The sequence below is a fragment of the Nerophis ophidion genome, linkage group LG07, assembly GCF_033978795.1.
Source record: "Nerophis ophidion isolate RoL-2023_Sa linkage group LG07, RoL_Noph_v1.0, whole genome shotgun sequence".
NCBI lineage: Eukaryota > Metazoa > Chordata > Actinopteri > Syngnathiformes > Syngnathidae > Nerophis > Nerophis ophidion.
The window spans coordinates 48,279,856-48,351,944 of record NC_084617.1 but is presented as its reverse complement, the minus strand read 5'-3'; the positions used below and the strand labels follow the sequence as shown (position 1 = coordinate 48,351,944).

At 41.4% G+C, this 72,089-nt stretch overlaps 1 long non-coding RNA gene across 1 annotated transcript; it reads right to left on the bottom strand.

The window, feature by feature from the left end:
* Positions 1-14,277: 14,277 nt before the first annotated feature.
* On the bottom strand, positions 14,278-43,226 carry LOC133555702 (uncharacterized). The gene is made up of 3 exons (XR_009807380.1): positions 43,169-43,226; positions 31,514-31,672; positions 14,278-15,179 (listed from the first exon to the last, which is right to left on the bottom strand). It is a non-coding gene; the product is annotated as an uncharacterized LOC133555702 (long non-coding RNA).
* Positions 43,227-72,089: the final 28,863 nt, after the last annotated feature.

Genomic DNA, 72,089 nt, shown 5'->3' with positions numbered 1-72,089 from the left:
ATAAGATCCCTGATAAAAAAAATGTTCCTGCTGTTACCTCAGAAATTGCCTGTTCGGATGTTATGATTGTGGCTCAGAGATTTGTATGTAGATTATATTTATTTTACATAACAAACAGGATAACTTAAATACCCTGGCAGTGGCAATAAGCTTAAATGTTTGTATTTACATTTTTTGAGTTGATTTTCATAAAATATGCTATTTAACTGCTACTGTTTAACAAGTACTGATTTGAATTGTGTTTGCACAACAAATGTTTTGGCGCTTTTGTTCATGTGGGAGAATATTCCAATAAAGGTGCACTACACACTACTTTTGAATTCATTATTGGGCTTTGCGTATACACTGCAGTTAATCGCGATTAATCTGAGAAAAAGTGCGATTAACTTCGATTAAAATTTGCAATCGTTGCCCAGCTCTAATATATATATATATATATATATATATATATATATTAACTGTGCAAAAGTTAAAAGTCAACACACTCGTCTCTCTCATATAGTCCATATTAATAATAATATTATAAAATAGTGATCGAAGAACAGATTTTTAAACAATTTGACCGTATCGTATTTATATTTTCTTCACACTCTTTATTTGCCTTTGTACATTTTAGACGTAATAATATTCAAATTACTTTTATTTCAGTCGTCCCTGGAAAAGATCTTATCTATGGCCTCAAACCTGAAATAATTGAATCATGCACAGAAAGCTTCTCATTAACGGTTGAGACACAAAAATTTTCTACTCTAAAGAAAACCTGCTTCCATCTAGACGGTGGAGAAATGCTCATTGTTATTTTCTGCCTTCAAAATCAATCTGGTTCCAAGCGATTGGATTGCACAGTTAAGGTACAGCGTGTCGCCTAAATGCCAAGTTTGAATTAGAACCGTGAAGAAAAACTGCTCCATTTTCTAATTTAGAATTTTTCACTGTGGCTGAAATAAGTGGATGTAGTTCCTGAGGGAACCATTTTTCTCTTTGAATTACTCTCCAGGTCCATTCTTGTCCTGGCCAATAAAGTCCAAGATCCTGCAGACACCTTGCTATCTTGTGGACTTGGCGTCAGCTTTGATTAATTACATTTGATCCCTTTCTAAAAGTGCTTCGAATGGCCACAGCTTGCTGTGGAGCGCAGCAAAGGGGCACCAAAAGTGCTGTAAATTAAAATAAAGAACGTCAATGCGAAGGAGCAGAATGAAAAAATCTTATTCTACGAACTGAATGAACAAATTATGCATGAGACTGCGGAATTAGTCCTTTAGACAGAAAACGATCGGCACACTTTTGAATTGAACGTTTTTCAGAAATACATTGTAAAAAGTTGAAGACAAAAAAGGAGTTTGATGCACAATCTAAAATGTTCTGAAAGTTACAACCTGTAGGATTTATAAAAAACAAATGTTATCAGTTGTTCCCAGACTTTTTCCACCTCAGAAAACACTTGGCTCTCCACATACCGCTACTATAACTAACTTAACATTACAGTAACATAGTAAGCCCAAGTATTCATTAAAAACAAGGCAGGGGTTTTATTCAACATCCATCCATCCATCCATTTGTACCACATGTCCCTCTCTGGGTCACGGTGGCGCTGGGGTCTATCCGGGATACACTCCAGCGGAAGGCAAGGTAAATCCTGGACAAGTCCTTACCGGGCCAACACAGATAGACAGACAACCTTTCATATATTTACTGTAACATTACACACAGTTTTTTACAGTAACACTGCGTTTGAATATAGGACAAATAAAACACGGTACTTTGGCGTACCATTTGTGGTACACGCACCACAATTTGAGAACCACTGACCTATGTCGTATGTAAAATCAAAATCAACTGATTTCTTGATCGACAACTGACAACACGTATTCATATTTGTACATGCAGAACAGTTTTTCCACAACAACCCTTTAAATGATACACAAATTAAATGAATAGCAATACATTTAGAAATATACAGTATTTAGTGTATGTATGTATGTATATCAGATCGAATATATACAGTATATGAATCAAAAATGGTACTTTACTGCGTTTGAAAAGTGACGGTGCGTTGTCATGTCGTGACATTGCTGGTTTTACAAGCAGAGGAGCATGTTCGGCAGTGCACAATCATAGAGTACTTAAACGCAGACACAGTGTGTAGCAGGGGCGGTTCTAGGCATGCTTTTATGAGGGGGCAGTCAGAAATGTGAAGGGGGCATCATGTGTACACATCATGCTCCAGAACTTTTTTTTCTGTGCTTATAGTAACAATGCTTTCTTCATCAAAATGGGTCTTTAGCTATGTGTTCAACCCCAACCTGGAGTAGTGGATTGCACTTTGTCAGGCCTCTACCTTCACACCTGTCCAACTTGGGTGTCCCACCTGAAGACTAAGCTCCTGCTGGTATAGTTCTTACGGTCACTGAGGCACGCAAACCCCCTGACCACAATAAGTTGGCAATCCCTCAGGGGGGGGGAACATTAACAGCGCTGCCATATTTCCGTCAGGGGAAACAGAAGCAGGCGTCTGGCACCACAGAATACTCTAGCCATGGTCGTGCACGGTACCAGGCAGGATTGAATGATCTTATTGTTGTACCAAATGCATGCTTTGGGTAGCCACCCAGTATTGGCTGAGATGGTGCGTTGCCATTTAAGTCACTGGGTAGCTGAGCAGGCTGCTTTGGGGGAGCGCTTGTTGGGGGGATGGAGGGAGCTGGTGCAGGAGAAACAGTGATTGCTGGTGCTAAAGGTGCAGTATTGCTAGCTGCTGTCCCTGATGTACTAGCAGTAGCATCATTTCTACTACTACATGCAGGAGCAGGACTAGACTTTTTAAATGCTCTGAAAAATGGATGCATTACAGAGCATTAACTTTCTCTTTGTGAGCTGCTGGAAGCTGGAGCAGAAAACAAGTAAGCTTGAACAACAACAGAAAAAACTTGCTGTGATTACATGAAGAAAAACAACAACAGTACAGGAGTACAGCCTGGGGCGGGGCTTTACGTAGGGGTCTGTCAGACACAGGTCACTTGTCTTCAGTTTGTCACATGCAGTGGACGTGGGCACTCATCTGGGCACAACATTCATTCACTCCAATGTATGTGTGTTGCCCACTCGCTTGTAAATTGATGAAAACGGCTGTGTTTTTGTTTTTAGGTGTCTTGGTCATATCAAATGAAACTGATAATTTGTTTATTACAAAATGTAGATTGAAACATTAAAGGTTGACTATGTAGAATTACAAGAAAAACAACAGAAAAATAATTCCAGCACTCGATTGCCAGACCGTTGCTAAGTAAAACGGGCCGTTGCTAGGGACTCCGCTCTGAACAGAGGACAGCAGAGGAGGACCACTAAGCAGGATATATACCTTATGTTTCATTTTTCCTGACATTAACAGCATCATAAATGACTTGTAGCTTGTTACGGGGACAGTGGAGGCTCTCTGCCTTCCAAACCACTGCTGCTCAGAGCCTCCGCTGTCACCGCTCTCGTCAAGTTGTAAAAAAAAAAAAGGAACTCCGTAGCACCGAAAGTCCGCGACGATAAACGTGTTTATGACAGATAAGACTACACAAATACACCCATCCTAACAAGTATATGATAAATGTAGACAACTTTTCCTTTTCTTTTACTTTCATACTGCAACAGTGATTGCATTGTAACGGGTTGAGTTAAGGGGATATGTTAATGTTAATGTGTCAACTTTCACGTACTTAGTTTCATGTACTGTTCTGTGAAGTTTACAGAGTGCCAGTGAAGGCAACACGTTCAGAGTTGCATGCTGGGGGTTACCTGTGATTGGGTGAGGAATAGGAGGGAGAGTTCGGTGATGCTGGGATGCGGAAGTGAAGAGGTCGGAGTTTTAGAGTGAGAGAGATAGACGCACGAGAGATAAGTTTAAAACAATACTAAAGAGATATAGAAATGTGCCTTTGGCGGTGGTTATGCCCCACAGTAGCCTGTTACGTGTCTAACAAAAAAGACAGCAAGTGTACTACGCCTCTCGACTGGTTTCTGTGGAAACGCTACAGTATGTTTGCTGAGGGCTGAGGGGTGTGTGCGGGTGTGTGTCTGCTGCGCAGTCTGTGGAATGTGGAATGGTGAATACACGCACAGCGGAGGGAGGGATGAGAGGGAAGCCGACACTACTATATCGTGGGTGTCCCTTTTTCGGCGGATTTTTCCGCTAGTGCAGATAATTTTGTCAACTTGTAATGTAGTAATTTTGTGAGTTTATTAAAATTTGCTTTCTCAAATTTTGATTTGAGGGGGCAAGACATTTATTTAAGGGGGCTCTGCCCCCTCTTGCCCCTGCGTAGAGCCGGCCATGGTGTGTAGACAGAAAAGGGAGAACGAACACATTTTGGCCTAAAAACTAACAATAAAGGTGAACTTATAACACTGAAACGCCCTCAGGAAGAAGTGCATTAAGACATGGCTAGCTAGTTAGCGGTGAACGTCTGCTGGTGTGAGAACCAGGCAAGGGTCAAGTGCTGGTGTGAGAACCAGGCAAGGGTCAAGTGCTGGTGTGAGAACCAGACAAGGGTCAAGTGCTGGTGTGAGAACCAGGCGAGGGTCAGGTGCTGGTGTGAGAACCAGGCAAGAGTCAGATGCTGGTGTGAGAACTAGGCTTGAGTCAGGTGCTGGTGTGAGAACCAGGCTTGAGCTAGGACTAGCTACAGGTGCTAGCCGTGGTGCAGGTGAAGGCGGCCTAGCAGGTGGAGGACGCGCTGGAAGTTGTGGCTTAGCGGGTCGAAAATCCGGTGGAGGAGGTCTGAAAGGAGGTTGTGGTTTAACGGGTCGAAAAACCGGTGGAGAAGGTCTATGAGGAGGTTGCGGTTTGACGGGCCGAAAGACAGGTAAAGGTGGCCTCATTGGAAGTTGCGGTTTGACAAGTTGAAAAACAGGTAGAAGTGGCCTACTTGGAGGTTGTGGCTTGGCTGAGCGCTGTGACTCAAAATCAGTAGAAGAGTAGGTAAAAGTAGCAGTAGACTGAAGAGTGGGCGGAGCATGAGCCACAGGGGTGGGGCCATAGCAATGGGAGGAAGCTGGCTGTGTTCAGGAGTGGGAAGTCATGTAGTAAGAGCGTCACTGTCGCGACACGAAGCCTTCTTTTGCGGCTTCCGCTTTCGCTGACAAGTGTGAGCGGCTTGAGAGGGAACATCACCGTACCAGGAAGAATCTAGCGGGACCAGAAACCCACTTGGTCCCCGCATCATGTCTTCACCTGGCCCGCAGCGGAGTGTCTCCGTCTCCCACGCTCGAAGCAAAGTCTACGTACCTTCGCCGAAGTCCTCGTTGCTGCCTGACGCGGAAGAACCTTTCTTTGATGCTCGGACTCTACTGTGAGGCTTGTGCGGCATAGCGATGTCGGATTTGTTCCTCCAGGGATGCGTAGGGCAACAACACAGCTTGAGGTAAGAAATAAAGATTAATTTAACTCAAAACAGGCTAAGAACAAAAACACTGGTGCTAACAGAAAGGCAAACAAAAGCGCTAGCATGGAAAGCTAGGAAAACGAACAGAAACACAAACACTTGGCACGAAGGCACAAAAAGGGAAAACAACACAATTAGCATGACAGCTAGAAATCAGCTAGACGCAATGTGAGAGCTAGCGAGTAGTAATAAGGGAAGCAAGTCTTCAACTGTTGCATGTGGGCAAATTAGAGTCCAAGAATGAATGAACCGAAAGGGCTGGCTTTTATAAGGATGGTGATTAGTAAAACAGGTGTGTGAAAACCGAGAGTAGCAGGTGGAAACAATAATCAACCATTGTGACAGAGCAAAACAGGAAATAAGGAGGTCAAACTACCGAAATGTGATATGAAAATGGAACAAAACAATAATCTGTGAAGAGCCGACCATCGGATCACAACAGACACAATTGTTCTTTTATTGCAATAGTAAACGTATGTTTAATATGTTCAATAATGTTATTTTTTTTGGTCCCCCTTATTTCGAAAAGTACTGAAATGTATGAAAATACATTTTGGTAAAATATTGGAATATATATATATATATATATATAATATTGGAATATATATATATATTTATATATCAATCAATGTTTACTTATATAGCCCTGAATCACTTGTGCCGCACAAACTACAACACAAACCGCTACGACATCCTCGGTAGGCCCACATAAGGGCAAGGAAAACTCACATATATATATATATATATATATATATATATATATATATATATATATATATATATATATATATATATATATATATATATATATATATATATATTTTTTTTTTTTTTTTTTTCCAAGATGGCGCTGCTTTAGTGGCTGCTGTTGGCAGGAGCTCTATGCTCTTGTGTCATTCTTTTGTGTTTCTCTCTTGTTTTCATGTGTTATTATACTTTTTTGCCTTTTGGTCCAGGACCCTTTGGGACTGTGTGACAAGGAGTAGCACTTTCATGACCTCTGTGTTTTTTTTTTTTTTTCTGGACTTCTGGATCTGCCTCCCACACCGGAGTCAGTTTGGAGGGACTGGAGGAGATGCGGGTGAGGGGACAGGGCTGCGGAGCTAGCACTGAGCGCTGGGACGGAGAGGCTTCGTGGTGTCTTGGCTGGGTGAGCAGGTGTCGGACACCTCAGTCTCCTTGGACGTATCCTCGCTCATCTATGCGGACTGGACACTGGCCGAGAGTGGAGTCGGCTCTCTTGGTTGCTTTGTTGGGTCTGCTCCTGTCTCTGGCCATGCTCCCTCCATCCCAGCGGACGATGGCGTGGAACACCGCAGAAGCGACCACAGTGGATATGTTTCTTTTACTTTTTATTCATAGGTGTATGTAGAAGTGTCTGGTTGTATCTGCTGCTTTAATGTCTTTAATGTCCTCTGTGTTCTTTGATGTTTGATGTTTCCCTCTTCAATCAATCAATCAATCAATGTTTACTTATATAGCCCTAAATCACTAGTGTCTCAAAGGGCTGCACAAACCACTACGACATCCTCGGTAGGCCCACATAAGGGCAAGGAAAACTCACACGCAGCGGGACGTCGGTGACAATAATGACCCAGTGGGACGTCGGTGACAATGATGACTATGAGAACCTTGGAGAGGAGGAAAGCAATGGATGTCGAGCGGGTCTAACATGATACTGTGAAAGTTCAATCCATAATGGATTCAACACAGTCGCGAGAGTCCAGTCCAAAGCGGATCCAACACAGCAGCGAGAGTCCCGTTCACAGCGGAGCCAGCAGGAAACCATCCCAAGCGGAGGCGGATCAGCAGCGCAGAGATGTCCCCAGCCGATACACAGGCAAGCAGTACATGGCCACCGGATCGGACCGGACCCCCTCCACAAGGGAGAGTGGGACATAGGAGAAAAAGAAAAGAAACGGCAGATCAACTGGTCTAAAAAGGGAGTCTATTTAAAGGCTAGAGTATAGAAAATGAGTTTTAAGGTGAGACTTAAATGCTTCTACTGTGGTGGCATCTCGAACTTTTACCGGGAGGGCATTCCAGAGTACTGGAGCCCGAAATGAAAAAGCTCTATGGCCCGCAGACTTTTTTTGGGCTTTGGGAATCACTAATAAGCCGGAGTCCTTTGAACGCAGATTTCTTGCCGGGACATATGGTACAATACAATCGGCAAGATAGGATGGAGCTAGACCGTGTAATGTTTTATACGTAAGTAGTAAAACCTTAAAGTCACATCTTAAGTGCACAGGAAGCCAGTGCAGGTGAGCCAGTACAGGCGTAATATGATCAAACTTTCTTGTTCTTGTCAAAAGTCTAGCAGCCACATTTTGTACCAACTGTAATCTTTTAATGCAAGACATGGGGAGTCCCGAAAAAAATAAGTTACAGTAGTCGAGGCGAGACGTAACAAACGCATGGATAATGATCTCAGCGTCTTTGGTGGATATAATGGAGCGAATTTTAGCGATATTACGGAGATGAAAGAAGGCCGTTTTAGTAACGCTTTTAATGTGTGCCTCAAAGGAGAGAGTTGGCTCGAAGATAATACCCAGATTCTTTACCGTGTCGCCTTGTTTAATTGTTTGGTTGTCAAATGTTAGAGTTGTATTATTAAATAGAGGTTGGTGTCTAACAGGACCGATAATCAGCATTTCCGTTTTTTTGGCGTTGAGTTGCAAAAAGTTAGCGGACATCCATTGTTAAATTTCATTAAGACACGCCTCCAGCTGACTACAATCCGGCGTGTTGGTCAGCTTTAGGAGCATGTAGAGTTGGGTGTCATCAGCATAACAGTGAAAGCTAACACCTTATTTGCGTATGATGTCACCTAGCGGCAACATGTAGATGCTGAAGAGTGCAGGGCCAAGGACCGAACCCTGGGGAACTCCACACATTACCTTAACGTAGTCCGAGGTCACATTGTTATGGGAGACACACTGCATCCTATCAGTAAGATAAGAGTTAAACCAAGACAGGGCTAAGTCTGACATACCAATTTGTGTTTTGATACGTTCTAATAAAATATTATGATCGACGGTATCGAAAGCAGCGCTAAGATCGAGGAGCAGCAACATAAATGACGCATCAGAATCCATCGTTAGCAATAGATCATTAGTCATTTTTGCGAGGGCTGTCTCCGTGGAGTGATTTGCACCTGAAACCGGATTGAAAGGTTTCACATAGATTGTTAGACGCTAAGTGTTCATTTAACTGCTCCGCAACAATTTTTTCGAGGATTTTTGAAATAAAGGGAAGGTGAGACACCGGTCGGTAGTTTACCATGAGGTCAGGATCGAGGTTAGGTCTTTTAAGAAGAGGATGAATAACCGCTTTTTTGAATGCTAGGGGAACAGTGCCCTAGGAAAGTGATAAGTTTATAATATTTAGCACTGATGGACCTAATAATACAAAGAGCTCCTTGATCAGTTTCCCAGGAAGAGGGTCAAGTAAACATGTTGTTTGTTTTATTCCATTTACACGTTGTAACAATTCCTCTAATGTTATTTCCTCAAAACGAGAGAAACTATTTTGGAGGGCAGTATCCGCTGTATATACAATCGTATCAGTGTTAATAGAACCCAGTTGTAGCTGGGACGCATTGTCTCCAATCTCCTTTCTAATGACTTCAATTTTCTTACTAAAGAATTGCATAAAGTTATCAACTGAGTGGGTGGAGCTACTGTTTGCCTCTATCTCATCTTTTTTGTAAGGGGCGCTGGAAACCGGAAGCTGGCAGACTCGTCAGTGATCCTGTTCTGTCTCCCTGTAATGTTTGTCTGATCTTGAATGGGATTGTGCTGAAAATTGTAATTTTCCTGAAGGTACTCTCCTGACGGAAAAAATAACGTACTATCTAATCTAATCTAATACACATATATCTTTCTGTGTGGAGTTTGCATGTTCTCCCCGTGAATGCGTGGGTTCCCTCCGGATACTCCGGCTTCCTCCCACTTCCAAAGACATGCACCTGGGGATAGGTTGATTGGCAACACTAAATTGGCCCTAGTGTGTGAATGTTGTCTGTCTATCTGTGTTGGCCCTGCGATGAGGTGGCGACTTGTCCAGGGTGTACCCCGCCTTCCGCCCGATTGTAGCTGAGATAGGCGCCAGCGCCCCCCGCGACCCCACAAGGGAATAAGCGGTAGAAAATGGATGGATGGATGGATGGATGGGTATATATATATATATATATATATATATATATATATATATATATATATATATATATATATGTATATATATATATATACAGGACTGTCTCAGAAAATTACAATATTGTGATAAAGTCCTTTATTTTCTGTAATGCAACTAAAAACATGAAAATGTCATACATTCTGGAATCATTACACATCAACTGAAATATTGCAAGCCTTTTATTTTTTTAATATTGCTGATTATGGCATACAGCTTAAGAAATTAAATCATCATCTCCATAGAGCTTTACAACAGATGGAAGCATGTACAAAGATGCATTGACTCTGGACTTGATGAAACACGGTTGACCAAAACCAGCAGCTGACATGGCTCCCCAAACCATTGCTGACTGAGGGAACTTCCGCTGTCCAGAGTTCAGGAGTGGCTTGACCATGGGAATACGGCTATTGAAGCTGTATCTGTTGAAAAGTTCTATGGAGATGATGATTTCATTTTCCAGCATGATCCGGCACCTGTCCACAGTGCCAAAACCACCAGTAACTGGTGTACTGACAATGGCATTACTGTCCTCCATTGGCCTGCCAACTCCCCTGACCTGAACCTCATAGAGAATGTGTGGGTTATTGTAAAGAAGAAGCTGAAAAACACCAGACCCAATAATGGAAATGAGCTAAAGGCCACTATTGAAGCATCCTGGGCATCCATAACACCTCAGCAATGCCACAGGCCGATTGCCTCCATGCCATGCCGTATTGATGCAGTAATCCGTGCAAAAGGATTCCCAACCACGTACTGAGTGCATTAATTGACATTTTCAAATGTTTGATTTTGTTTTGCTGTTATAAATCTTTTTTTTTTTTACTTGGTCTGAGGAAATATTCTAATTTTTTGAGATAGGATTTTTGAGTTTTCTTAAGCTGTATGCCATAATCAGCAATAATACAATAATAAAAGGCTTGCAATATTTCAGTTCATGTGTAATGAATCCAGAATGTATGACATTTTCATGTTTTTAGTTGCATTACAGAAAATAAAGGACTATCACAATATTCAAATTTTCTGAGACAGTCCTGTATATATATATATATATATATATACATGTATACATATGTGTGTGTGAAGATGAGGTAAACCCTTTGACTTGGTCATTTGTAAAATAGCTTGCCCGCTGAAAAAGTGTGGGCACCCCTGGGCTAAAGAAACTTGGCAGTCCTGTGCTTAATATCTTTCAAAAACATTTTTCTCCCTTTGATTTCTCACATAGCAAGCTTGGAATTGTTACCTCAACCATCGTAAACATACACAGTTTTTTTTTATTCTATACAGGGAGTTAGAGCTACAGAATGTATACATGTATACATGTGACTTTTAAATCATCCTTTTGTTATGTGATCAATCTCATTGTTCAGCAGAGTTGACTGCGGCGTACAGTAAATACTTATCGCTCTTTGCTTTATTTGTTTTGTCCTAAGGTCTCGTGCACATTCCCGGGAGATATCAGCCCTAAATTGCTTTTTGGTTCGCGAGCTACTCCGATGCATTAAAACGTGTAATGGACTATGCCTGGGTGACGGCGTCAAGCACCGTATTGATCACACCGACTGGGTGGAGGCGAAATTCCTTCGCAGAGATGAATAATTCATTCTTCCATTACAGTTATTGTCCTAATTGTACCAATGTTTTGATGGCAAACTGCTTGGAAAGGAAACATCGCAAACTTGTCCCCCGCTGTGTAATTAGAGAATGGAACGTGACCGTTTTCCATGAGACACATCTGTATGCATTACGACGATGACGACTCGCACTGCCTGAAAGGCAAACAAAGTTTCAGAAGGATGATGCTTAGTTTTTAATTAAAAAACACAGACAGCTTAATTGTGTTGCAGTTGTGCTCTGCTGACCCCTGATAGCTTCTGACACCGAAAATGAGATCGCAAGCGGGTGCTGCTGCGGATAAATTGATTCCCAGTTCGTGCCCCATGCTGTCCGCGTCGCGTCTGGACATTTCCAACTTTTCGCCCACAAAATGGTTTGGGGTGACAAAGTCCCCGCGGGTTCTTTAAAATTGTACGTGCTCTTTGCGTGCGGCACTGAAGGATGTTGCCTCTATTTGCGTCTCTTAAAGTGAGTCTCTTTGCAAAAGTAGAGAACGTTTTCTCAACTGATCAAAGGGGATGTTTCCACAACGCAGGATGGCATCACTTTAGATCGGGGGCCACATGGAGAAAAATCTATTACTAAGTGGGTCGGACTGGTAAAATCACGGCACGGTAATTTAAAAATAAAGACAACTTCAGATCGTTTCCTTTGTTTAAAAATAAAACATGCACATTCTGAGAAAGTATAAATCATAATGTTGTTGTTTTTTGTTTTTTTTTACAATTACCTGTTGCGGTTAATAATATCCATCCATCCATCCATCCATCTATTTACTACCCCTTATTCCCTTCGGGGGAGCAGGGGGGCGCTGGAACCTATCTCAGCTACAATAAGGCGGAAGGCGGAGTACACCCTGGACAAGTCGCCACCTCATTGCAACGGTTAATAATAGATATACTTTATTGGTAACACTTTAGTATGGGGAACATATTCACCATTAATTATTGACATGCAAATTAGTAACATATTGGCTCTTAATTAGTCATTATTAAGTACTTATTAATGCCTTACTCTGCATGGCCTTATTATACAACCAGTAGTACTAAACCCAAACCAAATAACTCTCAATTATTTATTTGTTACTTAGACTGTGTTCCCCATACTAAAGTGTTACCACTTTATTCAACTCATTGGTGTTCATTTTCAATCAGGATGTTATTTATGTAGTTTGATAATTTTCCTGGACTGATGTACTAACATCATGTGGTTTATTTTGTTCATTTGTAGCATCATCTACAAAAATACAAATAATTGCTATTGCGACATCCAATGGACACATTTAAACCAGCTGTTTCTTTCATTCAAAAATTTCAGGTTAAATTTTATACTTAGCAAACTCATCCCCCGGACCGGATAAAGCCTGTTCACTGGCCTGATACGGCCTTGGGCCGTACGTTTGACAACTCTGGCATAAATATTCATGAATTAGACAACCGCTGGTACACACTCAGTCGAATTTCGTCAAAATCCACCATTTTGTCTTCTTGTCACTACAGTGGGGCAGGGATTCATATGGCCCCGGTCCTGGGTGGATCTCCGGTGAGAGGACGAAGCGGAGTTAATCATTTTGCTATGCAGTTTGCTGAAAATGATGGAAAGTGCCGCTCTACATTGCAACTTACGATGTGGTCAAGTTGGAACATATTTTAAGATATTTAAAGGCCTACTGAAACCCACTACTACCGACCACGCAGTCTGATAGTTTATACATCAATGATAACATTTTAACATTGCAACACGTGCCAATACGGCCGGTTTAGTTTACTAAATTGAAATTTCAAATTTCCCGCAAAGTATCATGTTGAAAACGTCGCGGAATGATGACGTGTATGATGACGCGTGCGCTGACGTCACGGGTTGTAGTGGACATGTTCTTCCAGCACCGATCACAGCTAAAAGTCGTCTGCTTTAATCACATAATTACACAGTAGTTTGGACATCTCTGTTGCTGAATCTTTTGCAATTTGTTCAATTAATAATGGAGACTACAAAGAAGAAAGCTGTTGGTGGAAAGCGGTGTAGTGCGGCCGGCTGTAGCAACACAAACACAGCCGGTGTTTCTTTGTTTACATTCCACAAAGATGACGGTGAAGCTTTAATATGGAACAGAGTGGTCAAATGAACACGGTTGGATTGGACACACACACACACACAAAGTACAGTGTATTATGGTGGAGGCGTTCCATAGCCTTATCACAGGTAAGAATTAGGCTGATCGCCTGTCGGTGGCGTCGCTGGTTACCACCTGCCACTAGGACTTTGGGGGCCAGGGAGCAAAATACTAGAGCAGTGGTTCTCAACCTTTTTTCAGTGATGTACCCCCTGGGAACATGTTTTTAATTCAAGTACCCCCTAATCAGATCAAAGCATTTTTGGTTGAAAAAAAGAAATAAAGAAGTAAAATACAGCACTATGTCATCAGTTTCTGTTTTATTAAATTGTAAAACAGTGCAAAATATTGCTCATTTGTAGTGGTCTTTCTTTAACTATTTGAAAAAAACGATATAAAAATAACTAGTTATTGAATTCTAAATAAAGATTTCTACACATAGAAGTAGTCATCACCTTAAAGTGCCCTCTTTGAGGATTGTAATAGAGATCCATCTGGATTCATGAACTTAATTCTAAACATTTCTTCACAAAAAAATAAATCTTTAACATCAATATTTATCAATCAATCAATAAATTAATGTTTACTTATATAGCCCAAAATCACTAGTGTCTCAAAAGGCTGCACAAACCACAACACAAACCACTACGACATCCTCGGTAGGCCCAGATAAGAGCAAGGAAAACTCACACCCAGTGGGACGTCGGTGACAATGATGACTATGAGAACCTTGGAGAGGACAAAAGCAATGGAACATGTCCACAAAAAAATCTAGCTGTCAACACTGAATATTGCATTGTTGCATTTCTTTTCACAGTTTATGAACTTACATTCATATTTTGTTGAAGTATTATTCAATAAATATATTCATAAAGGATTTTTGAATTGTTGCTACAAAACAGCTTAATTATTGCAGGAGATCAATCTTTAATAGCTGACTCTAAACAGTTTAATGCACAAACAATTGTATTCAAATTTACAAACAATTTATACATTTACACACACATTGTATGGACGCATGACTGAATAAAGTGTCTTTTGTCTTATACAGTTTGCACCGAAAATGTATTTCTTGTCATACATCGGAATGCTGGGCAGGTATGTTTGCACTCTGATCTAAGTGTCACTAGTGTGTGCCATACTTTAGTACTTTTGCATATAATTATATGACATCATTAAACACACATGTTCAAGTGTATCTGTTCTCACTGCTGAGTAAAGTACACGATGTCTAATTATTACATTATTCTGTTACCACACCTAGGACCCTGCTTGCTGGGCTGCACTGGAATGAAAACTCAAGCCGCCCCATAGCCACTACACAAGCGGGCGCTGAGCTCTATGCAGTACGCTACCCGAAGTATAAAGCAGGGGGCCATGTGGTCAAGAAAATTGCGACAGAGCCAACATACCATAAGTGTAGAGGACACAAAACATGAAAACACTTCACACTTTGTAACATGATAATAACACTGTCAAGTTTCACTCTCCATGAGTTTATCAGGGAGGTTGTTGCTGGCTGCAGACAGACCCCTGACGAGAGAACACCAGTCAGCGTCACCGTGGATGTGCTTCCCTTCCTCTGCGATGAACTGGAGAAGCCAGACAAGGAGGAAGCCCTCGCCAAGCACAGGAGTCGCTTCGCTAAGCGTTAACTACAGTGGCCATGTGGATTCTGTTGCAGTCACTGCACGTCTTGGAACCCCGTGTAGTCCATAATCTTATGTACTACACAAGCTGGTAGTGCCACCTTTATCTCCTTTCACAGATATCCCCAGCAGAAGCGGACAAACTGTCGATATGCTGTGTATCGTTCCCACCTGGAAGTACAAAATAGTTGATAGCAAATTATGGTAGTTGATAGCAAATTGTGGCACCTGTTGTTATCCAGACATGGATACACTGTGACTCACTGTTCTCTGAGATGCAAAAGACATTGTCATGCATTCTATTCATTTGTCATTTACTGTTGCAGTAAATTGTAAATATTGTTGACATCTACGGTCCATGTATGTAATACTTCTATGATATATAATGTCATGTACATTGTAGCACAGTACATTTCACAGAATAAAAATAAGATAAGAAAGTGCTCATTCTGACTTATCTTCCAAAGGTTGATAGAATAAAGAATTATTTAAACTTATTAGTGCTCACTCATTTTGCTGTTGCTGTAGCACGCCATATTGCTGTTTGTAGGCGTAACACGTTGTCTGCAGCACCCATTCATCCAGACACACAGATTGAAAGCCAGGGTGGTCTATGATGCACATCTCCAACCCTTCTTGCTCCATTGTTGTGGCCACTGCCTGTATCTCATGACAGCAGGCACACTCAGCCACTGTCTCCATGTTCACACAGTTGTGACATGTACACCTGGAAATAGAAATATTCATCCACCCATCCATCCATTTTCTACCGCTTATTCCCTTTCGGGGTGGCGGGGGGCGCTGGCGCCTATCTCAGCTACAATCGGGCGGAAGGCAGGGTACACCCTGGCCAACACAGATAGACAGACAACATTCACACTCACATTCACACACTAGGGCCAATTTAGTGTTGCCAATTAACCTATCCCCAGGTGCATGTCTTTGGATATTCATAATATTTGTAAATCAATTCATATTATTTACACCTGCAATTTGCATACATGTGCAATAATTAATATTATCATTGTCTTGTTGTGGATCTTATTAATCTACATGCAATTTTTTTTTTTTTTACATGCATATTTTTAGTATTGCGGGTATATGGAGCTGTGGCCCATAGGAATAATGTCTCCCAGCTGGCTATGGAACGCCTCGGGATCCCCCGGGAAGAGCTAGACGAAGTGGCTGGGGAGAGGGAAGTCTTGGCTTCCCTACTTAGGCTGCAGCCCCCGCAACCCGACCTCGGATAAGCGGAAGAAGATGGATGGATGGATGGATGGATAATTAGGTTTGACATTGTGTTACATTGTGTGTGTGTGTGTGTGTGTGTGTGTGTGTGTGTGTGTGTGTTTGTGTGTGTGTGTGTGTGTGTGTGTGTGTGTGTGTCTGTGTGCTGTGGCATGTCTGTGATTACTACCAAGACAACATCGCGGAGCCGAAGCCGAGTTTCTTAACATGAAGATATTCTCCATACTTGCCAACCCTCCCGGATTTTCCGGGAGACTCCCGAAATTCAGCGCCTCTCCCGAAAACCTCATGGAAGAAATTTTGTCCCGAAAATCTACCGAAATTCAGCCGGAGCTGGAGGCCACGCCCCCTCCAGCTCCATGCAGACCTGAGTGGGGACAGCCTGTTTTCACGTCCGCTTTCCCACTATATAAACAGCTAGCCTGCCCAATCACGTTACAACATCTACGGATTTTAATTAAAAATTGCACACACAAAGAGACGAAGCAGAAGAACAGCCATGGCGACGCCGTAGACGAGCAAAATTAAGAAATACGCTTGCAAGTTCCAAAACGAATGGAAACAAGAATTTCAGTTTATCTAGGAGAGTTCGAAGGGCAAGGGGTATGTTGCCTTTAAATATTGTAGAACAGACTTCTCCATTAAACATGGTGGCCGAACGGATATACTCAGTCATGAACGGTCAGCGGAGCACAAAGCGTCCGCAGCGCAGCATCGTTCACAACCCAGTATTTTGGGCCACCTCGCAAAATGGAGACCCGATGGTGTAACTTATGCTGAGATAAAGATGGCTATGCTGATAACAGGAAGCAACATCCCTTTCTCCTTTAGGGATGTCTACAACAAATCTGTGAAGAATATGTTCCCGGATTCGGAGATCGCTCTCCAGTACGCAAATGGCAGAACAAAAGTTACTCAAATAGTGAAATGTAAGTGTTCTTGTTTTTTTTTTTTGTAACCAGCATGCACAGTACAGTTAGTAGAACAACTGTGTTTGTATTACTGTGTATTTGATAGGTGCCATCTGAAATGCAATTATTTATTTTATTTATATATATAATAAAATAAATATGTATAGCTAGAATTCACTGAAAGTCAAGTATTTCATACAGTTGATGATTTGTAGCTGTAAATATACTCCTCCCCTCTTAACCACGCTCCCTGCCCCAACCACGCCCCCGAGCACACCTCAGTTACAGGATGGGTGGAGTTCTCCAAATCTGTTTTTGATATCGGCTAATCTGCAACTCCAGCATCGCACTCGTGCCGAAAATGCCAATGATATCAGAAAACATCTTCTCACCCGACTCAACGTTGCAAAGTATGCCTCTCAGCGCGTTGGCACAGCGACACCTGACACGCCTGCTTATCTCTCCTCTGGGTGAGTGCGGATGTTGAACTGCAAAACTTAGCCCAAGGCCATTGCAAATTGGCAAAAAAAAAACTGCCGTGAGTCAGCTGTTTGACTCAATCGAAAAATGCAGGCTAAAAACGTTGCCCTTGATTAATTCCATATGTATGTGAACACAAGGCAAAGCAGATAATATTTAGAGTGTGGCGCGAATATAACGAGATAAAATGTCCTGTGAATACTCACTAGGGTCACATTCTCAATACACACATGGAAAGTGCTTATTCCAACAATTTTGCTCTGACAAAGGCAAGAGTCAGGATGCACACGTGTTGAAAAGGTAATGGCGTGTCACCTGCTTTCGCAAAAGTGCACGAGGCAAAGTTGGTGCGTTGGGAGCGCTGAATTGTCATCGCCAGGATTAATAAAGAATGAGCCCCTTTAATGTTTCGCCTGAGCGATCTCATGAAAGCTGACATGCAGTCAAGTCGGAGATGGAATACAAATAGAGCCAGGACCGATACGTGTCAGCTCCTTCTTTTGTGTTGCGGGAAAGGGAGCGGGGGTCAGCGACCCGCGGATCTAGAACCACATGCGCCCAGGTGGCTCTAAGGAGCTTATTCAAAAATGTATGAAAATGGAAAAAAAGGCGGGGGTTAAATTATATTTATTAATTTGGTTTCTGTAGGAGGACAACATTGATACAAACCGTCCTCATTGTTGGAAAGCCCACTGTTTAATATGTTTGTGTTTATGCTTCACTGATGAGAGTATTTGGCGAGCGGCCCTTGAACTCACCATGTTGTTACAGACCACAGCAAACATTATCCAGCTTGCAAAGATTGTAATAAATCCATTAGAAAGAAGACAGCCTGTCGTTTCCTTTAACGTGGACACATACATCTATACCTTTGGCCGTTATAAGACAGTCATTTGCAGGAGTTATTTCATCCTGTGAGAAGTTTTACTAATGTTTTTTCAATATTGTAAAAATGTGTCAAACAAATATTACATTTCAATATTTCTGTCAAGGAAAATTTGCGTCAGCCTCCGACACATAATCATTTTGATAGCAGGCTAATATAGCTAGTATAGACACTTACATAATGTGTTTTTCTCATTATAACACTTATACAGTATAATATTTTATCATTCATTTTGATAGTAGGCTAATATAGCTAGTATAGACACTTACGTAATGTGTTTTTCTCATTATAACACTTATACAGTATAATATTTTATCATTCATTTTGATAGTAGGCTAATATAGATACTTACATCATGGGTTGTCTTCATTATAACGCTTACATAAGACTTTTAAATTAATTTTTATGGTAGGCTTTGATTGATTGACTGATACTTTTATTAATATATTGCACAGTTCAGTACATATTCCATACAATTGACCACTAAATGGTAACACCCGAATAAGTTTTTCAACTTGTTTAAGTTGGGGTCCACGTTAATCAATTCATTGTACAAATATATACTATCACCATAAAACAGTCATCAAATATAACTAATACAGACATGTACATCATGTGTTTTCTTTATTATAACACTTATATGAGATTGTTTAAATCATTTTGATAGTAGGCTAATATAGACACATCATGGGTTGTCTTCATTATAACACTTACATAAGACTTTAAAAGTCATTTTGATAGTGGGCTAATATAACTAATATAAACACGTACATCATGTGTGGTCTTTATTATTACACATATAAGATTTTTAAGTCATTTTGTTAGTAGGCTAATATAGCTATTATAGACACGTAAACCATGTGTTGTCTTCATTATAACACTTATATAAGATTTTGAAACTCATTTTGATAGTAGTCTAATATAGACACTTACATTATGTGTTGTCTTCATTATAACACTTATATAAGATTTTGAAACTCATTTTGATAGTAGTCTAATATGGGCACTTACATTATGTGTTGTCTTCATTATAACACTTATATAGGATTTTATAAGTCATTTTGATAGTAGGGTAATATAGATACTTACATCATGTGTTGTCTTCATTATAACACTTATATAAGACTTTTAAAGTAAGTGTAATACTTGGCCAATACAGCTAATATAAACATTTACATCATGTATTGCCATCATTATAACACTTACAGTAGGTGTGGTGTTCTTGGGATGCAACTCAGTATTCTTCTTCCTCCAAACACGACAAGTTGAGTTTATACCAAAATGGATACATGGATGATACAGCAGAGGATTGGGAGAATGTCATGTGGTCAGATGAAACCAAAATAGAACTTTTTGGTATAAACTCAACTCGTCGTGTTTGGTGGAAGAAGAATACTGCGTTGCATCCCAACAACACCATACCTAGTTGTGAAGCATGGGGGTGGAAACATCATGCTTTGGGGCAGTTTTTCTGCTAAGGGGACAGGACGATTGATCCGTTTTTAGGAAAGAATGAATGGGGCCATGTATCGTGAGATTTTGAGCCAAAACCTCCTTCCATCAATGAGAGCTTTGAATCGTTGACCAAATACTTATTTTCCACCATAATTTACAAATTATTTAAAATTCCTAAGATGTGAATTCCTGGATTTTTTTCCACATTTTGTCTCTCACAGTTGAAGTGTACCTATGATGAAAATTACAGACCTCTGTCATCATTTTAAGTGGGAGAACTTGCACAATCGGTGGCTGACTAAATACTATTTTGCCCCACTGTATATGAGTCTTTTCATTTTTTGCGGCTCCAGAACGACTACTTTTTTGTAAATGTGGTCCCATAAGGCTCTTTCAACATTTTGGGTTGCCGACGCCTGTTATGGAGACACGGGGACAGGGCTGAACAGGTAATTTTGCAGATGCAGATCCGCGATTGGCTGGATCCTTTCAGAAAGGAAGTGTGTTGCTCTTATTGTGATTGCAGGGTTGCTTCAATGACCTTTTGCAGATGTGTGTTTCCCTCAACCGTCGACTTCACGTCACCCTTTTCTCGTGTCCTGCACCTGTTCACATATTCAGAGTCATTTAAATGTATGATTCGCCGGTTCGGTTCAATCTCCCAAGTTTGCGGCGACAATCTGCTCTCCGCGCTTGAATGAGCCTTTAATTGAGCGAGCGCTTCTCTTTCGGGACGGCAATTTCAGTCAGATGGCAGCCGCTTCAGAAAAGGCCTGTCGGCGTGGCGAACTCGTCGTTGACAAAGTGTTTTGCTTGATCGGGCATACAGGACGTGTCTGGCAAAAAAACTCAATCACCCTGCGGTAGATGTGTAATAGTCATGGTCTCAAGCAGAGCTGGGCAAATATTTTGACTTGGGGGGCCACATTAAGAGAAAAAATGGGATTGAGGGGCCAATGTGTACGTGTGTATTAATTATATGTATGTAAAAAAAATCTGCTGTACAGTATTTGTGTTTGTGTCCCTTTTTTTCAGGAACACTAAGACCAAAGTCACATTGTCCGATTCTTACATTCTAAAAACAAAAGTACCTCAAAATGGAATTATACAGTTTTTTACTGAATGTGACACCCAAAATGTACATGAAAATAAAGAAAGTGGGATTTACTATATTAACTATGAACAATAAAACACCGAATATTAACAACTTATTAACGTCACTCCTCTTTTACTTTTTAGACAAACTTCTCCATAATATGATATACTATCACTTTTATGCAGAACTTTGTTGTACAAATTTAAGTCTCACCTTAAAACTCATTTGTATACTCTAGCCTTTAAATAGACCTCCTTTTTAGACAAGTTGATCTGCCGCTTCTTTTCTTTTTCTCCTCTGTCCCCCCCTCCCTTGTGGAGGGGGTCCGGACCGATGACCATGGATGAAGTACTGGCTGTCCAGAGTCGGGACCCAGGATGGACAGCTCGTCGGGACTCAGGATGGACCGCTCGCCTGTGTATCGGTTGGGGACATCTCTACGATGCTGATCCGACTCCGCTTGGGGTGGTTTCCTGTGGACAGGACTCTCGCTGCTGTCTTGGATCCGCTTTGAACTGAACTCTCGCGGCTGTGTTGGAGCCACTATGGATTGAACTTTCACAGTATCATGTTAGACCCACTCGACATCCATTGCTTTCGGTCCCCTAGAGGGGGGGGTTGCCCACATTTGAGGTCTTCTCCAAGGTTCTCATTGTCATCATTGTCACTGGCGTCACTGGGTGTGAATTCTCTCTGCCCACTGGGTGTGAGTTTTCCTTGCCCTTCTGTGGGTTCTTTCGAGGATGTCGTAGTCGTAGTGGTTTGTACAGTCCTTTGAGACATTTGTGATTTAGGGCTATACAAAAAAACATTGAATGATCGATTGATTGAAATTTGCTTCCGCATCTGTTTCTGACACATGTGTTTCAGGCTGGCTGCTCTAAAAACCAACCCTGTCAATTCAGGTTTGTTCCTCATCTGAGCTGCTGTGACGTAGATTACCGTAATTAATGTTACGTCGCATGCCCAATCTGCTCCTCCCTATAAGCGGAGCACCTATAAGCTCCACAAGAAATGCCTCTACGTTTGCCGCGCAGCCGGAGGTCATCGGCAATCAGCGCACCTGGCCCTGATGAGAGGGAGCTGAATAAAGGACCAGTGGATCCAAGGATCCTGGCGGGAACTTAGTTTCTCAATGGTGTAGCGTAAGCCTACTCTAGCTTGATGCTCTCTGTTTTCCCTCTGCGTTTTCCCTTCGTGCCTGACTTCCTTGTTTGTCCTCCCTAAGTGCTCTCCCGAGTTTTTCTTTTCCCTGTAGACTTTGGACTGCCTTCCTCGATCTTTGACCCTCGCCCGTACACAAACCTTGTCGCTCCTCTCCTGCCCTGGACCACCTGCCTGCCCCACGGATTGCCTCGTTCCTTCACTCTCAACACTTCGTAACACGCACTTCAGCTAACTACCCTCACACACACACACACACACACACACACACACACACACACACACACACACACACACACACACACGCACACGCACGCACACACACACACAAACACACACACAAACTCTTGGGTTTTGACACTTTCCATTTCCTTAGTTTAGTTTATTAGTTAGTATTGTTTATTATTATTATGTATATTGACTATATATATTATAAATTATTGAACATTACAGCCCCCTGGTGTCTGAGCCGTCATTTCCCCTCTGTAAACCATAACAATTAAATCGTATAAGATCCAAAAGCGCAGATTTCAACCATTGAAATAACTTTCTATAGTTCAAGAACTACGGTCATTTAATAACAGCACTGCACATCATAATGGCGGCGTGAGATATTGTTTGGTGGGCCGTGAGACAGATTTCACCTAATTGGTGCAGAAAATATTTTTTGCAAACCAATTATTATAATCTGCAAATAATGTGAATGTGAGTGTGAATGTTGTCTATCTGTGTAGGCCCTGCAATGCGGTGGCGACTTGTCCAGGGTGTACACTGCCTTCCGCACAAATGCCGCTGAGATAGGCTCGAACACCACCCCGCGACTGCAAAAGAGACAAGCGGTAGAAAATGGATGGATGGATGTTGAGTGTCTGTGCAGTTTACAGATCAGCAGCGTAACCGTGTAATACTTGTCCGTATCAGTAGGTGGCAGCAGGTAGCTCATTGCTTTGTAAGCCTACTTTGAGACAAGAGAATTAAAGATGCATGTGTGGGTGTGATAGCTTTTGTGCTATTGTGTGTGTAGCTGTTGTGTACATGCTAGCTCCTAGTAACCTGGAGCCTAGCACGTTTACTTTTGTTAAATGACTTGACTAAAGTCCAAAAAAAGGCAAATTGTGTGTTTATTGGAGGTAATTTAGATGTTAACTGGCTACTTATTTGTTTTTTTGCTGATATCGGACCAATATCGGATGTCAATACCGGATAAGGACACCCCTAGCAATATGCCATGAAAACTGAAAATTTTAAAATGTAATGAGTGAGTGCATTTTCTCTTGAAAGTGATGCAAACATTATTACATATAACATGATAACAATATTGTTGTTATTGTTTCTGTTTCAGTGTATTTTTTACACTTGCTGTGCGCTTCCTCTGCCACGCCACAGCCTGATTAACACACCTGTCTCTGTTTGGTGAGGAGATTCACCTGTTAACAATCAGTGATTAGAGAGGTATATTTGCGATGCCGCTTCTCAGACAGTGATGATGTGTTCTTGATTCCACACCTCAGTTGTGTAGTTTGCAATTGCATCCATTGTTTACTGCTCGTCCCACGCCGGTGCACTTTATTTTTGATACTCTGCTTGGTAACTACAGTAAATTTTGGAATCGAAACCGCTACTTCTTTTCTACAATTTGAACCCTGCAGCTTTTTTAAAGCGGTGCGACTGATAGATTTTTCTTTACTGACGGCCATAAGCAAAAAGTTTTGTAAAAAAAAAACAAGCAACTTCACTGGCGCCATCTTTTGGTCGAGTTTGTTCACTGCAGTTGCTGCACTGTCCTTCCATTTAGTGCTTTAAACCGGAAGTAGAATTGCCGTTCCACCTTCTAGCCGTCCATCGCGTTTCTACTCGTCTGGATTCATTATTCATCACTCCGAGCAACGTTTCTAAGTTTTACAGTATAACTAAAACAATTCATACTTATTAAACCGTCCCAAGTGTGATGTCTGTTGGAGTGTTTTCATGCATATTTGTACATGCTATCGTAATGTAATCAAGCAAGTGTCGTTTAGCATTAGCTAACACGTTTACAAGGGTCTGTTAGTATAATTAACTTACAATGGCATTCTTTTTGTATTGTTCCAATTTCACAAATTCCTCAGTAAATTCAACCAGGCGTCACCGTAGAGTTATTTAGTCTGTTTAGCTGATTGGAGAGCTAGATTCCACAGCAAGTGGGTGCATGACGATGACTTCTGTTTTGTTTGATCAGCTGTTTTTCTGCCGTGTTACAGACACCGTTTGGAAACAATTACGGTATGTAAATAAACGTTTACGGAATCTTTCTATGTGAATAACTAATTTTGTAATGTATACAGTATATCTGCGACTAATATATGGGGGGAAAATATTTTCCTAAAATTTAGTGGGTGCGGCTTATATGCACATGCGCTCTACAGTTTGGAAAATACTGTAATATAGGGACCTTCTGCTTGCACACCACCTGCCTAGTCTGCATCCTGGGATCACACCGACATATGACATATTTTTTTCCCTCATGTTTGGTACTCCTAAACAACTTTTGTCGAACTCAACCTTTCACACTCCCCCTCAAGGCAGTAGAACCATGTGATATTGGTTAGCCAACCACATGGATCCAAGCAAATAAACAACAAAAAAAGTCAATATATTCAATTCTTCATAAACAAAATACTGATGACTATCAATCACAATAAATGAAATAACCACAATGCAAGTACACTTGCACACAAAGGCCAAAATCAGAGAGTTGGTGAGCCGTAAGGGGCCAAATGCTAAAAAGAATCAATTCCATTTGAGTCGGTGCCACACATACACTACTTCATTATAATACCATTAACACAGGCATGGATTTTCAATGGCTGTAACTGTGGCAAACGGTAGGGCGTAATTATGCAAAATGAAATAGGACTCAGGTTCACAATATGGGTGTGAATTTCTTTCCCCCTTCACTTTTACAGATAAGGACTTTGCCTCATCCTTATCCAGCATGCTTGATCTTTTCCTTCCTACAAAGCTGCATCCTAATATGCTGTTGGAATACTTAATTCCCCCTAGCCCCCTCACATTCCATCATATCAGCTGTGGCTCAGTGAGTATGGGTTAGCGGGGCAAAAGTGGCCTGCTATCGCATTATTCGCTAAATAAAGAGGTGTTTATCTGGCGTTGGTTACTGAGTCCAAAGGTTAAGAAGTCCAACAACACCCATTGTTATTCCCCTACTTTTCTTCTTTTTCTTCAATATCAGTCACATAACAGCTGAATGGCTGAGAGAAGGCTGAATAAGCTTCAGTGTGAACACAAAAGCTCTAGTAAGAGGCTGATTCTGAGTGTTTCTTGAATGTGCCTTGTAAAAAATAGAAACTTTATATACCGTATTTTTCAGACGATAAGGCGCAATTAAAATACTTAAATTTTCTCAAAAATTGACAGTGCGCCTTATAACCCGGTGGGTCTAATGTACGGAATAATTCTGGTTGTGCTTACCGACCTCGAAGCTATTTTATTTGATACATGGTTTCATGATAAGTGTGACCAGTAGATGGCAGTCACACATAAGAGATATGTGTAGACTGCAAGATGACACCTGCGATCAACAGCAACACTTTAACTGTTCCATTGAGAATATAGAACATTATACACAGCGCTCAAAAGTCTGTCAAAATGTTTTAGCAGGACTGTTGTAAGCTAAGAAGCCGCACGGCTTGATAGAATAGAATAGAATGGACTTTATTGTCATTATATTTGCATACAACGAGATTAAGGACTCCAACTTAATGTGCGGAAGTGGAAACCAATATGTAATAAAAATGAATCACACAAGTAGTAATACATATAAAAAATAAGAATTGAAATAAACAGACTACTATACATTGTAGGTTTGTCGAAGCATTACGGCTACCATAGTCAGACGTACTGTGCTTCAACATACGAGTATTATGGTGTGTGTGTATAAGGACCGCAAAATGGCACCTATTAGCAAACATTTCATCTGGCGTTTTGGTTCGCAATATTATGCAAAACCAACTTTTCTTACCTTTTGGTGCCCGCTGACGTTTATTTGGGATCTGCATAAGTCCTGAGAATGTGCGCGCGTCCGACACCAAGCATTCATCCTCTGCTTTTGCCATTTCTAATATAAAGTAACGTAAAGTTCTAACTTATATCTGTCAGGAGACTTTCTATGAAAGGGCTAAAAACTACCGGTGTAGTGAGTTTACATGTTTCACACACAGAAATGTAGAAACCCTGTTTCCATATGAGTTGGGAAATTGTGTTAGATGTAAATATAACCGGAATACAATGATTTGCAAATCCTTTTCAACCCATATTCAATTGAAAGCACTTCAAAGATAAGATATTTGATGTTCAAACTCATAAACTTTATTATTTTTTGCAAATAATAATTAACTTAGAATTTCATGGCTGCAACACGTGCCAAAGTAGTTGGGAAAGGGCATGTTCACCACTGTGTTACATCACCTTTTCTTTTAACAACACTCAATAAACATTTGGGAACTGAGGAAACTAATTGTTGAAGCTTTGAAAGTGGAATTCTTTACCATTCTTGCTTGATGTACAGCTTAAGTTGTTCAACAGTGCGGGGTCTTGTTGTCGTATTTTACGCTTCATAATGCACCACACATTTTCAATGGGAGACATGTCTGGACTGCAGGCGGGCCAGGAAAGTACCCACACTCTTTTACTACGAAGCCACGCTGTTGTATTGTTTTGCTGAAATAAGCAGGGGCGTCCATGATAACGTTGCTTGGATGACAACATATGTGAAAAAAACCCTGTATGAACCATTCAGCATTAATGGTGCCTTAATAGATGTGTAAGTTACTCATGCCATGGGCACTAATGCACCCCCATACCATCACAGATGCTGGCTTTTGAACTTTGCGCCTATAACAATCCAGATGGTTATTTTCCTCTTTGTTCCGGACGACACCACGTCCACAGTTTCCATATATAATTTGAAATGTGGACTCGTCAGTCCACAGAACACTTTTCCACTTTGCATCAGTCCATCTTAGATGAGCTCGGTCCCAGCGAAGCTGGCGGTGTTCCTTGGTGTTGTTGATAAATGGCTTTCGCTTTGCATAGTGTAGTTTTAACTTGCACTTACAGATGTAAAGACCAAATGTAGTTACTGACAGTGGTTTTATGAAGTGTTCCTGAGCCCATGTGGTGATATCCTTTACACACTGATGTCGTTTTTTTTTTTTATGCAGTACTGCCTGAGGTATCAAAGATCCGTAGTATCATCGCTTACGTGCAGTGATTTCTCCAGATTCTCTGAACCTTTTGACGATTTTACAGACCGTAGATGTTAAAATCCCTAAATTTCTTGCAATAGCTCTTTGAGAAATGTTGAAACTGTTTGAGAAATAAAACTGTTCGACAATTTGCTTACAAATTGGTGACCCTCGCCCCATTGTTTTTTGTGAATTACTTAGCATCTCATGGAAGCTGCTTTTATACCCAATCATGGCACCCAACTGTTCCCAATTAGCCTGCACACCTGTGGGATGTTCCAAATAAGTATTTGATGAGTATTCCTCAACTTTATCAGTATTTATTGCCACTTTTCCCAACTTCTTTGTCACGTGTTGCTGGCATCAAATTCTAAAGTTAATGAATATTTGCCAAATAAAAAAAATGTTTATCAGTTTGAACATCAAATATGTTGTCTTTGTAGCATATTCAACTGAATATGGGTTGAAAATGATTTGCAAATCATTGTATTCGGTTTATATTTACATCTCACACAATTTCCCAACTCATATGGAAACGGGGTTTGTAGTTATTAGAGAGTTTCGGTCAGACATTTTTTCACAGGACACATTTCCAGCGTTGTTATTGCACTAGTGAGCCACGGATGAGGAGGTACTGCTCCGTTATTGATTCAAGTAACATCTGAATGTCATTGAAACAGTTAGATCCATCTTTTGACATTCCTCCCACTCCCGTCTTTGCACACTACAACGCGACAAGAAAGATGACGGGGAGCCATGAAAATAGACCCGCTCATCCTCAGTGCGCCCCTATGGACTGAAAAGTAGCTCTACTTTTTCAGAGACGTTATGACTAAACCAACATTTTCCTTAGTGTTAGTGTACATATTTGAGGTGTCCTGACACCAGAATTCCAATCGTTGATTCTGAAACTAAATGAATTCCTACAATACCCCGAATAAAGTGTACCATTGTACTTTTAAATTATCTACTTTACTGTTCCATATTGTCAAGTATTCAAGATCACTGTGCTTTAAATTTTTTTTTGCTTACAATTTAAATTACAATGTCAGCTGCCAAGAGGTAACTAAAAAAGTAAGAGAAGTGACCTATAACCTCCCCAGTACATCAAAAAAAAAAATACTGTGCTTACAAAAAAAGGCCAAAAGTAACAACAGGAATGAATTATATTGGCAACACTTTAGTACGGGGAACACATATTCACCATTAATTAGTTGCTTATTAACATGCAAATTAGTAACATATTGGCTCTTAATTAGTCATTATTAAGTACTTATTAATGCCTTACTCTGCATGGCCTTATTATACAACCAGTAAGCCATTAACTGAGAGTCTTCCCTCAATAATATAAGAATTATTGCTTATTATTAACCATAACCCTAACCCCAACCCGTATATGTTTCCCGAGTGTCCAAATAACTCTAAATTAAGTCGTTGTTACTTTAATAAGCAACTAATTAATGGTGAATATGTTCTCCATACTAGAGTGTTACCACTATTTTACATTCTAAAAAAAAGAACACAGCAGTGGCATGGAGACTTCAAGTTTAGAAAACAAACCATATTGTTCTGAACATTCTTTCAATATGGTGGTGGTGTGACATCATGTAATCTGTAATGAAAAAGCCAGGGATGTCAAACTCGTTTTCATTTAGGGCCACATGGCACTTATGGCTGCCATCAGAGGGACGCTTGTAACAGTGAATCGTGTATGAATTTGCCTCTGGATTTCATTATTAATTATATAAATTGTTTTAAGTCGACTGTACATTTTACAGAAAAAATTAACTTTTTAAATTTTTTATTTTTGGTCCTGTCCAGCAACTCAGGCGATGCCCATATCGGCTATACAAATTTACTTTACAAAAGAGAAGTGTGGAATACTTTACATTTACAACATTTTACTGCTTAGCTGCCAGTTTTTCTACCGTATACACAAAAGTACCGTCTTTCTATTTACAGTAATACACCGTTCAAAACAACAACAACTATAGATTTTACAGTCAAAAACTGGCAGTTCGATCAACAGAATTTGAATGCAAAAATATTGGTAGTTTTTTCTATTTACATCAGTGGTGTCAAACGTACGTCCCGAAAGCTGGATAAGGCCCACAAACAGGTTTTATCTGGCCCGCGGGATGAGTTTGCTAAGTATAAAAATTAACCTGAAATTTTTGAATGAAAGAAACAGCTGTTCTTAATGTCCCAATAGCAATTCTTTGTAGATGATGCTATAAACGTACATCAGTCAAGGAAAATGATCAAAGTACATAAATAACATACTGTAATTTGATTTTGATATTAGGGACGGCGTGGGGTAGTGGGAGAGTGGCCGTGCGCAACCCGAGGGTCCCTGGTTCAATCCCCACCTAGTACCAACCTCGTCACGTCCGTTGTGTCCTGCGCAAAACACTTCACCCTTGCTCCTGATGGGTGCTGGTTAGCGCCTTGCATGGCAGCTCCCTCCATCAGTGTGTGAATGTGTGTGTGAATGGGTGAATGTGGAAGTAGTGTCAAAGCGCTTTGAGTACCTTGAAGGTAGAAAAGCGCTATACAAGTACAACCCATTTACCATTTATTATTATTTTTATCTTGATATATTGAAAATTAACACCATCATTATCACACATAATTTATTGTGAAAACATAAATAACAAGTAAAGATAGAATACTATTAACCGCAACATGTAAGTGTAAAAAAAACAACAACATTATGATTTGTACAATTTCTGAATGTGCTTGTTCTATTTTCCATCCATCCATTCATTTTCTACCCTTTATCCCCTTTGGGGTTGCGGGGGGCGCTGGTGCCTATCTCAGCTACAATCGGGCGGAAGGCGGCGTACACCCTGGACAAGTCGCCACCTCATCGCAGGGCTGTTCTATTTTTAAACAAAGAAAACAGTCTGAAGTTGTCTTTATGTTTAAGTTATCGTGCCGTGACTTTACCAGTCTGGTCTACCTTGGAGTACATTTTCTCCATGTGGCCCCCAATATAAAATGAGTTTGACTCCTCTGATTTTCAGTGATATGCTGTAAAGAACAACGTAAAACGTATTGTCATTTTTATTAATTTGATGGGTAGTTTGCTGTAAAGTTAAGTATTCGTATTCATTTTTATTTGGACAAAAACATGTTTGGAAAGTGTGATAATATACTGTAATGTGTGTTGCAATATTGGATACTCTTAGAGTTGAAAAGGCATGCAATATCAAGCTGTACATATATTTGTTTCCGTCAAAATGAAAAAAAAATCAATTACATTTAGTGAGAAAATATTATTTACTTATCATTTCCACTTGTGAAATAGGCTTATAAAAAGGCTAAAACACATATTTGAAGACGGATTTTGTGTTTTTATTCATTGTTTTGTTTTTTTGTTTGTTTTTTATTAATCACTCCAACAAAATATTACAACAATACCATAATAATACATTTCCAATTCCAAAACCAAGCCCGGCACAGCAACATTCGGAATAGCAATCAACAGAGCAATTAAGAAGACACATAAACATAACACAAAACAATACAAAAGTAGTTAAGCAAAAATGAATAATATCAACGAAATTATCAATATTAATAATAATTCCAACGTAGCAGTAAATAGAAATCCTTCATTTACAATATCATCACAGCCATGTATAAAAAAAAATCATAAAACATTTTTAAAAAAGGAATTGTTCATATCAACATCTTGTAATTTGATTTTTATATTATTTTTTATTCTTGATGGATTGAAAATTAACACAGATTAATTAACTAATGAATATTATCACATCATTTATACAGAAAATATAAATAAGGAAAAATAAAGGTAGAATATTATTAACCACAACATTTAAGTTTAAAAATCAACAACAATATGATTTCTGCATTTTCAGATTTTGCTTGTTCTATTTTTAAACATAGAAAACCATTTGAAGTTGTCTTAATTTTTAGGTTATCGGAATTAGATTGTTCTCCATGTGGCCCCCGATATAAAATGAGTTTGACATCCCTGCTCTAAGTTTAGTACTTACTGTTAAAGGTTAGGGTTCATGCTTCTGGAGAGTATCTGCATGTTGAATAATGCACCCTGTGGTGGCGGATCTCCACGGTCCCAAGGTCGGCAAGTATGGGCTGTGACCAAAGATGGTATCCTCTCGTGTGGAACAGGGTCCTACACTTGCAGGCAAATACTGCCTTGTGCAAAAAAAAAAAAAGAATAGAAATAAAAAAACAGTCCAAAACATGCTGTGGTGCTCTACTGGGTTTTGATTTCTACTTTTTTTTTTTCCTCTATTTTTAAGAACATCGATCACAGTAAATCACTCCTTGAGCAGCGTTGGCACACAGTGCTGCAACTTTAATGCAGTATACTCATAAAATATTTGTGGCTCTCCCAGTCAAGCAACACTGGGCTGACTGATTGTTCGCTTTGCACCCTCTCCGAGAGCTGAATGGACGCTATATACATTTGCAGACACACACAGGGTGAAGGTCGCGGACTGACAGGCTGTGTGGACAGTGGAATGTCTGGAACGCTGAATCAACATTTAAAATGATGGATCTCAGATTCACTTAAAGCCAATGTTATAGTGGCATGAATTATTGACTGATTTAAGAATGCAAGTTTTAGCAGGAGGGTGACATCTCACCTTAGAGGACACAACTTTATGTATTTGTTGTCCCTGAAAAAATTATCTGGCTGTGATGTCCCATAAGATCAATTAGTTTTTGAGTAATGGGTGGATTACTAACTCTACTTGAAAGCCCCATTTCCATCGCCAGACTCGCTATATTTGATTTATCTATTAGGGTTGTACGTTATACCGGTATTTGTATAGTACTGCGATACTATGAATCATATTCGGTACTATACCGCCTCTGAAAAGTACCGGTCTGCCACCACAAATGCTATTGGTGAAATTTACACCTAACCTAACATTCACTGTAATGATACTAAGTATAGTAGTGTATCTAGTCGATACTACTATGATTACATCGATATTTTTTGGCATCACAAAACCTTCTTTTGTTTTTTTTAAATGTGTTTTATGTTTATAAACTCAGGAAATATGTCCCTGGACACATGAGGACTTTGAATATGACCAATGTTTGATCCTGTAACGACTTGGTATCGGACTAATACCAAAATTTGTGGTATCATTCAAAACTAATGTAAAGTACAACACAACAACAGAAGAATAAGTGATTATTACATTTTAACAGAAGTGTAGATAGAACATGTTAAAACCGAAAATAATTAACCGTTAATTAACAAGTAGATTAATAATACATTTTCTACCACTCCTTAATAATTTTGACAAAATAAGAGAATGATAAGTGACACAATATGTTACTACATACGTCAGCAGACTAAATTAGAAGACAGTCTTGTTGTATTATTTCATTATAAATTAAAAAAGTGTTATGTGGCTCCCATTGTTTTCTTTACTTTGTGAATCGGGTCAAAATGGCTCTTTGAGTGGTAAAGGTTGCCGACCCGTGATCTACATCAGCAGTATGATTTGCGCAAGTGGCTAGACAGGACAAATTTATATAAATATGTAAATGTTTATGTATGTACAGTATGTGTATGTATGTATATGTATGTGTGTATGTATGAATGTATGTATATATGTACTTGTATGTGTATGTATATATGTATATGCAAACCCTGTTTCCATATGAGTTGGGAAATTGTGTTAGATGTAAATATAAACGGAATACAATGATTCGCAAATCATTTTCAACCCGTATTTAATTGAATGCACTACAAAGACAAGATATTTAATGTTCAAACTCATAAACGTAAATTTTTTTTTGTAAATAATAATTAACTTAGAACTTCATGGCACGTGCCAAAGTAGTTGGGAAAGGGCATGTTCACCACTGTGTTACTGTGAAGAGACGAAGCCAACGGGCCGACGGAGGGGTAGGGCAAGCCGTGATCCTACTCAAGTTGGCGGCGAGGAGGCGGAGCATGCGGCAGAACGGAGAGGCGAGGCGTGCCTGGAGCGACGCTGCAGCAATCAGAACCAGGTGCGTGACACACACACCGGTTCTCAATCTGTGCATCTCCTCCTGCTGTATAAAAGGGGAGGAGGAGGAGCGATCGAGGCGGAAGGAGTAGGAGAACCAGCCGTAGGAGCAGACGAGCGCAAAGCACCGAGAGCGAGCCGAACACAACAACGAAGGCGCGGCAGACTGAAGGCGAGAGAGGAGCGAGCAGGAGCGAAGCACTGAAAAACGATCCAATCGAAAAACTAAATATTTATTGAAAAATAAACAAGAGACAAACCTGCTCAGCAAGATGTCTTTCCTCAATGGTCCATGCAACCCGTACGATGGCGGCAGGAAGCAGTTCACAGTGACACCCGACGTGGGAGATCCATCGGAGGCGAGGGTGGACGATTTCCTCTGGGCGCTGGTCGGCACGTTTAGGGAACTGGCGACAAGCAATAAAAAAAATTGCCAGCTCGTGCAAGAGTCAGCTCATGTTTCAGTGGTGCAAGAGTCCGGGGTCTCCGCTGTCGTATTTTACGCTTCATAATGCGCCACACATTTACGATGGGAGACAGGTCTGGACTGCAGGCGGGCCAGGAAAGTACCCGCACTCTTTTTTTACGAAGCCAGGCTGTTGTCACACGTGCTGAATGTGGCTTGGCATTGTCTTGCTGAAATAAGCAGGGGTGTCCATGAAAAAGACGGCGCTTAGATAGCAGCATATGTTGTTCCAAAACCTGTATGTACCTTTCAGCATTAATGTTGCCTTCAGAGATGTGTAAGTTACCCATGCCTTGGGCACTAATGCACCCCCATACCATCACAGATGCTGGCTTTTGAACTTTACGTCGATAACAGTCTGGATGGTTCGCTTCCCCTTTGGTCCGGATGACACAATGTCGAATATTTCCAAAAACAATTTCAAATGCGGACTCGTCAGACCACAGAACACTTTTCCACTTTGCATCAGTCCATCTTAGATGATCTCGGGCCCAGAGAAGCCGGGGGCGTTTCTGGATGTTTTTGATAAATGGCTTTCGCTTTGCATAATAGAGCTTTAACTTGCACTTACAGATGTAGCGACAAACTATATTTACTGACAGTGGTTTTCTGAAGTGTTCCTGAGCCCATGTGGTGATATCCTTTAGAGATTGATGTCGGTTTTTGATACAGTGCCGTCTGAGGGATCGAAGGTCACGGTCATTCAATGTTGGTTTCCGGCCATGCCCCTTACGTGGAGTGATTTCTCCAGATTCTCTGAACCTTTTGATAATATTATGGACCGTAGATGTTGAAATCCCATAAGTTTCTTGCAATTGCACTTTGAGAAATGTTGTTCTTAAACTGTTTGACTGTTTGCTCACACAGTTGTGGACAAAGTGGTGTACCTCGCCCCATCCTTTCTTGTGAAAGACTGAGCATTTTTCGGGAAGCTGTTTTTATACCCAATCATGGCACCCACCTGTTCCCAATTAGCCTGCACACCTGTGGGATGTTCCAAATAAGTGTTTGATGAGCATTCCTCAACTTTAACAGTATTTATTGCCACCTTTCCCAACTTCTTTGTCACGTGTTGCTGGCATCAAATTCTAAAGTTAATGATTATTTGCCCCCCCAAAAAATGTTTATCAATTTGAACATCAAATATTCAACTGAATATGGGTTAATATTATTTGCAAATCATTGTATTCCGTTTATATTTACATCCAACACAATTTCCCAACTCATATGGAAACGGGGTTTGTATGTATGAATGTATATATAATTGTGTTTATATGTCTGTATATACGTATATATAATTATTTTTTTAAGTAAGAATCGCGATTCATTCGAAAATCGATTTTTTTTCCCACTACGGCGTGGCGCAGTGGGAGAGTGGCCGTGCGCAACCCGAAGGTCCCTGTTTCAATTCCCACCTAGTACCAATCTTGTCACGTTCGTTGTGTTCTGAGCAAGACACTTCTCCCTTGCTCCTGATGGGTGCTGGCTAGCGCCTTGCATGGCAGCTCCTTCCATCAGTGTGTGAATGTGTGTGTGAATGGGTAAATGTGGAAGTAGGGTCAAAGCGCTTTGAGTACCTTGAAGGTAGAAAAGCGCTATAAAAGTACAACCCATTTATTTATTTATTTACTTCTGGAGAGGTCCTCATATTCCATTCATTTGGAAATGCATGCAGGCTGACCCCCTTCCCTATCGTTGTATTGCTACAACCTGCATCAATGCATCTGGCATTTATAACTCGAATGTCAAATTCTGCACAAAAATATTGTGATTTCAAATTAAGATGCAACCAAAACACATTCTTCACAATATGAAATTGCCTCCAGAATTCTGGAGGTTGCGTTTTGGAACTGAAGGTGGGCGTTCAAAAACAAGCCAAAAATCACTAATTATGTGAATAATTTTACATGCAGACATAATTTTTAGGTCCAGAAAGATGAAATAAGTGTCAATGTTGCCAGCATTAGAGGGGCCCTTTATGAGCATTTTAATGGTATAGCGGGGCGGTACAGCTCGGTTGGTAGAGTGGCCGTGCCGGCAAATTCAGGGTTCCAGGTTCGATCCTCGCTTCCGCCATCCGAGTCACTGTCGTTGTATCCTTGGGGAAGAAAATTTACCCACTAGATCCTAGTGCCACCCACATTAGTTTAAATGTAACTGGGTTATTAGGTTTCACTATGTAAAAGAGCTTTAAGTCACTAGAGAAAAGTGCTATATAAATATAATTCACTTCACAACACTGTCCTAGCTTATGAGAGAGAAAATAAACTGTAATGTTGTCATTGCCATAATATTCTACAGTCTACTTCAGGGGTTGTTTTACACTTGTTCTCATCAAGGGCCACATTGCACTTAGGGCTGTCCTTAGATGGCCACTTGTGAAAGCGAATAATAATATGACTTTGTCTATACATTTGAATATTACCCTATTCTCCGGACCATTGGGCACACCGTATTATAAGGCCCACTGCCGATGAAGGGTCTATTTTCGATCGTTTTCATATACTAGGTCGCAATAAAATAATATTTAAAAAAAATATTTTTTAAATGGAAATCACTTCCTTGTGGTCTACAAAACATGTAATGGTGGTTCTTTGGTCAAAATGTTGCAAAGATTACGTTTTACAGGTCATTTTCAAGTCACTTTCTGACAGTCGCTTCAGGATGTACTGTTTTGTGTCCTATGGTGGTGTAGCGTGCAAGGATGGAAGTGGAAGAAGTGTCAAAAGATGGAGCTAAGTGTTTTAATGACATTCAGACTTTACTTAAATCAATAACGGAGCAGCATCTTCTCATCTGGAAACAACAACAAGGCTACAAATGTGTGCTGTGAGAAACCGTACGACCAGAGCTCTCTATTAAATAAAGTTCCTTGGGTGAATTATGTAAACTCACTCTATCATGGCAATTTTACTGACAAATATAAGTAAGAACTTTAGACTTCTTTATATTAGAAATGTCAACAGCTGAGGATGAATGTTCCATAACAAGAACATAGAGAAAAAAAGAAGCTTATCAACTAAGATGTCAGCAAGGACTACAGGGGCGGAAACGCGTAATTTTTTTAGGATTCATGCATATCCCAAATACAGATCAGCAGTTACCAGAAAGTAAGAAAATGTTCTTTTGCATAATATTGCGAATTAAAATGCCAGATAATGTCTTACCTAATACACACACCATAATAATACATTTTGATAGATTTTTGAGCGCCGTGTGTACTGTTCTATACTTTCAGTGGAACATACAAAATGTTGGTGTTTTTTACTTGAGTCATATTGCCATCATAGTGCAGCCTACTGTATCTCTTATGTGTGACCGCCATCTACTGGTCACACTTATCATTACACCATCTACCAAATAAAATTGCTTTGAGGTCGGTAAGCAAAACCAGAAACATTCCGTACATTAGGCCCATCGGGTTATAAGGCGCACTGTCGAGTTTTGGGGGGAAAAAAGGATTTCAAGTGCGCCTTATAGTCGGGAAAATACAGTATTTTTTTATTTTTATTTGAAAGCACACTGTAAAAAGAATCTGTATATTTTACATGAAAACTGGCAACTCACTCACCGGAATTTTACTGCGGTAAAACGTGTTTTTTTTTATTTTTAAAACATTTTAAAGTAAGTGGAAAAACTGTCAGCTTAGTGGCCGAAATTTTACAGTAAAATGTTCAGGGGAGACCGGATGCAATAGACAACGAGTGGGTCTAACATTATATTGTGAAAGTCCAGTCCATAGTGGATTTAACATATTAGTGAGGGTACAGTCCATGATGGGGCCAGCAGGAGACCATCCCGAGCGGAGACGGGTCAGCAGCGCAGAGATGTCACCAACCGATGCACAGGCGAGCGGTCCCCCCCCCGGTCCTGACTCTGGACAGCCAGGACTTCAACCATGGCCTGTGACCCCCCCCTCCACAAAAGAGAGGGGGCAGAGGAGAAAAAAAACAAAAATACGGCAGATCAACTGGTCTAAAAAGGGGGTCTATATAAAGTTTAGAGTATACAAATGAGTTTTAAAATGGGACTTAAATGCTTCTACTAAGGTAGCGAACGCATGAATAATGATCTCAGCGTTGCTAGTGGACAAAATGGAACACATTTTAGTGATATTACGGAGGAGAAAGAAGGCCGTTTTAGAAACACTCTTAATGTGTGACTCAAACGAGAGAGTTGGGTCAAAGATAATACCCAAATTCTTTACAGAGTCGCCTTGTGTAATTATTTGGTTGTCAAATGTTAAAGTTGTATTATTAAATAGATGTCGGTGTATAGCAGGACCGATAATCAGCACTTTTGTTTTCTTGCCATTGAGTTGCAGAAAGTTAGCGGACATCCATTGTTTGATTTCGTTAAGACACGCCTCCAGCTGACTACAATCCGGCGTGTTGGTCAGCTTTAGGGGCATGTAGAGTTGGGTGTCATCAGCATAACAGTGAAAGCTAACACAGTATTTGCGTATGATGTCACCTAGCGGCAGCATGTAGATGCTAAAGAGTGCAGGGCCAAGGACCGAACTCTGGGGAACTCCACACGTTACCTTAACATAGTCCGAGGTCACATTGTTTTGGGAGACGCACTGCACCCTGTCAGTAAGATAAGAGTTAAACCAAGACAGGGCTAAGTGAAGTCTGACATACAAATACGTGTTTTGATATGCTCTAATAAAATATTATGATTGACGGTATCGAAAGCAGCGCTAAGATCAAGAAGCGGCAACATAGATGACGCTTCAGAATCCATCGTTAGCAATAGATCATTAGTCATTTTTGCGAGGGTTGTCTCAGGAGAGTGATTTGCCCTGAAACCGGATTGAAAGGTTTCATAGAGATTGTTAGACGCTAAGTTTTCATTTAGCTGCAGTGCAACAATTTTTTGGAGGATTTTTGAAATAAAGGGAAGGTGAGACACCGGTCGGTAGTTTACCATGAGGTCAGTATTGAGGTTAGCTCTTTTGAGCAGATGATGAATAACCGCTTTTTTGAATGCTAAGGGAACAGTGCCAGAAGAAAGTGATAAGTTTATAATATTTAGCACTGATTGACCTAATAATACAAAAAGCTCCTTGATAAGTTTCCCAGGAAGTGGGTCAAGTAAACATGTTGTTTGTTTTATTCCATTTGCACGTTGTAACAATTCCTCTAATGTTATTTCATCAAAAAGAGAGAACTATTTTGGAGGGCATTATCCGCCGTATATACAGTCGTATCTGTGTAAATAGAACCCAGTTGTCTTTAAACTCCTTTCTAATGAGTTCAATTTTCTTATTAAAGAAATTCATAAAGTCATCTGCCCCAGTGGGTGGAGCTACTGGGAGGAATCCCTTTTTGGGTTAGCGATGCTACTGTACTAAACAAATATTTAGGATCGTTTTTGTTGAGGTGGATGAGATTCGAGTAATATTTCGCTTTAGCTAGGGTAAGCATGCGTTTGTTTATAAGTCATTAAACTATCACTCCATGCTTGATGGAAAACCTCAAGTTTAGTCAAACGCCACTTGCGTTCCAGCTTTCTACATGATAATTTATGAGCTCCAGTTTGTTCTGTAAACCATGGGGTACGCCTTTTAGGTGCCCTTTTTAGCTTTAGTGGTGCTATACTATCAATGGTTTCGCGCAGGGTGTCGTTAAAGTTGTTAGTGAGGTTATCAATAGAGCCCACATAATTTGGGAATGGTGCCATTACCGAGGGCAGTAGGTCCGCAAGAGTTGATGTTGTGGCAGCATTAATGTTGCGGCTGCTATAGCAGTTATTATTATTTTTAGCTTGTTGACAATAGGGTGACCATTTCCATGACACCAAAAAGGAGGATATTATGCGGCATATCAATAAATTACTATGGTGTACATAGGACTCTGGTATACTCTTATTTATAGTACAATTTTGAGTGGTTTAAAGATGATGTTTGTGTGGCTGAATAGGAAAAAATATTAAAGTCAAGTGTTTGTTAACAGTATTTGTATTTATTCAATACATTGTGGTGTTCAAAAAGTGACCACTGAGATTAATCTTTTCAAGTGCAGAGTGCCACAAAGCATAACATGTGTGGACTTAAATGTAAACAACAATTAACAGGTAACATATATAATTTAAAAAAAAACCTTTTTAAAAAAGCCTGATTAACCTTTTATATAAACAACAAAGGAGATTGTAACAAACAAACAAACAAGAAAACATTCAACTGCTCAAAAAGCGTAGCATTTCTAAAGTGCTTCAGTCTTTTGGGGACTTGTCTTCAGTGTCTGTGTGTGTGCGCAGCAGACCTGTCTTTTGTTCAGCCACAGGGCATCCCTTCAGCTGTGGGCGAGTGACTGATAATCTCCCGGTCCACTTTCATGCCGCAGTCTAAACTTCTGTAGGATTGGTGATGCTTTACAGCATGGTACACCTTGCACAGCTCCGCACCGGTTATCTTGTCATCCAGGGGCGACGAAACTTCACAAAAAAATGTCCTCATTAAAGAGGTACCTGCCGCACGTTTATTACTTTTATGTTTATTCGTACCCTCATGCCGTTCAATTGCAGCTTTCCCCTGACTACTTACGTCGACATCACATCGACAAAGTGTGCAGAAGCCATGGAATGAGTCTCGACTGCTTTTCGTTATAAATTCGTGCTCTTTCATCCATTCAGAATTAAACGAGGTCTTGCGTTTTGGCATGATGCTAACTTTATGTCAATGTCATGGACCCTGGTTTACTTTTTTAACCAATGATAAGCAGATTTGTATACAACACCGCTCTTAGCCAATCCTTTGATATGTTACAGCGTTGGGGGCATTTTTTACGGTCTATGATTGGCTATTGCGCTGCAGCCCAGCAAAGATGAAAAAACTCCTCTCTTCAATCCTAGTGCCTCAAAAAGGAGGACAAATACGTGTCCGGCTTGATGCTGCGCCGGACGCCGGACAGGGCATTAAAAATCCGGACTGTCCGGCCTAAATCCGGACACCTGGTCACCCTAGTTGACAATGAGTAAGAACTTCGAATTTTATAAGGTAATGATCGGACATTACTTCAGTATATGGGAGTATCATAACATGGTACCTTCTTGATGCTTATTTTTTCCAGGCCTTTAAGGGCCATATAAAATGATCTGGCCCCCGGGCCCTGAGTGTGACACCTGTGGTCTGCCTCATATAGTTTAGCAGTCCTGAAAGATATCGCCAGGTTTTAATGACAGGGAAGGTTCACCCAGGACCATAAATTTGGCCTTAGACTTTTTGGCCCAAACTGGCCCACACAAAGCCTCGACTTTTATATACTATTTAACTCGGACCTTAAGCTATTTTTGGTTTTCAAGTGTGTCTCGTGTTTCTGCAGAGGCATGTCCCCCGGCTCAGGCCGATAGAGTTATCATCTACCAAGCCAAGGCAGAGTAAAAAATAAACAGATAAATAAACGGCTGTCCATCGATCGGCCCATCATTGATCGGCCCACCGGCAAAACTCCCTGTCCTCCTGATGGCTTGCAGGAGTATGTCAGTAAATGAAACGCATACAAAATTCAATTTAAAGGCCTACTGAAATGACATTTTCTTATTTAAACGGGGATAGCAGGTCCATTCTATGTGTCATACTTGATCATTTCGCGATATTGCCATATTTTTGCTGAAAGGATTTAGTAGAGAACATCCACGATAAAGTTCGCAACTTTTGGTCGCTAATAAAAAAGCCTTGCCTGTATCGGAAGTAGAAGCCGATGTGCGCGTGACGTCACCGGTGTGAGGGCTCCTCACATCCGCACATTGATTACAATCATAAACACCAGCAGCGTGAGCGATTCTGACCGAGAAAGCGACAATTTCACCATTAATTGGAGCGAGACTGAAAAATTTGTGTTTGAGGATAGTGAGAGTGAAGGACTGGAAGAAAAAAAAAAGACAGGGCAGTGGGAACTATTTGGATGTTATTAGACACATTTACTAGGATAATCCTGGAAAATCTCTTATCTGATTATTGTGTTACTAGTGTTTTAGTGAGATTATAAAGTCATACCTGAAAGTCGGAGGGGTGTGGTGACCGCCAGTGTCTCTGAGTGAAGCCATGGAGGAGCCAATAAAGTCGTAGCTGCCTCTTTGAAAGCTGCAGGAAGAACGACGCAAGCTCCGCTCATGTTTACGGTATTACCAAGTTATTACCACAATTTTCCCACCGAAACCTGACAGTTGACATGTGGTAGAGAAACATGTTCGCTTGACCGCTCTGTTCCATATTAAAGCTTCACAACAAACAAAGAAACACCAACTGTGTTTGTGTTGCTACAGCCGGCTGCAATCCACCGCTTTCCACCAAATGCATTTTTCTTTGTAGTACCCATTATTAATTGAACAAATTGCAAAAGATTCAGCAACACAGATGTCTAGAATACTGTGTAATTATGCGATTAAATCGGACGGCTTTTAGCTGTGTGTGGTGCTGGGAAAAAATGTCCGCTACAACCAATAACTCACAAGCACGTGTCAACATAAGCGTCATCATTCCGCGACGTTTTCAACAGGACACATCGCGGGAAATTTAAAATTGCAATTTAGTAAACTAAACCGGCCGTATTGGCATGTGTTGCAATGTTAATATTTCATCATTGATATATAAACTATCAGACTGCGTGGTCGGTAGTAGTGGGTTTCAGTAGGCCTTTAACAAAGACTATTTTGTTATTAACATTTAGTCTGTTTAAAATACAACTGTCACGCCTGTAAGTTTATGTTTTGGTTTTGGTCAGGTTATGTTTAGTTTTTTGGACATTTAAGTTCTGTCTTGGCATTTCCTGGTTTATTTTCGTCTCCATGCCAACTCATTACTTTTCACCTGTCATGTCACGTCCCTGTTCTCAGCCTCACCTGTTTTCACTAATCATCACAGCTACTTAAGTCACTCTTTTTCTTGTCTGCTTTCTGGGATCTTCGCACTCGCACACACGCTACCCATGCTGCACCTCCTTCATGCCCTCGTCCATAGTTCCATGCCGTGTAAGTTTTTTGTATTTATGCCATGTGCTAATTTCGTTTATAGTTTATTATTATTCATGCCAATCGAGCAAGTGTTTTTGTTTCATGTTTGTAGTTTGCGGCATTTATGCTAGTCTTTTGTTTGTTCATAGCCAAGTGTCTTTACCTCCTTGCGAGCGCCCTTAGTTTGTTTATTTTTTATTATAGTTTTAAATAAACAACCATGTACTCACGTCCACGCCTCGCTCGTGCTGATCCTCATCTGCATCGAAGAAACAATCCATGTCCAAGCCTGGTTGTGACAACAACACACACATGTAAAGTGAAGGGTAACTACTCCATGGTTGTGTAAATATGTATTAAAATTCATATTCTGGCCCCTTTATTTGTTGACACTTGTTTATAAAAAGTTTAAAACAAAAAAACTCCAAATTATTTAGGAATCAGGGGGCTTATGGCATTTTTGGGGAGGCTTCACCCCTACCTAAAATAGGCCTAATGACCCCACGGGTAGGGATGGGTACTTTTTTCCATTTGAATCCATAGGGTGCCAATTCCAGGTAGCTGGGAATTGATACTCAAAAGTACTGATTTTTGGTACTTTTGTGTGAGTCCAAATGTCTCAATAATTGTAAATTTTTTAAAACACTTTTTTATTCAACATTAACACTGACCTGTGCTGTCCACTTCTGTTTAATGTGTAAGTAGTGTTGTCCCGATACCAATATTTTGGTACCAGTACAAGTGCCAAAATTATTTTAATGCTTTTCTGTACTCTTCTAAATAAAGAAAACCACAAAAAATTGCATGATTGGCTTTATTGTAACAAAAAATCTTACGGTACATTAAAAATTGCCCTTACATAAAATAGTGACCATACTAGAAACATGTTCTTTTAGTAGTAAGTAAGCAAACAAAGGCTCCTAATTTAGCTGCTGACATATGCAGTAATATAGCATTCTATTATTTAGTCAAAAATATTAAGGACAAGTGGTAGAAAATTAATTATTAATCTACTTGTTCATTTACTGTTAATATCTGCATACTTTCTCATTTAACATGTTCTATCTACATTTCTGTTAAAATGTAATAATCAGTAATTCTTCTGTTGTTTGATACTTAGATAACACAAATGTGGGTATCAATCTGATACCAAGTAGTTACAGAATCTTACATTGGTCATATTCAAAGTCTTCATGTGTCCAGGGACATATTTCCTAAGTTTATAAACGTAATATAATTTTTTTAAAGGGGAACATTATTACAATTTCTGAAGGGTTAAAACAAAAAAAATCAGTTCCCAGTGGCTTATTTTATTTTTGGGAGTTTTTCTCAAAATTTTACTTATCACGCAATATCCCGAAAAACGGCTTCAAAGTGTCTGATTTACACCATCGCTATTTTCACCCGTCTATTGTCCTGTGACGTCACTGCGTGAAGCCACCAGAAACAAACATGGCGGATAGCACAGAAAGGTATAGCATAGTAGCTTGGATTCAGACTCAGATTTCAGTGCCGTAAGCTATTCAACAGATTACGCATGTATTGAAACGGAAGGTTGGAGTGTGGAGGCAAGTACAGAAAACTAAATTAAAGAACAAACAGAAGCTTTTGAGCCATATCACGACAGACAGCGGCACGGGAGGAAGCGCGGATGAATTCGGCGATCGCCTTCTAACCAACGATTGGTATGTGTTTGTTTGGCATTAAATGTGGGTGGGGGGAAAGGCTGGATGCAAATATAGCTACAAATGAGGCATAATGTTACAATATGTACATACAGCTAGCCTAAAAAGCATGTTAGCATCGATTAGCTTGCAGTCATGCCGTGACCAATTATGTCTGATTAGCACGCTCCACATAAGTCAATAACATCAACAAAACTCAACTTTGTGATTTTGTTGACTTTATCGTTGGAAATGCATCTGCTTTGAGTGTCTCAGGATATCCACACATTCTTGCCATCTCTGTGCCATCTCTGTCGTAGCATAGCTGTCGTTGGTACAGTGTGTGGAACAAACGAGGGACTTTCGCATCTTTTGACCACTGATGCAACTTCAATCCGTCTCTGTTCGTGTTGTTACACCCTCCGACAACATACCGACGAGGCATAATGTCTCCAAGGTACGGAAAACAGTCGAAAAAACGGAAAATAACAGAGCTGATTTGACTTGGTGTGTGTAAGGTGTTTGAGAAAATGACGGGTCGCTTCACGACGTGACGTCACAGGTGAAAGGTCATTACTCCGACTGCGTACAATTGAAAGGCGTTTAAACCACCAAACTCACCCTTTTAGAGTTCGGAAATCGGTGAAAAAAACATATGGTCTTTTTTCTGCAACATCAAAGTATACAAACGAAAGAAGATGTTGTAATGCTAAAAAATATCGAAGTAATCATAGTAGTATTGATAGATACCCTACTGTACTTGGTATTATTACAGTGGATGTCAGGTGTAGATCCACCAATAGCATTTGTTTACATTGTGAAGCCGGTGAGCTAACTTAGCTAATCCTCGTCCTGCAGGGATGATACTTGTAAGAAACTTACTTTATTTATCGCCAAAGATTCGAGAATTAGTCATTTAGATTTAGATTTGCGGTCCCGTCCCCCTCATTGTCACCCTTTTGAGTTTTTTTCTTGGCCTGATGTGGGATCTCAACCGAGGATGTCTTTGTGGCTTTTGCAGCCCTTTTGAGACACTCGTGATTTTGGGCTTTATAAGTAAACATTGATTGATTGATTGATTGATTGATTGATTGATTATTGCAAGTTTATCCTTACATAAAATAGTGAACATACAAGAGAACTTGTCTTTTATTAGTAAGTTAACAAACAAAGGCTCCTAACTAGCCTGCTGACGTGTGCAGTACCATATTGTGTTATTTATCATTCTATTTTGTCACCATTATGAGGGACAAACTGTAAAAATGGATTATTAAATATATAATTGTTTATTTAATGTTAATTTCTGCTTACTGTCTCTTTTAACATTGTCTGTTTACACTTCTACTGTAATAATCACTTATTCTTCTGTTGTTTAATACTTTACAATAGTTTTGTATGGTACCAAAAATTTGGGTATCAATCTGATCCAAGTAGTTACAGGATCATACATTGGTCATATTGATAGTCATCATGTGTCCAGGGATGTATTTACTGAGTTTATAAACATAATATGAATTTAAAAAAAAAAATTGTTGATTGTTCAACAATCAACAATTGTCGATTGTTGATTGATTGCAGCTGCCGTCTGCAGCAGGAATCGGCGCCCGTAGGCATTTCCCGAAGCGCGCTCCGTGGAGCGCACTGAGGAATGCGCAGCGGCAATGGCAGCGGCATGCGCTTGCGCCGTGACATTATCTTTAGTTTTTAAGCCAAATTGCGTCCATTCTCCCTTTTCTGTCTACACATTGTGTCTGCTTGTAAGTACTCCGGGATTGTGCGCTGCCGAACATGCTCATCCGCTCGTAAACTAGCAATGTCATGATGTGACGACGACGGGAGGGGAGTGGAGGGGTGGGAGACCGGTACTTTTTAGAGGCGGTATACTACTGAATAAGATTCATTAGTATCGTGGTGTAACCTTACAGTGTACGTAATATTATATAACAATAAATAATTGTGTAATGAAGCAATTTACAAAGTATGTATTATTCATTGTTCCAAGTGGCCCCCAGAGGGCAGCCATAACTGCTACGTGGCCCCCAATAAAAAAAAAAGCCACATCGCAGTTATGGCAGTGTCCAGGCAAGAGGTCGAGATCCAAAGAGGCAGCCAGGGAACCATAGGGAATATGGGGAGACGAGACACACTATTCGTGACCAGGGAATGCTGCTAGATGGCGACAAAGGGACACAAGACAAATGTGTAGTATTGTTTCCTATACGAACACTCCATCCCTCAAGCTCTCCAGAGAGAGGATGAAACTCCAACTTCGCGTGTGTAAATACCCCTCTTCTTCACACAACAGCACAAGTTTATGCCCATGGTTGCACATTTCACAGCTAGCCGGAGGCACTTTGCCCGCCAATGCTGGTGAGGGAAAGCGTGCCAGGTTATTTTGAGCGAGAGGAAATCAAGAGAAGATTTATGGGCATAGTAATGCATCGCATGTCGGCTTTAATTACAACTCTGTTTAGCGCTTTGAAGTGTGCCGCACACCACTCGCCTTATGTCTTCGCCCCTAACAATGAATGGATAAACGTGCATCAATTATTACATTTGCATGATGGGGAGACGTTTTAACAAAGTGCTGCAAAAGAGGCATGATTGCCAGCTCTTCGTGCGTGTATTCCGGCGAACATTTCCGATCACTTTTCATTGTCTATTAATGGAATGGAAGCCGAGCGCGGTTGCCGTCGTTACGTGTCGGTGGAATGTATCCCATTGTTGAGTCATGAGCACGGTGCATGTGGTGCGGGCTTCATTAGAGGGGCAAAGAGGAGCCAGCACAGATGCTTCCCAGCGACATGGCCTCTGCCGCACCTGTCCCCGCCGTATGTGAGGCGCTTTGACCGCTCCAAAGCAGGCTTAACAATGCGTCCGTGTCAACACGGCTGCCAAAGCAGGTGTTTGACAGGTAAACCCGTGCCTCAGTGGGCATTAGCTTCATCCCCAACGTGTTCTCTTAACCAGTCCTTTCTATGCTGGTGAAAAAATGATCTGTCAGTTGTTGGCAGACTCCAATCCTCCAAAGAATCAAGCCTCCCAAAAACCCACCTGCTCTCATCACGGGAGGCTGACAACCCACTGGCACGTCCTCCACTATACCCATTGGGTTTGCATATTTTTAATTTCCCTTCCAGCTTTGTGTGTGGCCTCATTCTCTCATTTAAGAGATGAAAGTTGCCTTTTTTTTTTTTTTTTACACAATAACTTTTTTTTGGCTTACTTATTTATACAGCAGGCCAGTGTAAGGACACACATTTAAAGGGTACAAACAAGTTAAAGTTAAAGTACCACTGATAGTCACACACACACTAGGTGTGGTGAAATTATCCTCTGCATTTGACCCATCCCCTTGTTCCAACCCCTGGGAGGTGAGAGGAGCAGTGAGCAGCAGCGGTGGCCGCGCTCGGGAATCATTTGGTTATTCAACCCCCAATTCCAATGCTTGCTGAATCAGGAGGTAATGAGTTCCACTTTTATAGTCTTTGGTATGACTCGGCCGGGGTTCGAACTCACGACCTACCGATCTCTGGGCGGACACTCTAACCACAATTCCACTTAGCAGGCTTGTGGTAAACAAAACCCTTATAACAAACTTCACCTAAACAGCGCGTGCAATCTATAAAATATCATTGTGGGGAGGCGTGGCCGGCAGACTGACAGCGAGGCGGGGTACGCCGGGGCCGACTCTGAGATGGCGAAGAGGAGGCGTGGCTGGCGGACCAGCAGTGAGGCGGGGCGCGCCAGGATCGGCAGGTGCGTGGATCACCCTGCGTGGCACAATTAAGTAATTTCGCTGCATGAAAGGCCAGCAGCAGAGGAGGACGCGGCAGCAGAAGGAGGAGAGAACCCAACAAATGCGGCGCGAGAGCGATGGAGAACGAGAGCAAAAGGCAGACGACACTGTGACGCTGAAAAGCGAACGGCAGAGCGAGCAGGGGGAGGCGGAGCTGAAAAGCGACACGACCGACGACGAAGATTTATTGCAAAAAATAAAACTAAATTACAACTTGCTCGCCGTCATGTCCATCTTTGGTAGTCAGTGGAACCCGGACAGAGAGAGTCCGTCACATATGGCGCCCAACTTGGCTGTACCACCGGAGGCTGGGGAGGACCACTCCCTGTGGGCTCTCGCTCTAGGAGTCCCGCCAACAGTTGCAGCTCCTGCAGGTGTTGGCGGACCAGACGGGGCTGGGGCTGCAAATGGCCCCCCGTGGAAAAAGAAGGTGATGAAAATTGGGATGAAGATTGGGATGAAGATCGAAGATTGGGGTGAAGATGTTGAAAGACAAGAAGAAGAACAAGAAGTAAAAGAAAAACAAGAAGAAGAAGAACAAGAAGAAGAACAACAACAAAACCAAGAAGACAAAGAAGAAGAAGACCAAGACAAAGAAAAATACGAACACAAAGAAGACGAACACAAAGGAGACGACGACAAAGAAGAAGACAAAGACAAAGAAGAAGATGACATAGACAAAGAAGAAAAAGACAAAGACAAGAAAGAAGAAGACAAAGAAAAACAAGAAAAAGACAAAGAAGATGAAGAGGAATAAAAAAAGAACAGGGGAAAAAGGAGAAGACCGGGGGCACAGGTGGACGTGGCCGACTTCACTTCCCGCTTCCTCAAAAAGGGGAGTGAGGAGTTGGCTCAGCCGGTTGGAGTCCCGGCTTGCGTCTGGCGGTGGAGGCCTGTGGGGAGGCATTGCCGGCAGACCGACAGCGAGGCGGGGTGTACCGGGGCCGACTCCAAGAGGGCAGCGAGGAGGCGTGGCCGGCGAACCAGCATTGAGGCGATTGCGCGCCGGGATCGGCGCCAAAAAAAACGACAAGTGCGTGGATCGCCCGGCTCGGCACGATTATGTAATCCCCTCTCGCTGTATAAAAGGGCAGCAGCACAGAGGAGGACGAGGCAGCAGAAGGAGGAGAGAACCCAACGAGTGCGCCACGAGAGCGACAGAGAACGATGGCAAAAGGCACACGACACTGTGACGCTGAAAAGCGAACGGCAGAGCGAGAAGGGGTAGGCGGAGCTGAAAAGCGACCCGACCGACGACGAAGATTTATTGCAAAAATAAAAAAAAGTCACAATCTGCTCGCCGTCATGTCCATCTTTGGTGGTCAGAGGAACCCGGACAGAGAGAGTTTGTCACAAGAATGTACTATTTTATTAGTGGGCGTGTTGCGTGTATCTGCTAAGACTGTGTGTGCAATTGTAAAGTTGCACGGACCACCTTATTTAAATCAAGATTTTGCGTGTACTATATAGGGGCTCACCACAGAAACACTCATTTACTGCACATTCATGTTATCATTCTAGCTGTGTTTTCAAACAAGCAGGAGACATTTACCACTTTTTATGGGCATTTTAGAAGCAGTGCATCTACAATCAAACCACATATATATATTTTTGTTTGTTTACCGCCAAAAGTGCGCTGATTGGAGAGAGGCTACACTTACTCCGCTCAAGATGAAAAAAAAAGCATATTTAAAGAAGTTTTTTTTCATACAATGAATATTTAAATTTTATGTAAAAAAATTGAAATAAATCCAAAATGACATCAAAACGCATCAAATTAATTTGTTTTAATCAACATCTAAAGTCATTTGGCAGCTATAAAATTTTACATTTTGCTAAATAGATTATATTTTTCATTTCTCGTCTGTCCAGGCACTGTGGAACGGTCAGTATGCACGTCCTTCAGACACGTGCGAAATGAGACAAAAAATGGTGCTCGCAAAACGGTGAGGAGTGTTGATAAATCACATTACGCGTGCTGAATAATCATATTTGCATCTTCTGTGTTTTGATAAACAGCATTTATTCTGCATGTAAATAAAAAATGAGAAGCAAAATAAATTGCACGCCTTATTCCACTCAGTTAACCGACGCAATCCACTTTGCACACGTTTAATACATCCGCTTTGCGTGTGCTATCAGGTTTGCATGTTTTTATGCTGAGAAAATGGGTTCTAACATTAGCACGGCTATCATCATGGCAATGTGAAACTTATGGAGAAACCAAATCACATGATAAAAGTATTTGCATATTGTTATATGGCAGTTTGAAACGTTTGAAACAGTAGACATATCTTGGTAAAATATCTCCTCTTTAGCTTTGGGCCTACTTTAGGCTGCTAAGCATGCGCTACTTATTTTCACCAGTATAACCATTGCTAGCTGTGGTTGTAGTTTGTTTCAGTCTTTGTTTTCTAACAGTACTGATAATAACCATAAGATTGCCGTTTGTTGTGATATTGTACGCAGACATGACATACTTCTTCCTGAAAATAGCCTAATTCATGTGTAAAAAGTGTTGGTTAGAGATTTGTTATCGACAAAACGCTTGACTATTGATCCCAGCACCTCAACCCCGAGTAAGAGGCAGTGGAAGTTTGAAGTTCCTTGGAGTAGCCTAGTCCAGTGGTTCTCAAATGGGGGTATGCATACCCCTGGGGGTACTTGAAGGTAGGCCAAGGGGTACGTGAGATTTTTTTTAAATGATCTATAAATAGAAACAATTCAAAAATCCTTCATATATATATTTATTGAATAATACTTCAACAAAATATGAATGTAAGTTCATAAACTGTGAAAAGGAATGCACAATGCAATGTTCAGTGTTGACAGCTGGATTTTTTGTGGACATGTTCCATAAATATTGATGTTAAAGATTTTTTTTTTTTTGTGAAGAAATGTTTAGAACTAAGTTGATGAATCCAGATGGATCTCTATTACAATCCCCAAAGAGGGCACTTTAATTTGATGATTACTTCTATGTGTAGAAATCTTTATTCATAATTGAATCACTGGTTTATTTTTCAACAAGTTTTTAGTTATTTTTATATCTTTTTTTCCAATTAGTTCAAGAAAGACCACTACAGATGAGCAATATTTTGCACTGTTATACAATTTAATAAATCAGAAACTGATGACATAGTGCTGTATTTTACTTCTGTATCTCTTATTTTCAACCAAAAATGCTTTGCTCTGATTAGGGGGTACTTGAATTAAAAATGTTTTCACAGGGGGTACATCACCGAAAAAAGGTTGAGAACCACTGGCCTAGTCGATCGAGCTGGATTTGGCTGCGTATCTGGCAACCTCGGTCAGGGAGCGTGGGAGGGGACTACAGAATTTTGACCGTGATTGCAGCTGAGATAGGCTCCAGCACCCCCCGTGACCCCGAAAGGGACAAGCGGTAGAAAAATGGATGGATGCAGTACCATTTCTGTCCACATTATCACATAAGGCTCCTTTCATTCAAAGTATAATATTGTTGTAAATGTATCAACAAGTACATTATGCTTGTGTATGGTACTTTTTTTGAAACCTTTATTTTGTTAGCACATACAGACCAGGTGTTGTGCACAGTGCTCTTATTGTGAAGGGGAGAATGCGCTTCTGCTCTGAGCTTTACGAGTAAGGGGACGATTTGTAGATGTTTAAGGAAAAGAGAGAGCCTCTGAAGTTGCATTTGTACATTAATGTTACATCGAGGATGTTGTTCACAAAAACACAAGCAGGTGAGATGTGTTGGTATATGGATTGTTCGTGCGAGCTTTAGCTTTGTCATTTAGTCACTGTTTTAAGTGGCCGTCTCCACATCTTTTAGTTTAAAACATAATTTGGGGATGAAAGAGACATTATTTTCCCAAACAAATGTTCCTTCTCCTCACATTCACAGTAATTCAGTGAAATTGATGTCAATTGTCCTGATATTCTGCGTGTAATTTACCATGTTGTTCGAAACTACCTTGCCAGCTGCACATAAAAACTAGGCTCGCGACAGAGTGAGTATCACTAATACCCAACCTTTTTCTGTAATTGTTAGGATATATGAAACATTTATCATCATTATTTAAAGTCCCAGCCATTTTTTTTGTTATCATTATTTTTTTCTTAGCAAATTTGGACCGAATGTGATGTGTAGCGCTATTACTATGATGGCTCTAAGTGTGTGACAGGTGGGAAAAAGAGAACTCTTGACGGTGGTTGTGTTTAACGAGATGAGATTGTTGACAGTAAAAAAGTGCATTTCCAATTCCTGCCTGTCGTGCTTGCACCACATCTTCCCCGACCTTCGGTTACAGTAGTTTACCATTCAGAGCGCTAATACTCGCGTATTTGTAGGCATATCTTGGTAAAAATATGCCTACAAACAAAAATGCTTTGTAGGCTCGACATCCATTGCTTTCGGTCCCCTGGGGGGGGGTTGCCCACATTTGAGGTCCTCTCCAAGGTTTCTCATAGTCAGCATTGTCACTGGCGTCCCACTGGGTGTGAATTCTCCCTGCCCACTGGGTGTGAGTTTTCCTTGCCCTTTTGTGGGTTCTTCCGAGGATGTTGTAGTCGTAATGGTTTGTACAGTCCTTTGAGACATTTGTGATTTAGGGCTATATAAATAAACATTGATTGATTGATTGAACTTTCCACTGGCATACTGCGCTGACAGTAGCTCTTGCTGTGTTCATTGCATCGTTCGGTGTCAATGCTAATGAAAACTATTTGCTTTCTTCTCCTCTTTTCCACTCTACTTGGATACTTCCTCTTCTTCTTTATAAAAAACCATTACAACCGTGAAAACTGGTCTGTTTTTGGTCTGGCAGTCTTCGCATGCGTAACAATCTTGAATTTTCCTTGGTCAAATAATCATGGTTGATTAATCATGTTAATATATTTTAAAGCACACAAGTTAAAAAACATTATGCATTTTTTTAAACAGAAGAAAACGTATTTTGATTTATGAGTCGTTACCATGAATTGTTTAACGTGGACCCCGACTTAAACAAGTTGAAAAACTTATTCGGGTGTTACCATTTAGTGGTCAATTGTACGGAATATGTACTGTACTGTGCAATCTACTAATAAAAGTATCAATCAATCAATCAATCAAGTTTGTAGCCTTTGGAAATCATGGGGCCACAGTCGACTGCCTGTGTTTGCCTAATACTGGACTATTCAACTACATAATGAAGAGGGCCGCAGTTTCAAGAGCCCGAGGTCTAAGAGTCCGGACATCAAAATGTGGATGTTACTTTAGAAAGTGCACCCGCTGGTTGTATTACTTTAAGACTGTGTTTACTTATTTACTGAGTAACCACATCAGCGTTCACACTGCATTGTCAAAAAAAGTCATTATTCTGCCCGTTTCTTGTTTCCAGCGTGTGCAGCTAGACAGATTATTAAAAAATTAAGCTGATGACTGATGTTCCTTCTTTTGAATTATTTCCTGTCCTCGTTTTTTTTTAGGTGTACGTCTTCCTCTATTTAGGTGTGTAAGTCTGAAAATATAAACATTACGGAAGTATATCGTCCATTGTGTATGTTACATAAATAATGCCCATTGTGTACGTTACATAAGTAATGTCCGTTGTTTATGTTACGTAAATAAAATAGAAGGTTTGCTGTTAATACACACAGCAAACATTGCACAAATGTGGTTTATAATTAAATCTAAGGTGTAGTTTTAGTTTATAACTTTTATGGACAGAATTTCCAGGCGCAGTCAAGGCGTTGAGAGGATCCGGTTTGGTGGCTGCAGGATTAGGTCTCTGTTTTTTGCAGATGATGTGGTCCTGATGGCTTCATCCGACCAGGATCTTCAGCTCTCACTGGATCGGTTCCCAGCCGAGTGTGAAGCGACTGGGATGAGAATCAGCACCTCCATGTCCGAGTCCATGGTTCTCGCCCGGAAAAGGGTGGAGTGCCATCTCCGGGTTGGGGAGGAGACCCTGCCCCAAGTGGAAGAGTTCAGGTACCTAGGAGTCTTGTTCACAAGTGGGGGAAGAGTGGATCGTGAGATCGACAGGCGGATCGGTGCGGCGTCTTCAGTAATACGGACGCTGTATTGATCCATTGTGGTGAAGAAAGAGCTGAGCCGGAAGTCAAAGCTCTCAATTTACCGGTCGATCTACGTTCCCATCCTCACCTATGGTCATGAGCTTTGGGTCATGACCGAAAGGACAATCGGTTTAAATGAGTTTCCTCTGCCGGGTCGCGGGGCTCTTCCTTATAGATAGGGTGAGAAGCTCTTCCACCTCGAACCTCTGATAAGCGGAAAAAGATGGATGGTGTAGTTTTATCGCCCTCTGCTGGTCAAATTCAGCGGTATATCTATTTAACCAGTTTTGATCGCCAAAGTTCAACAGCCAAAAAAAAAACAATGATGAATACAAAACATCAAAGTCAACAATTTCCATATATTCGCTGTTAAAGTCAGATTTTTGGGATTAAAAAAAAATAAAAATTAGGGGTCGATAGTGCCAACTTCTTCTACTCACTCACTGCTGCTTCATTGTGACACATTTGCCTCGCTGTTGCCCCGCGGCATAGTAGGAGTACTGCATTCATGGGCAACCCGAGTCTGAACGGTTTCATTAAGGCTAGTTTGGGTGATGTTCAGCGGGCCAAATTAAAAGCTTTGGCGAGCTGGATGTGGCCAGCGTGCCGCCAGTTGAATAGATTTGCCTGATGGTAAGTACACCCATGTTCCTGACACAACCCCGAATGAATCCATTATGACTGCATTAAAAAAACAGCACCAACGCTGTGCGTCACGGGGTAGAGTATAGTGGGATTGCATTGAGGAATTTGAAATTATCTTATCAGTGACGGAGCAGAAATGTGCTAGGCATATAGAAAATGTCATAATGAGCTTTCTGTCATTTCATTCATTGATATTTTACAATCGTAAAGAGAGGGGTGACTCTGCCGAGAGCCCCAGAGTTGGAGAGTTCTGACTCGGGTTGTACGGTATACCGGTATTAATATAGTACCGTGATAGTAATGAATCATGTTCGGTACTATACCGCCTGTAAAAAGCACCGGTCCTCGCCCCTCCCCTTTTTTTATGGGCATGACGACACATCGTCGCCACGTCGTGACATTGCTGGTTTTACGAGCAGAGGAGCATGTTTGGCAGCGCACACATACAGAGTACTAACAAACAGACAGAAAAGGGAGAACCAACGATAAAGGTGAAGTTTTAACACTGAAACACCCTCTGGAAGAGATGCTTTAAGGCATGGCTAGCTAGCTAACCATCTGCAGTCGGCAGTGTTTTAGCCACTTCTAAATCACTAATCCTCGCCTCCATAGCGACAAATAAAGTAGGTTTCTTACAAGTATCATCCCTGCAGGACGAAAAATAGCTAAACATGTTTCACTACATACCGTAGCTAACCGGTGTCACAATATAAAAAAACGCCATGGGCGGATCTACACCTGACATCCACTGTAATGATACCAAGTATCTAGTCGATACTACTATGATTACATCATTCCCGAAGACAGCTGGCACCCCACTCGGCGACGGAAAGTTTCTGTGAGTATGGCTTCCTGCGCTTCGTGCACTTTACTCATGGATAGGTTGGCTTTGCTAGAGAGCCGTGTCCGCCAGTTAGAGCAGTGTAATTTCGTAACTTTAGATGTTGCGGACACATCTGCTAGCGTTAGCTGTAGCGAGCTAACTAGCCCAGCTTGTAGCAGCCCTAACCGGCCTACAAGCTACGGTGTACCGGTTGAGACGCATAATAGATTTAGCCCTTTAGCTAGTCCTACACCCCAGTCTACCGGGCACCACACTTTAGTCATAGGGGACTCCATCACCCGAAACATAAAGCTTACCAAACCAGCCACAATTAAGTGTATTCCCGGGGGCAGAGCACCTGACATTGAAGCTAATCTTAGGGAGCTAACTCGCAACAGGTCTAGTAAACACGTACGGCAGGCTAACCGCACCACTAGTTATGCGAATATAGTAATACACGTTGGCTCCAATGACGTTAGGATGAGACAATCAGAGATTACAAAGAGAAACATAGCCAGGGCTTGTAATCTCGCCAGAAAGATGTCCAGGCATCGAGTAATTGTCTCTGGCCCCCTGCCTGGGAGAGGCAATGATGAGAGATATAGCAGATTAGTCTCTCTTAACAAGTGGCTGGATAGCTTCTGCAGACAACAAGGATTTACGTTTATTGATAATTGGCCCTCTTTCTGGGGCAAACCTGGCTTGGTGAGGAGAGACGGCCTTCACCCTAACCAGGAAGGCGCTATCCTCTTGTCTCGGAACATAGATTTCGCATTGAGCCACATTTGACTGACTGCACTAGAGCAAGCCCGGTCACAGGCAATTACAGAGCCTGCTAGCCTGGGTATGGAGTCAGTTAAGCTAGAACTAGCCAGCGCCAGGCTGGATGATCCCTGTACACATAGCAATTTTCGTAGAATAATACACAACTCACAAAATGTTTTTTCTACTGTGTCTATGACTACGTCAGAGTTAGACATGCGTTCTACTGAGGTGGCAAATTATGATGCGTTCAGTTTATCGCAGCGCCAAGTAGACAATCTGAAAATTCCCGTCATATCAATTCCTAGATATGGTCGTAATTATTTTAAGTACACTGCGCATAATAAACGCAAAAACATTATTAATGTTGCTACTACGGATAAGTTTATCAACAACTCCTTAAAACAGCCCACTACCTATAATATGGGCTTTTTTAAACATCAGATCTTTGTCTCCCAAAGCATTATTAGTCAATGAGGTCATTAGAGACAACAACCTTAACGTCATCGGTCTTAGCGAAACCTGGCTTAAACCAGACGACTTTTTTGCGATAAATGAGGCATCCCCTCCTAACTATACGAATGCGCATATTGCCCGTCACCTCAAAAGGGGAGGGGGTGTCGCACTAATATACAATGAAAACTTTAACTTTAGTCCTAACTTAAATAATAAAAATAAATCGTTTGAGGTGCTTTCTATGAAGTCTGCCACACCTCTGCCTCTGTGCCTGGCCGTTATCTACCGCCCCCCAGGGCCCTATTCGGACTTTATTAGTGAATTCTCAGAGTTTGTTGCTGATCTAGTGACGCACGCCGATAATATAATTATAATGCGGGACTTTAATATCCATATGAATACCCCATTGGACCCACCGTGCGTGGCGCTCCAGACTATAATTGATAGCTGTGGTCTTACACAAATAATAAATGAACCGACGCATCGCAGCGGTAATACGATAGACCTAGTGCTTGTCAGAGCTATCACCGTTTCCAAAGTTATGATACTCCCGTATACTAAAGTAATGTCCGATCATTACCTTATAAAATTCGAAGTTCAGACTCATGTTTGGCAAGCTAATAATAATAATAACTGCTATAGCAGCCGCAACATTAATGCTGCCACAACGACGACTCTTGCGGACCTACTGCCCTCGGTAATGGCACCGTTCCCAAAGTATGTGGGCACTATTGATAACCTCACTAACAACTTTAACAACGCCCTGCGCGAAACCATTGATAGTATAGCACCGCTGAAGTTAAAAAAGGCTCCAAAAAGGCGTACGCCATGGTTTACTGAAGAAACTAGAGCTCAGAAATTATTATGTAGAAAGCTGGAACGCAAATGGCGCACGACTAAACTTGAGGTGCACCATCAAGCATGGAGTGATAGTTTAATAACTTATAAACGCATGCTTACCTTAGCTAAAACTAATTATTACTCAAATCTCATCCGCATTAATAAAAACAATCCAAAATTTTTGTTTAGTACAGTAGCATCGGTAACCCAACAAGGGTCTCCTTCCAGTAGCTCCACCCATTCGGGAGATGACTTTATGAAGTTCTTTGATAAGAAAATTGAACTTATTAGAAAGGAGATTAAAGACGATGCGTCCCAGCTACAACGGGGTTATAGTAACACAGATACGACTGTATATACGGCGGATACTGCAAATATCCAAAATAGTTTCTCTCGATTTGATGAAATAACATTAGAATGATTGTTACAACGTGTAAATGGAATAAAACAAACAACATGTTTACTTGACCCACTTCCTGGGAAACTTATCAAGGAGCTTTTTGTATTATTAGGTCCATCAGTGCTAAATATTATAAACTTATCACTTTCCTCGGGCACTGTTCCCCTTGCATTCAGAAAAGCGGTTATTCATCCTCTCCTTAAAAGACCTAACCTCGATCCTGACCTCATGGTAAACTACCGACCGGTGTCTCACCTTCCCTTTATTTCGAAAATCCTCGAAAAAATTGTTGCAGAGCAGCTAAATGAACACTTAGCGTTTAACAATCTATGTGAAACCTTTCAATCCGGTTTCAGGGCAAATCACTCGACTGAGACAGCCCTCGCAAAATTGACTAATGATCTAATGCTAACGATGGACTCTGATGCGTCATCTATGTTGCTGCTCCTCGATCTTAGCGCTGCTTTCGATACCGTCGATCATAATAATTTATTAGAGCGTATAAAAACACGAATTGGTATGTCAGACTCAGCCCTGTCATGGTTTAACTCTTATCTTACTGATAGGATGCAGTGCGTCTCCCATAACAGTGTGACCTCGGACTATGTTAAGGTAACGTGTGGAGTTCCCCAGGGTTCGGTCCTTGGCCCTGTACTCTTCAGCATCTACATGCTGCCGCTGGGTGACGTCATACGCAAATACGGTATTAGCTTTCACTGTTATGCTGATGACACCCAACTCTACATGCCCCTAAAGTTGACCAACACGCCGGACTGTAGTCAGTTGGAAGCGTGTCTTAATGAAATTAAACAATGGATGTCCGCTAACTTTTTGCAACTTAATGCCAAAAAAACGGAAATGCTGATTATCGGTCCTGCTAGACACCGACCTCTATTTAATAATACAACTTTAACATTTGACAACCAAATAATAAAACAAGGTGACTCTGTAAAAAATCTGGGTATTATCTTCGACCCAACTCTCTCCTTTGAGTCACACATTAAAAGCGTTACTAAAACGGCCTTCTTTCATCTCCGTAATATCGCTAAAATTCGCTCCATTTTGTCCACTAAAGACGCCGAAATCATTATCCATGCTTTTGTTACGTCTCGTCTCGATTACTGTAACGTATTATTTTCGGGTCTCCCCATGTCTAGCATTAAAAGATTACAATTGGTACAAAATGCGGCTGCTAGACTTTTGACAAGAACAAGAAAGTTTGATCATATTACGCCTGTACTGGCTCACCTGCACTGGCTTCCTGTGCACTTAAGATGTGACTTTAAGGTTTTACTACTTACGTATAAAATACTACACGGTCTAGCTCCAGCCTATCTTGCCGATTGTATTGTACCGTATGTCCCGGCAAGAAATCTGCGTTCAAAAGACTCCGGCTTATTAGTGATTCCTAGAGCCCAAAAAAAGTCTGCGGGCTATAGAGCGTTTTCCGTTCGGGCTCCAGTACTCTGGAATGCCCTTCCGGTAACAGTTCGAGATGCTACCTCAGTAGAAGCATTTAAGTCTCACCTTAAAACTCATCTGTATACTCTAGCCTTTAAATAGACCTCCTTTTTAGACCAGTTGATCTGCCGCTTCTTTTCTTTCTCCTATGTCCCCCCTTCCCTTGTGGAGGGGGTCCGGTCCGATGACCATGGATGAAGTACTGGCTGTCCAGAGTCGAGATCCAGGATGGACCGCTCGTCGGGACCCAGGATGGACCGCTCGCCTGTATCGGTTGGGGACATCTCTACGCTGCTGATCCGCCTCCGCTTGAGATGGTTTCCTGTGGACGGGACTCTCGCTGCTGTCTTGGATCCGCTTGAACTGAACTCTCGCGGCTGTGTTGGAGCCACTATGGATTGAACTTTCACAGTATCATGTTAGACCCGCTCGACATCCATTGCTTTCGGTCCCCTAGAGGGGGGGGTTTGCCCACATCTGAGGTCTTCTCCAAGGTTTCTCATAGTCAGCATTGTCACTGGCGTCCCACTGGATGTGAATTCTCCCTGCCCACTGGGTGTGAGTTTTCCTTGCCCTTTTGTGGGTTCTTCCGAGGATGTTTTAGTCGTAATGATTTGTGCAGTCCTTTGAGACATTTGTGATTTGGGGCTATATAAATAAACATTGATTGATTGATTGATTGATGTTTTTTAGCATCAAAAAAACATTTTATTTAAATAAAAAAATATGTCCCTGGACACTTGAGTACTTTGAATATAGCCAATGTATGATCCTGTAACTACTTGGTATCGGATTGATACCCAAATTTGTGGTATCATCCAAAACTAATGTAAAGTATCAAATAAACAGAAGAATAAGTGATTATTACATTTTAACAGAAGTGTAGATAGAACTTAAAATAGAATGTAAGCAGCTATTAACAGTAAATGAACAAGTAGATTAATAATTCATTTTTACAGCTTTTCCTTAATAATTTTGACAACATAATAGAATGAGAGATGACACAATATGTTACTGCATATGTCAGCAGCTAAATTAGGAGCCTTTGTTTGCTTACTTACTAGTAAAAGACAAGTTGTAAAATAAAGCCAATAATGACATTTTTTGTGGTCCCCTTTATTTAGAAAAGTAGAGAAAAGTGTCAAAATACATTTTGGTACCGTCACCGGCACCAAATTAATGGTATCGGGACAACCCTAGTTCTAACAGATGCGTTCAATGTGGTGTAGTTTTTGTGGTTTACTGCAGTACTCTCAAGTATAATTCAGCCAAGCCTGAAAATTCAACATTTAAGTCCATTTGTCGGAGTTTTAAGGTTTCCAAATGCCAATGTTGTGTAAACGAATATCAGAAACAACATTTATTTTTTTAATCAGATTGAAAAGGATGCGGCGCAAATAGTCCCTAAACGGAGTCTAAACAGAGTCCAAACAGATTGTGCACAATTAAGTTTGGCATCCACCAAAGAAAATCTATTTCTTTAAAGCAATCCGTGTAGATACTATTATCTTGTATTGTAAACAGAATCGTTTGAGCAGCTTTCATTACCGAGGGACCCGTTGGCCTTCAGCAATCAAATGTTTTACTGTCTTCTTAAACCAGTCACCCACAACGTGGTGTTTTTGGCCGCCTGCTGTGGCTGTGTGAGAGACGCACCGTGGAACAACAAGGTTTCGGACCGTGATTGAACTTCTCCATGAAGTCGATGGAATCTGCAGCGTTGGGTAAAAAGACGTTTCGGCCATTTGACTTTTATCTGTTCGTTCATGGCGGCCTAATTCAAACATCCAGAAACAATATAGAGTTAGTTTTGCTTCCTGCAGAGGAAGAGAGCAAGCTTTTGAAGGCAACCCTCTTGCATTCTGTTCCACACACAGACTGAGTAGGCCTTTGGTAAACTCACATAACAGACTGATGCCGTTTTGCTATTATGCATATTTGTATGCTAATACTTTCATTGCCAAAGAAGAGTGTGGTTCAGGCGTTGTTTGTTAGCTGACGGGCATATTGTGGATTTAACTTTGTGCGTGTTAACGCTTTAGTATGGGAAACACTCATCAATTTTCTACCGCTTGTCCCGTTAGGGGTCGCTGGAACATATTCACCATTAATTAGTTGCTTATTAATATGCAAAATAGTAACATATTGGCTATTAATTAGTCATTATTAAGTACTTATTAATGCCTTATTCTGCATGGCCTTATTATACAACCAGTAAGCCATTAGCTAAGAGTCTTCCCTCAATAACCTCAGAAATATTGCTTATTAGTAACCCTAACCCTAACCCTTATATGTTCGCCTTGTGCAGTGGTTCTCAAATGGGGGTACGTGTACCCTGGTGGTACTTGAAGGTATGCCAAGGGGTACGCGAGACTTTTTAAAAATATTCTAAAAATAGCAACAATTCAAAAATGCTTTATAATTATATTTACTGAATAATACTTTAACAAAATATGAATGTAAGTTCATAAACTGTGAAAAGAAATGCAACAATGCAATATACAGTGTTGACATCTAGATTTTTTTGTGGACATGTTCCATAAATATTGATGTTAAAGATTTATTTTTTTGTGAAGAGATGTTTAGAATTAAGTTCATGGATCTGGATGGATCTCTATTACAATCCTCAAAGAGGGCACTTTAAGTTGATGATTACTTCTATGTGTAAAAATCTTTAATTATAATTGAATCACTTGTTTATTTTTCAACAAGTTTTTAGTTATTTTTATATATTGTTTTCCAAATAGTTCAAGAAATTCCACTACAAATGAGCAATATTTTGCAGTTATACAATTTAATAAATCTGAAACTGATGACATAGTGCTGTATTTTACTTCTTTATCTCTTTTTTTTTCAACCAAAAATGCTTTGCTCTGATTAGGGGGTACTTGAATTAAAAAAAATGTTCACAGGGGGTACATCACTGAAAAAAGGTTGAGAACCACTGCCCTAGTGTTTAAATAACTCTAAATTAAGTATTTGTTACTTTAATAAGCAACTAATTAATGGTGAATATGTTCCCCATACTAAAGTGTTACAATGTGCGTTCTCAAATGGCAGTGGCGGGCCGTTTCCCACCTCGGCCTTCAGTGATGTCCAACTTCAGTGATTACCTTTCAAAATACCATCATTCATGTCACCACATGCCCAGTGCTAAATAGATACTATACAGGAACACATTTACACATTACTGGGGATTGAAACACATCAACAGTATACAAAACAGGTTGTTTTCTGGCGCATTTAAAAAGTAATTAAAACATATCATATGTAGTACTGTCAAAATTAGAATTGTAAAACACATTAAACATGAAAAAAATAAATAAATAAGATATTTGAACTCACAATTTGTAGCACCCATTCGAAGCCGTATAAGCCAGTGGTATCGCTCGTAGTCGGTTGATTCGAAAGGAAGTGGCGGGCATTTCCCCATTTCTTCGCTGGGACAGCTGAGCTAGCTTGGAGAGTCGTCCGATATCGTCTCACAAGATGTAGTTCCTCTTTAAATATCCTTCTTGAAAATGGCCTTACAAATCTGTGATTTTTCTGCCAGTCCGGTATGACTAGGGTGCAACACTTCCTGCTTAGTTGAAACTTGTGATTGGATACTCACTTTGGAATGACAAGTGAGTATCCAATTACAGTTTCATTAGCATCAGTGTCACGGCGCGGGCTCGAACACGCTTTTCATCATCAGCAAGTTCTGCCAGCACACCTCCGTCGTGCTGGCCACATCACGCCCACGCGCCAGCAAGGCTGCAGACAATCGCTGATCAGCGCATCTGGGACAAATGAGGGAGGACATTCAGACGACCAGCGGACATAGTTTCACTACTGTATGTTTACCGTGTCGCCAGTGGTCGATCTGTGTGCCTCGACTCCCTTTTAGACTTTGGACTGCCCCCCTCGATCCTCGATCCCCTGCTTGGTTACGGACCCCTTTGGACGCCTCACTCTATTCTCGGACAACCTGCCTGTCTCAGGGACCTTCTTCTGCCCAGCCCTTGTGAACTTGTCCGCTTCCTCGCTCAGCCCTCAGAGTAAACACTCAACATATTTTTATATCTTTTTTTCCAAATAGTTCAAGAAATACCACTACAAATGAGCAATATTTTGCACTGTTATACAATTTAGTAAAACTGATGACATAGTGCTGTTTTTTACTTCTTTATCTCTTTTTTTGTTAACCAAAAATGCTTTGCTCTGATTTGGGGGTACTTGAATTGAAAAATTGTTCACAGGGGGTACATCACTGAAAAAAGGTTGAGAACCACTGTCCTAGTGTTTAAATAACTCTAAATTAAGTATTTGTTACTTTAATAAGCAACTAATTAATGGTGAATATGTTCCCCATACTAAAGTGTTACAATGTGCGTTCTCAAATGGCAGTGGCGGGCCGTTTCCCACCTCGGCCTTCAGTGATGTCCAACTTCAGTGATTACCTTTCAAAATACCATCATTCATGTCACCCACATGCCCAGTGCATTATTTTTTATATGTATATGGTCCATATATAAATAAATCATAGAACTACTATGCCATCTTGTGGTCTGTGCCGTCAACCCCCTGCTGCAAACATAACAATCAGGCTACCTAGATAGGCTACTGTCAACTACTTGTGATCTGTTGTGGCTACCACAACTGTCTGTTAACTGTATGTGTTCTCAAATTCAACCGCTGACGGTCCCGGTGAGTATCCAATCACTGGACGGACGCGTAAATGTAAAGTTCAACGTGAAGCCAGCTAGAAGGCCTTACTGGCAACAACTGTTTATCTATCAACTGTATGTGGCCGTTCGCTTACAGTGCACAGACATTGTTGATTCTGAAGGCAGATTTGGTACAGCATGGCAACATAAGCTAGCTGAATTCTGATTGGATACAAACTCTAACCTAAAAACAACAGCACTGGAAGGAGCATAATATCACATGAAGAGAATATGAATACTTTTAGATATTTTGGGAAAGTAAATTAAAGATTCCTTTTATCTTTAATCATCATCATGATTTCTGGTTGTATTAGGCCAGCAGAGAAGGCCTTGCTGGCCCATAAAGCACACCACTGTTAAATGGAAACCGTGAGGTCTGCTTCCAACTGTGCACAGACGACAATCGATTGATGCAATTTTACTGAACAAGCATTGCAGCCCGCGTCCCCGGTTTTCCCAACCTTCTGAGCGTGTTCGTGTAAACAGAGGATCCAGCGGAACGAGGTCAGAGCTCAGCACCCTGCTGGGGGGAAGCCAGACGAGAGGAGGCAGAGTGCATTTGATGCATGCTTGGCAGCTTGACGATGAAGCATCCTCACAAACTGTTGGCCTTTTTGTTTTACTGGTGAGCGCTGCTCTTTTCATGAGGCAGCAGAGGACGGCAGAGTGTGGTGGATGACATCAATGGAGACATTTTATATTCAACCGGGGCTCTTTTTCTTTTTTTTTTTCAATTGAGAAGCTCTGATCCGATGCCCTTTGTGTCCAGTATCATAGTATTCTTCAGGAAGAGTATAACTTCTGATTTACTCAAGCTTTGCGTGTACTAAGACGCGTGCAAAACTGATAGCACAAGCAAAGCTGAGCTTCTAAACGTGTCTAAAGCGGAATGCGTCTCTTAAGTGAGCAGAATAAGGCGTGCATCCATTTTGCGTCTCCGTCTTCATTAATGTGCAGAATGTATGCTGATCATCAAAGCACTCAGTTTTGCTGCAATATGGACAAAAGCAAAAGAGATGGGCGACTATTGTAGGGAATGGTCCGACCTTTAGATAGCTCGGCTCGATCCCTCCAGTTCTGGAATCGCTATTGTTTGCACTTCCTCCTGTTTTGTAGAAAAGCCTCCTCCGACCTGTTGTATGTCAAGCATGCTCAACTTCAATCAATCAATCAATCAATGTTTACTTATATAGCCCTAAATCACTAGTGTCTCAAAGGGCTGCACAAACCACCACGACATCCTCGGTAGGCCCACATAAGGGCAAGGAAAACTCACACCCAGTGGGACATTGGTGACAATAATGACCCAGTGGGACGTCGGTGACAATGATGACTATGAGAACCTTAGAGAGGAGGAAAGCAATGGATGTCGAGCGGATCTAACAGGATACTGTGAAAGTTCAATCCACAATGGATACAACACAGTCGCGAGAGTCCAGTCCAAAGAGGATCCAAGACACAGCAGCGAGAGTCCCGTTCACAGCGGAGCCAGCAGGAAACCATCCCAAGCGTAGGCGGACCAGCAGCGCAGAGATGTCCCCAGCCGATACACAGGCGAGCAGTACATGGCCACCGGATCGGACCGGACCCCCTCCACACGGGAGAGTGGGACATAGAAGAAAAAGAAAAGAAACGGCAGATCAACTGGTCTAAAAAGGGAGTCTATTTAAAGGCTAGAGTATACAAATGAGTTTTAAGGTGAGACTTAAATGCTTCTACTGAGGTGGCATCGCGAACTGTTACCGGGAGGGCATTCCAGAGTACTGGAGCCCGAACGGAAAATGCTCTATAGCCCGCAGACTTTTTTTGGGCTTTGGGAATCACTAATAAGCCGGAGTCCTTTGAACGCAGATTTCTTGCCGGGACATATGGTACAATACAATCGGCAAGATAAGATGGAGCTAGACCGTGTAGTATTTTATACGTAAGTAGTAAAACCTTAAAGTCACATCTTAAGTGCACAGGAAGCCAGTGCAGGTGAGCCAGTACAGGCGTAATGTGATCAAACTTTCTTGTTCTTGTCAAAAGTCTAGCAGCCGCATTTTGTACCAACTGTAATCTTTTAATGCTAGACATGGGGAGACCCGAAAATAATACGTTACAGTAGTCGAGGCGAGACGTAACAAACGCATGGATAATGATCTCAGCGTCTTTAGTGGACAGAATGGAGCGAATTTTAGCGATGTTACGGAGATGAAAGAAGGCCGTTTTAGTAACGCTTTTAATGTGTGCCTCAAAGGAGAGAGTTGGGTCGAAGATAATACCCAGATTCTTTACCGTGTCGCCTTGTTTAATTATTTGGTTGTCAAATGTTAGAGTTGTATTATTAAATAGAGTTCGGTGTCTAGCAGGACCGATAATCAGCATTTCCGTTTTTTTTGCGTTGAGTTGCAAAAAGTTAGCGGACATCCATTGTTTAATTTCATTAAGACACGCCTCCAGCTGACTACAATCCGGCGTGTTGGTCAGCTTTAGGGGCATGTAGAGTTGGGTGTCATCAGCATAACAGTGAAAGCTAATACCGTATTTGCGTATGATGTCACCTAGCGGCAGCATGTAGATGCTGAAGAGTGCAGGGCCAAGGACCGAACCCTGGGGAACTCCACACGTTACCTTAACGTAGTCCGAGGTCACATTGTTATGGGAGACACACTGCATCCTATCAGTAAGATAAGAGTTAAACCAAGACAGGGCTAAGTCTGACATACCAATTCGTGTTTTGATACGTTCTAATAAAATATTATGATCGACGGTATCGAAAGCAGCGCTAAGATCGAGGAGCAGCAACATAGATGACGCATCAGAATCCATCGTTAGCAATAGATCATTAGTCATTTTTGCGTGGGCTGTCTCCGTGGAGTGATTTGCCCTGAAACCGGATTGAAAGGTTTCACATAGATTGTTAGATGCTAAGTGTTCATTTAACTGCTCCGCAACAATTTTTTCAAGGATTTTTGAAATAAAGGGAAGGTGAGACACCGGTCGGTAATTTACCATGAGGTCAGGATCGAGGTTAGGTCTTTTAAGAAGAGGATGAATAACCGCTTTTTTGAATGCTAGGGGAACAGTGCCCGAGGAGAGTGATAAGTTTATAATATTTAGCACTGATGGACCTAATAATACAAATAGCTCCTTGACCAGTTTCCCAGGAAGAGGGTCAAGTAAACATGTTGTCTGTTTTATTCCATTTACACGTTGTAACAATTCCTCTAATGTTATTTCCTCAAAACGAGAGAAACTATTTTGGAGGGCAGTATCCGCCGTATATACAATCGTGTCAGTGTTAATAGAACCCCGTTGTAGCTGGGACGCATTGTATTTAATCTCCTTTCTAATGACTTCAATTTTCTTACTAAAGAATTGCATAAAGTCATCAGCTGAGTGGGTTGAGCTACTGGAAGGAGTCCCTTGTTGGGTTAGCGATGCTACCGTACTAAACAAAAATTTAGGATCGTTTTTATTACGGTGGATGAGATTTGAGTAATATTTAGCTTTAGCTAAGGTAAGCATGCGTTTTTAAGTTATTAAACCATCACTCCATGCTTGATGGTGCACCTCAAGTTTAGTCGTGCGCCATTTGCGTTCCAGCTTTCTACATAATAATTTCTGAGCTCTAGTTTCTTCTGTAAACCACGGGGTGCGCTTTTTTGGAGCCTTTTTTAACTTTAGCGGTGCTATGTTATCAATGGTTTCGCGCAGGGCGTCGTTAAAGTTGTTAGTGAGGTTATCAATAGAGCCCACATACTTTGGGAATGGTGCCATTACCGAGGGCAGTAGGTCAGCAAGAGTTGTCGTTGTGGCTGTATTAATGTTGCGGCTGCTATAGCAGTTATTATTATTATTAGTTTGACGAACATGCGTCTGAACCTCGAATTTTATAAGGTAATGATCGGACAATACTTTAGTATACGGGAGTATCGTAACTTTGGAAACGGTGATGCCCCTGACAAGCACTAGGTCTATCGTATTACCGTTGCGATGCGTGGGTTCATTTATTATTTGTGTGAGACCACAGCTATCAATTACAGTCTGGAGCGCTACGCACGGTGGGTCCGATGGGGTATTCATATGGATATTAAAGTCCCCGATTATGATTATATTATCGGCGTGTGTCACTAGATCAGCAACGAACTCTGAGAATTCATTAATAAAGTCCGAATAGGGCCCTGGGGGGCGGTAGATAACAGCCAGGTGTAGAGGCAGCGGTGTGACAGACCTCATAGTAAGCACCTCAAACGATTTATATTTATTATTTATGTTAGGACTAAGGTTAAAGTTTTCGTTGTATATTAGTGCGACCCCCCCACCCCTTTTAAGCGGACGGGCAATATGAGCATGTGTAAAGTTAGGAGGACATGCCTCATTTAGCGCAAAAAAGTCGTTTGGTTTAAGCCAGGTTTCGCTGAGACCGATGACGTTAAGATTGTTGTCTCTGATAATATCATTAACTAACAACGTTTTAGGAGACAATGATCTTATGTTTAAAAAACCTATATTATAGGTAGTGGGCTGTTTTAGGGAGTTTTTGATCAAATTATCCGTAGTAGCAATATTAATAATGTTGTGTTTATTATGCCCAGTGCATTTAGTATAGTTACCACCATATCTAGGAATTGATACGACAGGAATTTTCCGATTGTTTGATTGTTGCTTTGATAAACTGCACGCATCATGGTTAGCCACCTCAGTAACGGGGATTTTCCGATTGTTTGTTTGTTGCTTTGATAAACTGCACACATCATGGTTAGCCACCTCAGTAACGGGGATTTTCCGATTGTTTGTTTGTTGCTTTGATAAACTGCACGCATCATAGTTAGCCACCTCAGTAAAACACATGTCCAACTCTGAAACACTCAAAGCAGAAAAAACTTGTTCTAATTTAACTGACTCCTTACCCAGACCAGTAGTCTCACATTTTCCATCTAAATCCGTCTTCGGGATGGAGGAAAGTGGTGTTCTGTGGGGATTAGCCTTCTGCTTTGTTTTTAGCCCCGCTCGGCATCCGCGTTTCCGATCACACCGCTGGCGTCTGCTCCGTAGACGGCCCCCGCTGCTACTAGACTCCCCTGCTTCACAGGCCGCTGGATGTAGCCGCCGATGTATTCCCATGCTAGTTAGCAAGTCTAGCACGCAAGTGTCTATCAGTCCAAAACGGCCCGATATGTCCATATCCAGAAGTGTCTGGCGGTCGTACGTGATCACGGAGTGACCACGATGTGAGCCAGCCATGAAGTTTGTGGAATTGTCCGGTATTTCTGCCAAATGTTCCATCTTTAGCAGGAGCTCCTCGAGAGCACAGCCCGTCCGGGCGCCGCCATCTTGGATACTTATCTTGACTTTTTGGGCTCTTAGGAACCAAATGAGTATAGAAACAAAACAAGTTAAATGTTGCCTTCTAAACTTGTGGATGTATGTACAGTAGGGTTGTCCCGGTACTGATATTTTGTATTTCGATACTTTTTAATACTTTTCTAAATAAAGGGCAACATTGGCTTTATTTTAGCTAAATTTTACGGTACAGTAAACATGTATGTCTTATTGCAATTGTGTCTTAAACTATTGTATTAAACATACGAGACAACTTTTCTTTCATTAGTAAGTAAGCCAACAAAGGCTCCTAATTTAGCTGCTGACCTGTACAGTAACATATTGTGTCATTTATCATCCTATTATTTTGTCAAAATTATGAGGGAAAAGCTGTAAAAAATTATCATTAATCTACTTGTTCCTTTACTGTTAATATCTGCTTACTTTCTTTTTAAACATGTTCTATCTACACTTCTGTTAAAATTTAATAATCAGTTATTCTTCTGTTGTTCGATACTATACATTAGTTTTAATGATACCAAAAATGTAGGTATCCATCCGATACCAGGTAGTTACAGGATCATACATTGGTCCTATTGAAAGTCCTCATGTGTCCAGGGACATATTTCCTGAGTTTATAAACTGTGGAGGGGCGTGGTCGACGCGTCCCCTGCGGGCGGGGCTGTGAAGCGATGACAGTTGAGGAGATTTCTCAGCCGGAACGAGTCATCTAATCACCTGTCTCTTTATCAGGAGGGCCGGAGGCAGTGAGAGGGGGTTGAAAAGATCAAGCGAGACCCGGAGAGCCCGACAGAAAGACTGACGAGCGCAGGCTGCAAAGCATCTCGTGGGTCTGAATTATTGTATGTAAAAAATAAAAATAAAATAAAACAGTGTCAAACCAGAGTGGTGATTCCGAGTGGTCCTGAAGAATACGGGCAGGAAGAACGTCACAAGTGGTGCCCAACAGAACAAACCTGACATGTCCACCACGAGCCCCCTGGAGGCGCTTGGCCAAGTCTTGGCAGAAGTGGCGGCGGCATCACAGCAGCAGACGCTGGTGCTACAGGCACTGATGGACAGGGCAGAGGGGGGATCAAACCCGAAAGGAGGTACCATGCAGCGCATGGTAGAGACCGAGGACCCCCACGCATACCTCGATGTCTTCGAGGCCACCGCCACGGCGTGCGGATGGCCGGAGGCGGAGTGGGGCACCAGGCTGCTGCCGCTCCTGGCGGGGGAGGCGCAGCGGGCGGCGCTGAGTCTCCCAGCGGCCGCCCGCATGGAGTTTACGAACTTGCGCCGAGCCATCTTGGATCGGATGGGAAGCAGCCCAGAGGACCACCGACGCCGATTCCGGACCTTGACGCTGGGCCCCGAGGACAGGCCCTTCTCCCTAGCGCAACAACTGCGGGATGCAGCGACCAGATGGCTCCAGCCCCAGGCAGCGGAAAGTCCGATGTTCGAGCTGGTGGTGCTGGAGCAGTTCCTCGCGGCGATACCGGCCCGGACCGCTGCCTGGGTGAAATACCACAGGCCCAGCGATCTGATAACAGCGGTGAACCTCGCAGAAGACCACCTGGCGGTCCAGAAGGAGGCGGCCGCAAGACCCACACACGGAGAAGACCCATGGTACCAGAGGCCGCGAAAACCCCGGAGCCCCATTCCACACCGGCGTGGAACGCGCCGACCCACGAGCAGGTTCCAGCGTCGGACACTCTCACAAAAAAAAAAAAAGAGACACCCACGTACACACACGCCAGCAGTATTACAAAGGGGGAGGGGGAAATATAATCGTGCCTCTGCTCCTTGTTTTCAGGGTACCGGCATTGCTGATGGCAGGCTTCCCTCGCAGACGGCACTGCGAACACCAGGACAGGTGTGTTGGAGGTGCGGACAGCCCGGTCACACACGGCGGGAGAGCTCCGCAATGGAGGTGGGCCAGGTGATCCGGGTTGCCGGGCCTCCAACACCCTTCCCCGATCCAGGGGAGACGTACTGCGTCCCGGTAAGGGTTCAAGGGAGTACACACCGGGCTATGGTGGATTCGGGCTGTAAACAGTGCATGATCCACCAGAACCTGGTTCGACCCGGGGCGTTGAGGCACGCGACACAAGGGAGGGTAATGTGTATACATGGGGATGTGCACACGTATCCCGTGGTGCCTGTCGAAATCTGGTACCGGGGCCGAAAACATACAGTAAAATTGGCCGGGGTTTAGCCACCTAGTGGAACAATGT